Consider the following 71,640-nt stretch of genomic DNA (forward strand, 5'->3'; position numbering starts at 1 on the left):
TGTGCCTTTCAGAACAATGGTGGGCACGCGGGGCACCGCTAATAAACTGCAACCCCGGGTCCTTACAGACCAGTGGATGCAACAGCTGCTAAAATTTGTTGCTAGTACTCATAGGCAGGTAGCTGTGGCCCTAAAAGCCAATGTTCAAAAAATGAATAAAAGATGGGTCCAATCCTAAACCGCATCAAAGAGAAACAATTCACTCAAATGCTCTTATATTCCTTTATTCTACTGGGGGTAAAATTATGGGGTAGAGGGTGAGTGTGGGGTGATGTCACTTGATCGATAAGCGGTGTTGGGGCTCTAGAGAAACAGAGACTCTCCAGGGTCAGTGTTCCATGGCAGTGCCCCAGGGATGGTGCTGTGTTCATGCCACAGAGGCCAGGGCCACCTGATTGTTGGCCCTGTCGAAGACAACGTAGTACTGGCGGATGAAGACGTCTCCGAGGATCCAGAGCCCTTCGAGGTCGATGCTTTCAAAGCCAGAGATACAAGAGCCTGACTCCTGCACCAGGGGAAAAGGGGACATGGTAATTATTGGGCTGGAACTTCAGTGAGTTACCATGCTGTAGGGCCTGCTGGTGCTTGTTACCATCTTGGGCTGGGATCTCAGAGCTCTCAAACCAAGTAGCATTAGGCTGGGTAGGGCTTCAATAGGAGACCTCTGTGAGCTGCAGGGAGTGACACTGGTAAGTTGGGCCCCAATTTTTGATGCTTCTTAGATGCCGAACTCCCAGTGAGCTACCTTTGTGAATCTGGGCCTCAGAACAGCCCCAGTGCCTAAGCCAAGGCCTAAGGGATGCAGCCTGTCAACGGGGAAGAAAAGCAAGGTCCTGACCACTTCTGTTCATGACACATCCCTTGGGGAGGCAAAGCGCGCTCTCTCCAGGCTCCTGGCCAGATTCCAAAGGGAGCGATTACATTCTGCCACCAGAAATCCTGCTGTGATTATAAGTGGATTTGGGCTTCCCCACTGCCTGTCCCACCTACCAGTTGGTGTTGCTGTGTGCTGTTAAAGCAGCTTGCCTGTTCCTCTCCAGTGGGGAGCAAACTGTTATCATGGGGAAGGAACATCCTTCCTGATGCCCAGATGCCCATGCCCTGGAGCGCAAGGCAGCGATCTCTCTTGATCTAGCCTCCCAGCTGGGGTAGCTGCTCATTTAATTCTCTCCTAGCCCCGTAAGGCCCCTGCCCTGGTGATCTCCTACGGTGGCCAGCTCTGCAGGCTGCCTCGCTGCTCTTGCGGTGTGTCACTTTCACTGTGGGCCTGCCTTGATCTTGACCGTCCCTCCCCCTGGATCCGTTTGTGGGAAGAGCTCTCTGCCGCCCCACTCTCATACTGGGGACAGACTCTGAGCTGCATCTCAGTGATGCTCCTGCGGGCCCATGCCGGCTGTGCAGGGGGCAATTGCCAGCATGCTCAGTGCAATGGCCTAAGGCACAAGCCCTGGCTAAGAGGCCCCGAGGCGGCTTTCTCAGCAGGACACTCACTTCAGTGATGTAGGCACTGGCGGGCAGAGGGAACTCGATGCCATTGATGGTGAAGACGATGTTGGGCAAGCTGCTCATGGCACTGCAGCTGATCTGCAGGGAGGGAGGCAACACACGGAGGAAAGGTTAGACACGTCTCGGGCACTAGGTTCTCCAATGAGAGAGATGGAGCATCACATCCATGTGTAGCAGACACCTCTAGAAGTATCTCTCCCTTCTCCCTGCCCTTACCGTGCCATCGCTGGCGCCGATGTAGGAGTTGATGTTGGAGATGCCAGAAGAGGGCCCAGCCAGCAGAGAAGTGCCAGTGTCAATGATAGCCTGGCAGCCACCAGAGCAAGCGATGGTCTCTCCGTTCATGGTGACCCTGCAAGAGAGAGAGTCGGGGGAACATCCCCACAAACACTTCCGATCTCATTCCCACTCGGCCCACGAGCCAGCAGTGAGAGGCCTGTAGGGTGATTCTTGCTGAATGCCACAAAGTTTCCCCTGATGTTTCAGCCTCGACCTCTCCTCCCTTGGCTATTGCCCATCGCTCCTTGTCCTACAACCTTCTGGGACTGTGACCGATCTAGCCTGAGGCTCACAAACTGATGTCAAGGGTTTGCGATCACCCTGCCCTTTACTTTATTGCTAAACAGGGGAGAGACGGGTCCTGGCAAAGGGGACGCAGGGGTGGTGGTGCTGCCCTTACCCTGCCCCCCTACTAGTGGCAGACACAGGTCATCTCTGGGTCCTGTTATGGGCGAGGTGGAGAACCACTCATCTAACTGCCTTGCTGGTGAGCCCCTTTCCTATAACTCCAAATACAGTGTGATCCCAACTCCCTTGTCTTATCTCTCATCTTGTCTAGACTCTCAGTTGAGCTTCCCCCGGCTCCCACATGCATCTCCTTTTGCCTGTCTTTTCAAGGTAACATTGAAGGGGAAGGACCAAGAGGTGGGCGATACCTGTCCATGGTGATTTCCCAGTAAGTCTCAGAGGAGAGAGGGATCCAGTTGAGGCTCCCAGAGTAGTAAGATGAGTCGATGCCGCCGAACATCACAAAGCTCCCAGTCTGGTCATTGCTGGAGAAGGGAGAGAGGAGAGTCAAGGAGAATGTATGAATGGTTGGCTAATGAGACAATAGCAATCGCTCCATCTGTTAGAGAAGGACGACAGCTGGGGAGTGCTGGGGTAGACTCAGAGCTGGGAATATCAGCATCTAGTAGCCGAGATAGGACAGGCTGGTTGGATGAGAGGAGCACCTCACCCCCTGCTTTGACATCACTTTGGGCTTTCTCTTCCTAGATCTCAAAAGCTAAGCACATTTGGGCCTGGCCAAATGTGGACGGGAGACCACCAAGGAAAAGCCCAGGTGTGTGAGGCAGTTGTGTCAGTGACTCAGTAGGGGCTGCTCTTCCCTCGGAGTCAGGACTGAGCAGATGGTTCAGCCTGGTGCTAGAAGGTGTTGAGCCAGGAAATCATCTGGGTGATGTATTAGGGGAAACTCTTCTCCCAGGAGTCAGTTTAATACCAATGCCCTAGTGTTCACGTCTGCTCCCAAAAACTTAAATCACTAGCATAGGACAGTTGCCATGTTTCACCACAGAAGTGGCTGCTTTTGGGGAATTCTTATGCAAATGTTGCAGGGATCACTCATTGTGAGAGGCGCTATAGGAACGTGAATCTCACTGCAGCAGATGGGCTGCTTCCAGCCCTGACTTACGAGCTCAGGTAGACGGAGAAGAGGTCCTGAGACACCAAACCCTCGTTCATCATGTTGTCAAAGACGGGGGTGGCTCCAGAAGCGGAGATGCTGGGGAAGGCCAGACCCAGGATCCCATCAAAGGGGGCGTAGTAAAAAAAGAAGCCGGGCTCGGTTTCACTCAGACCAAAGATCTGGTGGGTGTCCACAATGCCTCCAACCTTGGGAGAGGGATGGGGACAATCAGACACACCCTACACCCTGGAGAAGCTGCCAAGTCTACCACAGGGTCCTGATGGCCTGGGGAGTTCTCAGAGGCTGGCGTGCCCTGCACTGTGGTCTCTCCCCCATATGAGAATATTCTGTGATTAGTCTCATTGCCTCTTCTCTTCCCTTTTTCTGTCCCCCCTCTCCCAGTTCATACCCATACTCTGCTTTAGCTTCCCAGATGCGTCCTGTCCTTCTAACGCCAAATCCTTCACCATTTCTTTGCCATGGATTTTGATCCTTTCTTGTGATTTACCTGGACGGTGTCATAGCCCAGGATTCCAGTCATGCTGCCGGTGCCATACTGGATGGAGAGGCTCTGGCTGGTGGCCTTGTAGGTGGAGGAGTCTGATGGGTTGAATTTTTTGTGGTTTGCTGCAAGTACAGATGAGTCAGATGGTCACAGGCTGACACTTGTAACTCTCCCCATGCATTGTACGGAGAGCTTGGGTGACTAGCGAGACTGAATTCTTTGGTGAGGTCAGGGTGCCTAAGAGTCACACATTGCAGGACTCAACATTACCACACTTAAGTGCCTTTGTGGATCTAGCTTCTTGTCTTACTAGGGCCCATTCCACCTCTGACACTGTGTAGTATGTGGAGGGACAGTGGAGGGAGACCTGCTGCACTCTGTCTTCCCGGGTGAATAAAAATCAATGATAAAAAAAATCTGATTTTTTAACATGTCAGTATATTTTTCTTTTTAAAAATAACCTATTTAAAATTAACTTTGAAATTATGACAACATAGGGTAAGGTCGAAACTTACTAAAATCTACTAAAATAATTTAAATTAAATACAAAGTTTACTATTAAGAAGTACATGTTTTCTGGCTTTAAAGAAAGTCAACAGAACTGGAAGATTTGACTGACTCAGCACCTGGAACCAGCGTTTCCTTTGTTTCAGGCTAAACAAGCTTTTGACAGCAGTAGCCTCTTCTGCAGGTGCAGAGAGCATACTTTCTTCAAGTCAGTTTATTAACTAGTTCAGTTCACAGACTAGTTTATTCCAACTTAAGAAACCAATTGAGAATTGAAAAAATGGGAACACTTGTTTTCCTCTTCCAATCTCTGAATAAAAGCTAGGTGCGAGAGGATGAGCTCTACAAGTTCTAAAATCTTGAAGGACGTGTGGATCAGAAACAATCAGTTCAATTCACTGACTACAAATAACACTTCCTTTGTTTCATAAATCTGTTATTTTTAAATGCAAAACATGTTTTGATAAAATTTTTTTCTTGTATATAGAGCCCATTGAAAGGAGTTTTAACTAATTTTTTTAAAAGCTGGATTTTGAAATTTAAAGTGAATTTCCAATTTCCATCCAAATTGAGTCTGATAGAAACCAAAAATTAATCATAATATAGTAAATAAGAAACACCTCCTTCACCATTTTCTAAAATAACGAAAAAATGAACAAAGTAAGAATTTGAATAAATGTGTATAAAGCTATCTTAATTGCTTAAATAAATGTGTATTGACATTGTGTATCCCCCTGATTTGCTAAAGGAAGTACCAAATATAATGTCAATATCTAGTTGCAAGTCAACCTGTGTATAGTGGTTACAAACCAGTGAGAATCAACTTCCTTTAGAAAAATAATTAAGATCAATTATTTCAATTCAGGTTCCTCCTCGCTAATGTAAATCTCTATGATTTCAATCAACCTCCCCAGCTGGAATGTCAAGGCAAGAGAGGTTGCAGGTGACTTACTGCAGGCTGCACTGGAGCAATACACAGAGGGCACCCACAGGTTGGAGGAACCGGTGTCGAAAATGACAGTGAAATCCTGAGCAGGCGTACCAATTGAGATGGTTCCATAATACTCGATCTGCCAAAGCAGGACAAAAAACAATGTAAAAAGAGGAAACCCTTGCCATCCAAGGGCGAGATTATCACCGGGAGTAAACCGGCATAGTTCCACCAGCTGAGGGTCTGGGCTACAGTGTCCTTGCTAAAGGCTCAACCTGAGCTGGTGTTTCTCTGCCATCACTTTGCCCAGCATGGCTCCTAGCAGCTCCTGGTATCCAATAGCCACAGGTGATCAAATGCACATAATTATTTAGCCTCAGACCCCTGAATCTCAGGGTGTGGAAGAGCATGATTGGAAGAGGACAGCCAGCAAACCCTGGGAGTGCTCTTCCCAATGTTCTTCTGAATGCCATCCAATGACAATTGGGGGCTGGGTGGCCTAGCACAGGTTCGTGGCTGCAGCAAGATGGGAGCTTGCTTGGAAGCACATGGGTGGGGGAGTGGGTTGGGGCACTTTTGGGAGGAGGGAGAGATCAGCTCTTGGCAGAGGAGTGGGAAGCTTTGATGAGGAGAGGGAGGCTACAAGACCTGCTCTCCTGCCATACTCACGTCCATGTAGTTTGTTAGGGGCTCGCTGGCAAACTTGTTGGCCAGGCTGGGGAAATACTTGGAGGCCGGGTTGTAAGAGTGTTTCTTCAGGAAATCCTCCAGCAAGCCATGTTCCTTAAGGTTCTGCCTCAGGGATTTCCCCTTCTTCAGGGAGACCCTAATCAACAAGGGAAGGGAGAGAGACCGATCAATAGGAAATAAACAGTAGACAAGCCTTGTGTTCAGCACTGACAGTGCAATCCAGCTTTTACATTGCACTGAGACCCCTTAGTATACCTAGGATTATCAAAGGAGTGCAAAGGAGTTCGGTGCCCAGGGCACTGAAAGACAGTGGGAGTTGGGCACAAATTTCCTGTAGGATTCTTGGAAAGTCCCAGCCGATATGTACTAGAAGAGAGATGGCTTAACGTTCTGGGAGCTGTACTAATACATAGAAAGAGACAGTCCCTGTCCTGTAGAGGTTACTGTTGAAATAGTTCCGTTGTCCATTTTGTCTATTATCCACCACCTTGACTCCGTCAACCATGCCGTTCTGCTTGAAATCACTTTCTCCCTTGGCTTCCATGTCTCTCCTCTCATGGTTCTCCTCCTACATCTGTAATCACTCCTTTGATGCCTTCAGAGGATCTGCCCTCCAACTTTCTGTGGGAGTTCCACAGGGCTCTGTCCTTGGTCCCCTTCTATTCACCTTCTACCCCTTATCTCTGTGTAATCTCATCCGCAAACACAAATTCCACTACAACCTCTATACCAATGACTCACAGATCTGCCTCCCTCCTCCAGACCTGTCTCCTTCTGTCCAAATTGAAATCTCGACCTTCTAGGCCTGGCTTGATGGGACTAATTGAACATGGGGGAGGCCTCATTTTTTAGGAGGCAGGATTAGTAAGGTACTGTGAATAGATCAGCAGGCTGAACACAGAATGTCTGTGCTAACCAGGACAGGTAAGTGCATGGTAAGCCAAGAGACAGAATGGCTGAACTAGCCAAGATAAGGCAGGGAACATCAAAGGAATCATTTACAAAGGACAGGGTAACAGTGGACGAGATAAGATGGGAATATAAAGATGAATAAGTCACACATGGCGTGGGTAGAGCATGCTGTACAGGGATTGGTTCCTACAAAGAAAGCCAATCCCAAAACACGTGAAACAACTTTTGTCTAGCTCCTCACATCCAGGCTATGTCTAAATCTTGCCAAATCTTCTTGCATAAGCTCTCTGAGACGCAGCCTTTCCTATCCCTTCACGCAGCCATAGCTCTCGTTCCAGCTCTCCTCCTTTCATGTCTCAATTGCTGCAACTTCTTCTCCCTGGCCTTGACAAATGCCATTTTGCCACATTCATGTCCATTCAGAATGTTGCTGCAAATATAATCTTCCTAGCAAGTCACTTTGAACATGACACTCCTCTCTTTGGGTCCCTCCACTGGCTCCCCCTGCTCTATGATATCAGACATAAGCTGCTTGTCTTCACTTCCAAGGTCCTTCGCACTCAGTCCCACCCTGCCTCTCATCCCTCATTGGCTATCAAGGTATTGATGCCCATCTCCCATTGGCCCATGATGCCAGCCTCTACTGCCAACTTGATAAATTTTCAATCACACACCTTCGTGCTTTCTCCCACCTGCCCCCTATGGTTGGGAGGTCCTCCCCATAAGCATCTGAAAAGCTACCACACTGTCCTCCTTCAAATCCCTCCTTAGAAACTATCCCTTGTCGTCATACCTATAAAAAAAACCATAACAACAGTTTGGCTGCTGGTGTGCAGAGACCACTGTCCATCAAGCTGACTGATTCTGTAGTTGTACTCCCCTCTCAGTCTGTCTGCATGTCTCTGTTGTCTCTTATGTCTTACTGAGGTAGTTATCTACTTAGGAAAGGGACAGCCTTCCAGTGCCTAGTGCCATGGAGTTCTGGTCCATGACTTGTGGGTCCTACATGCTGTGATAATACAAATAATAAACACTAATATTATCACAGAGAACTGATCCCCAGAGAGAGACTCCATCACTTGAACCTGGTCACACAGGGAGTCTGTGGTAGAGCCAGGAATTAACCCAGATCTCGCAAGTGCCACTCCAGTGCCTGAACCACAAGACCTGCCTTCCTCATTCCCCTGCTACAACACAAAGCTAAGGGGATGTTCCCAGCTGCTGCCTATACACAAATGGAGAGTAGAGAAGAGAATGAGAGAGGTGCAGACATTCCCCTTGATAATCACACATGGTTATGTAGAAAGCCGAGTTCAGCAGCCCAAAGTGGTGTGTTCCCCCAGTACTCACTTTGTCACCCGGCACTGAGAGAGCGCCACCAAACTCAGGAGCAGAAGCCACTTCATGATGTTTTCTGACACGCAAGCCAGTGGTGATCAGTGGTGAATGTAGAGAAACACCTGGGTGCTCCTTCTTATAAACACACAGCCCAGAGCTTTTCTTAGCAAATTAATAACCCTGATAAGAAATGTAAACCTTCCCGATAAGATCTTCCAAAATGTCCTCAAATGAAATTTTGGAGAACACTCAAAATCCATAGATTTCCACCTTCACTTGACTGTGACCTGAAAATGGGGCATTGTCTAGAGGGAAGGTGTGAGAGTTCAGGGACGTCTAAGCTTTGAAAAGCAATGCCTTGGGGTTGCTTTAAAGAATGGGACAGGAGGCACGGAAGAATTGGAATGGGATACGGAGACATTCACTGCTTGGTTCTTCATTCCAATCTAGCCCCATGCTGGGAGAGAGGGTAACTCAATGGGATTGGAGCCTTCCACATCTTTGGCACCACTTGCAATACAGCCATAGAATCACAGACGTGTATGACAGGAAAGGGATTCAATAGGTCATTTAGTCCAGTCCCCTGCACCCAAGGCAGCCATGCAGTGGGGAACTGGTTTCTTTCTGGGAACCAGGATATGGAGCTTTACACCTCTGGGTCATTGGTAAGGATACAATTCTGTCACAGAGCTCACAGAATCCGTGACTTCTTCCAGTGCGGGGCTGGAGCAGCTGTCAGCCCCAGACCATCAGAGCAGTAGCCTCAAGGCTGAAGCAGCGAATGAGGTTGGCTCAGCCCCTTTGGGGCTGGAGCAGCTGCAGTCAGACCCTGCCACAGGAGCAGCAGCAGGGCTGGAGGTGCTGCTGGAGGTCAGCCCCTGGCAGCTCTCTCCCTGTTAGACACTTCCCCACCCCCCGTTCCTACCCTCCCCGCCCCCAGCAGGGCTCAGATTCATACCAATGACTAAGGCTTTGTCTACACTAGCAAGTGAAAGATAAAACTTCTGGCGTTTGTTAGAGGGCTTTCCCTTCCCACCCCCCACTCCCCTTCCCTGGTTCTTGTCATGCAGACGGAAAGCGGAAGACCAGAAGTTTGAAGTGCAGGCGATGCGATGTTTATTGGGGTTAGTTCCAAGCAAACATATTCCGAAGCCCTTCACACAAGTCAGGCTTATCACTCTATGCCGATAGAGTTTTCCCCTTCCCCTCCCCCAGTTGGGTACCAGTTCTCTACACCAGTGGAACCCCTTCTTCTTCTAACCCCTAGCTCCGCACACCAATGGAGCTCCCTCTTCCCCGTGTTCTGCTTCTAGCTCTGATGCTGCAGAGCATTTACTCTGTGTCCCCCTTCCCAGCTCTGACACTGCAGAGCCTTGCCTGTGTCCCTGTTCCTCATTCCCCTGTTCCCAGTCCCCTATTACCATGATCATTCCCCTTCCCACTCCCATTCCCCATTCCTACTTCCCCTCCTTCTTCTTAGCAGGCCCAAATATACCTGCAGTGCACGCCCCTAGTCACACTCCTTATAACTTATGGTCATGTTCTGCTCTGGAGGCTTGTGAGCCTGGGTCTTCATCCCACTCCTTTTGTGCTCCATGGGAGGGGTAAGGAGTGAGGTTGTGCTCCAGTCACGGGCAGTCATTTCTCTGGTCTTTTAGTGTTTTACCTCCCCACACAATCCTCCCTTGCCCCTCCCGACTGGTTGCCTGACCTTGCTTTGAGATAAGGAGTTGAGGCAGTCGTCAAGTGTGCGCTCATATATTGCACTCCCACCATACCCTGTAACACTTTTAGCACCATCCCTTTGTCTCATTGTACTAAAAGCGCCATCTGGTTGTAGGAAATGCAACACACAGCATCTTTGTCCTTTGTTCTTCACACATATTAGTAAGGATGTAAGAGTATTGAACATCAAATCCAAAATTCTATCTCGAGATAACAGGCTTAGAAGCTAACAATATTCAGAGGTGTTAAAAAAACACACACCCCCAAAAGACAAAAGATTTGCTGACGACAAGTGCCGGTGTGAACAGTGCTTTGTCTGCAGGAGCGCTTTGTCTGCAGGAGCGCTCTCCTGCCAACAACGCTAACGCCGCTTGTGGGGGTGGAAGTTTTTTGTTGGCAGGAGACCTCTCTCCTGCTGACAAATAGAGGCTACACTGCGCACCTTTTAGTGGCACGGCTGTAGCGGCACAGCCATGTCACTAAAAGCTGCGCAGTGTAGACATAGCCTAAGGTTAAGATTCTCTCACGGGTATTTTTAGTAAAAGCCAGGGACAGGTCGTGGGCTTCTGTGAATTTTTGTTTATTGCCCATAGAGGCCCCTGTTGATGGGCAAGAAGCAGATGTCCAGTCCTCCTTGGGAACAGGGTAAGGTCACCATGACTTAGACCTTGTGGGGAGAGAAAAGGAGAAAATCCTGGATGGCCCCAAACCTGGAGACTGATTCCCTGGCCCAGGAGCAAATTATGGGTTCAAGTTCCAATGGCTTGGATGTGGGGGAGGTCTCACTTCTTAGCCCTGGTACTTCAGCCATCCTGTTCCACTCAGGAGACTATCCACTGAACTTGGGTACCAGGCCATGCACCAGGAGCATCCGTTCTGCCTGAAAAAGAATGAGAATCCCAACAGATTTGACAACTTTTACTTTCCATTTAGCACTACCAGATTCCTGACAAGCAAACACCTCATGAGCCACATTTCCCCACCCACTAACTAGGGCTTAATAATCATAAACATGTATGGTGGAGTTTCTGGCTTGAAATAAAGACCCTTTTAAGAAGCATCACAACCAAGGGGACTGACCATCTGACAAGTTCAAGAATGGAAGATGGAGCCATTTGCTTCTCATTGTGCCTCAGTCCAATCTGGCCACAAACTGGGGAACAACTGGCTCAGGAGCATTAGGATTAGCATACAGAGCCTTCCACTTCTAGGCCCCTAGGTACAGTCTGAGCCCAAATCAAGGGATGGATGTTTGGTGGCCCTGTGTCAGATGAGTGGGGAGGGGAGGGGTCTCAGTCTCAGACCCTGGTGGGACAGGTGCCCACATTGCCAGATAAATTAATCATAAGGAGCACCAATTGGGCCCCTTTATCTCAGTATACAAGCCAGAGATCAAATGGGTCATAGAAACCAGTCCTCTCTTTTCTCCCACTTTTTGAGGTAACCCTTCCAGGTCAGGGCTGGAACAATTATTGAACTTGGGGATAGAGGTCTTCTCTGTCGTAGGACCTTCAATTCACAATAAGAGATCTATACCTGATCCCCCTTCCCTTCAGCTTCCTGTGGGGGTGAAGCTGTGTGTGCCATATCACCTCCCGCTGGTGGCCCTGTTAAGGCTGAAGGTCTAGAAATCATGGAGATTCTATTCCAGTGATTCAATGCCCTGATCTAAATATTTGATGAATATGCATGAGTTCACCTACAGAAATAGCAGAAAATGTCTCCATTACAAGAATTTAAACCTGACAAAGCTCCAGAGTGGAACAAGTTTGAGGAACACAAGAATTGCCATGCTACCTGGTTTGGTGCCCAGGTAGCTCTGAGAGCTTCTAGAGCCTCTGCCTCTGTTTCTTCCTTCTCCTGGTCTGGGTGGAGGGCTGTGTGGTCTTCAGGAAACACTCTGGCCCAAGGGGCTTGAAAGAGCCCCTCTTCACTCAGTCACTGAGTTCCACCTGTCTCTGCTTCTGCAGCGCTCCTCCCCCAGACTTCCTGTGTCTGGGAAGCTGAATGCTCTGAAAGGTCAATTCCCAATATCCAGCCACAACATAATAACAACAACACTTCACAAACAACATTTATATAACTCGCTCCTCCAAACACTTATAACCGTCCTACTAATGAACCTTGCTATCTCAGGAAAGTGAGAATAGTCTAGAATGAAGACAGAGATTTTTCCAGCCAATATAACAAATCTCTGCCTACTTTGCTCCAGGGGGCCAATTATTCCTGTGCCACCAACACTGGCCCTTTTCCTAGACTTTTGCCTGAACTTTTGGCACATACGACAAGCCTTGATGGCTTCCTCAATGTTGCTGTTCATTTGAGGCCAGTGTAAAACTTTTCCAGGCTTCTCTTAGATTTCTCAGTTCCTAAATCACCTTCATTTCTCCTTCATAACACATTTTACTGTACCATCTTATGAAGCACCATCCTGATTCCTTTAAACATAGTCCCATCTGGTACTGACAGCTCCCTCTGAACTCAAAAATAGGGACTGGGAATATGCTCTCCATACCACTCTGCATTACTTGCTACAGGGTCTCACCCTGAGGAGTAGCTCTGGCAATCACAGTCAACATTTTGACTGGAAAGCTGTTGGGGTTTTTTTTAATGGTCCTTGCAAACTCTTGCAACATGATGGAATCCATTGCATTTCTTGCATCTTTTTCCCACATGCCGGGCATTATCTTGGAGCTGTACACACTGTGGCAACCAGCACAAGCCATGTGCTCTTTTTTCAGAACTCTGACTTGGAAGTCTCCATCCCTTTCTGCCTCAGGTCTCTTTTCTTGCAGTATTTTGGATTCTCTACCATGTCCACAGTATCAGAGCACTGCCCACCCTCCAAAATCTTCCTTCTGGACTGGGTGACTTCAATTGCTTGACAAATTCTGACAGACTTGTCACGGGTTAATTATGGATCTTCCAGTAGTCTCTGAGATTTATGTTCCCGATCCCAGTCAGAATCTGGTCTCTTATCAGAGACTCAGTTTTAGCCTCTCCAAACTTACAAGTTCAGCTCTCCATCCTCAAATCAGTCACAAATTCTTGCAGGCTGCAAGGAATTCTGCAAAGGGAATAGCACAATTGGTTGTGATCAGCCAACTTTCTATAGAAGAGACTATATTATAAACTAGCACAGGGAGCTGCAGGTCAGGACTGAGGGGCATCAGAAGAGCTGTGGATGTGTCAGACTAAAGGCTGGAATAGCAGGGCAGCCTGTCTCTCAGGAGGCGCTTTAGCAGTGCTGTGTGTGTGTTTCATACCCCAGGGCTATTATAACCAGGTCTAATTTGAGAGGCATTCGCAGAGCTGTGTGGAGACCCAAGACTGGAAAAGAAGGGGGTGCTATAGGGCAGGATTAATCCTTACTGCTTCAGGGTGCTACGAGGTGCCTGTATTGTCTCCCTGGTGTCAGACGTCTCAAAGAAAACCTCTGTTCTCTAAATCTGAGATCTATTTCACCTCTTTGTTGAAAAATCTGGAGCAGGGAATGGAAAATACCTGCCCATTTGAGAGACTAACACCAGATGCCAGGGCCTCACTGTGGGGAAACAGGAGACATCGGATAAGCTGATTTTCAGGACCAGTTCTGCTCAGATAAACTTGTTTGAACTGATAAGTTTTTATACACAGAGTAGCAAGGTCAGACCTGCCCAGTTCCAGGCCCCTTTGTTAGGGTTGTCACTTGCCTAAGGTGACTTTACTCCTAGTCACATGAAAACCTCATCCTTCCCCTGGTGTTTGCTTGTCCCCACAGGGTTAGGAGTGGATAGTGCTAAATGGAAAGTTAAATGCTGTTGTCTAATCTCATGGGATTCTCATTGTGATTTCAAGCACAGCAGCTGCTCCTAGCACGTGGGCACATGGCCTGGTGCCCAAGTCCGTGGATGGCCTCCTGCCAGGAATAGGATGGCTGCAGTGTCAGGGCTAAGCAGCGAGGCCTCCCCACACATCCCAGCCATGGGGACTTAAACCCATGATCTGCTCCCGGTGCAGGTAATCACGCTCCAATTTGGGGGCCATCCAGGATGTCCTTTTCTCTCCCCCTAAATCCTATGTCATGATGAACTTACCCTCTACCCAAGGACATCTCTTCCCTCTTCTCCTCCACTGGTGGGCTCCATAGCCCACCAATGCCTTAGTCCTGTCATTCCCAAACACAACTTACCATTTGCCCTCAGACTTGTTGAAGGCAGTCACATCACATTCATAGAATCATAGAATCATCGAAGATTAGGGTTGGAAGAGACTGCAGGAGGTCATCTAGTCCAACCCCCTACTCAAAGCAGGACCAACCCCAACTAAATCATACCAGCCAGGGCTTCGTCAAGCCAGGTCTTAAAAATCTCTATGGATGGAGATTCCACCACCTCCCTAACGCAGTACTCCAGATGTGGCCTCATCCGCACTGAATAGAGGGGAATCGCACTTCCCTCGATATACTGGCAATGCTCCTACTAATGCAGCCCAATATGCCATTAGCTTTCTTGGCAACAAGGGCACACTGTTGACTTATATCCAGCTTCTCATCCACTGTAATCCCCAGGTCCTTTTCTGCAGAACTGCCGGTTAGCCAGTCAGTCCCCAGCCTGTAGCAGTGCATGGGATTCTTCCGTCCTAAGTGCAGGACTCTGCACTTGTCCTTGTTGAACCTCATCAGATTTCTTTTGGCCCAATCCTCCAATTTGTCTAGGTCACTCTGGACCCTATTCCTACACTCCAGCGTATCTACCTCTCCCCACAGTTTCGTGTAATCTTCAAACTTGCTCAGAGTGCAATCCATCCCATCATCCAAATAATTAATGAAGATGTTGAACAAAACTGACCCCAGGGGCACTCCATTTGATACCAGCTGCCAACTAGATTCAGCCATTCATCTACCCACACCCAAACCAAGTCCTCACACCTGATCCTTTCCTTCCCTGACATGTGTCACTAGGAAATTCACAAAGACCATCAGCATATTTCATCCACAAACTGTCAGGTGACAAAGATTTTTTCTACTGAACTGAGTGAGCTGGACCAGTGCCATAGAGGTGAACGGCTCCATATCCTCTGAGTCAACCAGTTACTCAGACCGTAGCATGCCATGCATCCTATTTCCCTTTCCACTAACTTCAGCTCCTTGCGCTGACCTGGGCTCAGATTCATACCAATGAGCTAGAGGTGTAAAGCTTCATATCTCAGTTCCCACAGAGACACCAGTTCCCACTACATGGCTGTTTTATAACTGGGGGCCAAACTGGAACCAGTGACCTGGAGGTGAATACCTCTATATCCCATTCCAATTCCTCTGTGCCTCCTGTTTGCTCTTTAAAACAACCCAGCATCATTTCTTTTCAAAGCTCAGCCGGGAAACCTCCCCTAACTCTCACCCCTTCCCTCTAGAAGATGCCCCCATTTTCAGGTCACTGCCAAGTGAAGGTGGAGATCTGTGAACTTGGAGTGTTCTCCAGACCTTTCTTTCGAGGACATCTTGGACAATCTTACCAGGAAGGTTTGCATTTCTTATCAGGGTCACTGATGGGATAGGAAAGGCTCCGCTGTGCATATAAGGAGCAGCATCCCAGCGTTGCGCTGCATTTAGCACTCACACTGTCCTTTCCCCACCAGTTTGGGTGCACAGGGACATCATGAAGTGGCTTCTGCTCCTCCGTCTGGTGGTGCTTTCTCAGTGCCGGGTGACAAAGTGAGTGCAGGGGGGAACAAGAAACATTGGGACTCTGAGCTCAGCTTTCTACAGAGCAATGTTTCCTTAGCAGCAGCAGCAGCTCCTACATCTCTCTCCTCAATACTTCATTCTTTAATAGGCAGCAGGTGGGAACTACCCCTTGGCTGTATGGCATAGCAGAGGCATGAGGAAGGATGGGCTTATGGTTACAATACTGGAACAGGATTTGGAAAATCTAGGTTCATTTCCAGCTCTACCACAGACTCCCTGTGTGACCTAGTGACTGAGTCTCTCTGGGCCTCAGTTCTCTGGATAAAAATGAACATATGTCCTTTGTCCACCTTGTCTATTTCATCAGTAAGATCTATAGGACAGGGGACTGTCTTATACAATGTATTAGTACAGCTCCCAGCATACTAGGCCCTCTCAGTGCTAGTTACACATGGGCCAGGAGTTTCCAAGCGTCCTACGGGAATTATATGCCCAACTCACACTGACTTTTAGTGCACTGGTCACCCAACTCACCTAAACCCTGTGCTAATCCCAGCTATAAAAAGGGGTCCCGTGCAGTGTAAGAGTCGGACTGCACGGTATTCCCTGAACACAAGGCTTGTCTATTGTTTATTTCTTATTGATCAGTCTCTCTCCCCACCCTTGTTGATTAGGGTCTCCCTGAAGAAGGGGAAATCCCTAAGGCAGAACCTTAAGGAACATGGCTTGCTGGAGGATTTCCTGAAGAAACACCCTTACAACCTGGCCTCCAAGTATTTCCCCAGCCTGACCAACGAGGATGCCAGCGAGCCCCTAACAAACTGCATGGACATGAGTATGGCAGGAGAGCAGGTTTTTCAGCCTCCCTCTCCTCATCAAAGCTTCCCACTTCTCTGCCAACAGCTGATCTCTCTCTCTCTTCCCAAAAGTGCCCCAACCCACTCCCCCACTCATGTGCTTCCAACCAAGCACTTCCCTTGCTGCTGCCAGGAACCTTCCCCAGCCCCCATGCTGGGCCATCCAGCCCCCAGCTATGATTGGATGGGATTAAGAAGAGCACTGGGAATAGAACTCCCAAGTCTGCTGGCTCCCCGCTTCCAATACACTGAGATTGATGGAAACTGGGGATAAACAACTCTGTGCATCAGATGCCAGCAGGTCCTAGGAGCCCTGCTGGGCAAAGTGATGGCAGAGAAACAGCAGCTCAGGCTGAGCCTTTAGCAAGGCCACCCTAGCCCAGATCCTCAACTGCTGTAAATCAGCTGGTGGAACTATGCCGGTTTACACCAGCTGAGGATCTAGCCCTTGGATGGCAATGGTTCCCTCTCTTTAGAATCATAGAATATCAAGGTTGGAAGGGACCTCAGGAGGTCATCTAGTCCAACCCCCTGCTCAAAGCAGGACCAATCCCCAATTTTTGCCCCAGATCCCTAAATGGCCCCCTCAAGGATTGAACTCACAACCCTGGGTTTAGCACACCAATGCTCAAACCACTGAGCTAGCCCTCCACAAAACAGGCTGTTTGTTACCATGTCAGCTGATTGATGAGCTGCCAGCCCCAACCCAAGCACTAGCCTTTAACCTATCAGTCACCCATCCAGCTACAGACCAAGCCTTGCATTGCTTAGCTGCATGAAATCAGAGGCAATCACCTACTGCACAGATACATCGTTCTTTGCCTTGCTTTGGCAGATCGAGTATTTGGAACCGTTTCCATCAGCACCCCAGCCCAGGATTTCTCTGTCCTCTTCAACACCGGCTCCTCCAACCTCTGGGTGCCCTCTGTGTACTGCTCCAGCCCAGCCTGCAGTAAGTTACCTGCAACACCTCTTGCCTTGACACGCCATCTGGGTGGTTTGATTGAAATCAGAGAGATTTAAATCAGCAATGAGGAAACCTTGATTGAAATCACTGATTTTAATCTTGCTTTGCATTTGTACTTTTTAGTTATTTTCCTGCAGGAAGTTGTTTTTTGTTGGTAACCATTAAAACACCTTGATTTGCAACTAATTATAGCTTTTACCCTAAAATTGATACTTCCTCTTTCTAATCAAGAAGAGAAATAAATCTGTATATATTGAGTGTAACCACTTATAGACCTTAACATACATTTATTTGTACATTTTTTAATTATGAGAAAATGGTGAAGGATGCATTTTTCATTTTGCTAGCTGATTAATCTTGTTACTTGAAGCATGTGTTCACCTTTACATGGTAATTGGAATTTGATTGAAAATGAAAAAAAAAAAAAAGCTTTTAAAAATTATTAGTAAAATAAAACGATCTTAAATGTGCTGGATAGCTAAGAAAAAAGTTTATTAAAACAATTTGCATTTAAAATTAACAATGTATTAAACAAAGGAAGTGTTAGCAATAAGGCCATTGTGGAGAAACTAAATGAATTCTTTGCATCAGTCTTCACGGCTGAGGATGTGAGGGTGATTCCCAGACCTGAGCCATTCTTTTTAGGTGACAGATCTGAGGAACTGTCCCAGATTGAGGTATCATTAGAGGAGGTCTTGGAACAAATTGATAAATTAAACAGCAATAAGTCACCAGGACCAGATGGTATTCACCCAAGAGTTCTGAAGGAACTCAAATGTGAAATTGCAGAACTACTAACTGTAGTCTGTAACCTAGCATTTAAATCAGCTTCTGTACCAGAGGACTGGAGGATAGCTAATGTGACGTCAATTTTTAAAAAGGGCTCCCGAGGTGATCCTGGCAATTACAGGCCTATAAGCCTGATTTCAGTACTGGGCAAACTGGTTGAAACGATCATAAAGAACAATATTGTCAGACATAGATGTACATAATTTACTGAGGAAGAGTCAACATGGTATTAGTAAAGGGAAACTATGCCTCACCAATCTACTAGAATTCTTTGAGGGGGTCAACAAGCATGTGGACCAAGGGGATCCAGTGGACATAGTGCACTTAGATTTTCAGAAAGCCTTTGACAAGGTTCCTCAGCAGAGGCTCTTATGCAAAGGAAGCTGCCACGGGATAAAAGAGAAGGTACTCTCATGGATTGGCAACTGGTTAAAAGATAGGAAACAGAGGGTAGGTATAAATGCTCAGTTTTCAGAATGGAGAGAGGTAAAAAGTGGTGTCCCCCAGGGGTCTGTTCTGGGACCAGTCCTATTCAACATATTCAAAAATGATCTGGAAAAAGGGGTAAACAGTGAGGTGGCAAAATTTAAAGATGATACAAAACTACTAAAGATAGTTAAGACCCAGGCAGGCTGCGAAGAGCTAGAAAAGGATCTCTTAAACCTGGGTGACTGGGCAACAAAATGGCAGATGAAATTTAATGTTGATAAATTGTAGCCAGACAGCCAGCGCCCCCCCCCCCCCCCCAGACCAGCATTGCTGGGAAACGGAAGCCAAAACCACAGGGCACTTAACATGAATTCCAGCACAGCCTTTGAAGCTGAGAGAAGCACAGGTGTGCTGCTACAATGTGCCTCTGGGAACATATACAACAATTGGGCTCACAGCAGGCAGAGGCGCTGTGACAGACATGGCTCTTAGCCCCTACTAAACAGCATGATGCACACACACCAACATCCTAGGTGGGAAAATATTTACCCTAATAAAAGGAATGTCCAGTAGTTGACACTTATTGTTTCTCTCCCTTGCAAGTGTAAACTACTCTTGCGAGAGCTGGCGTCACCCAGATAGACCAGCCCCAATTTGGCATAAGAAAGGAGAAAGAGAATAAAGGAGTACAGAGGTATAAGTAGGGGACCTACAGCACCATGATTTTTGAGTGCTTTTCACTATCTATCTGCTGGTCAGATAAGTGACAGCCTCCCAAGGCTCCTGCAGCTAAGAGGGTCCCTAAGCCTTGTCCCTTATTCGTCTTTCCGCGGAATTGAGTGACCGATCTTGGCTTGGCACGGCTGGAATCGAGAGATGCGAGGAGGGTAAGAAGCACCCACACCTGATCTCCTATCTTTAGTGTACACATATTTTGAAATAGAGCTCTATACTTTGTTTTCTTTCTTTGGGATTGTAGCTTCAGTTTTGTAACTTGTTTGTGTGTGTAACATCTCTACATTTAAATAAGTAGGCACTAGCAATTTTGTAACCACATGATTAGAATCTAGTTTAATAAATTTTGGTAACCATTTGTGCATAAGCCTGACTTGTTTCTCTGGTTTACTGTGAAGCAGCCAACACAATTAAAGAACCTCAGCCGTTTTGGCTATAAAGCCTGGCCATTAGGTGAGAGTACTAAGAGCCTAGCGTTGAGTTGTGCCGCCTCCACGGGGCAAACTCTTGGGGCACCTGTCAGTCAATCCTGACTGCCCGCTGCGAAGGAGCTCTGAGCTCTAGCAGTTAAAGTCACGGGTGTGGAGAGGCTCTTAGTGCTGCCATTGGGGCACCTGTCAGTCAGTGTTGACTGCCCGCTGCGAAGGAGCTCTGAGCTCTAGCAGTTAAAGTCACGGGTGGTTAGGACCTTGGGGCATCCGTCAGCCTAGCCCGGGCTGCCCGCCGCGAAGGGACAGTGCGTCCTAGCGGTTAAAGTCACGGATGGTATAAACGGGCATAGCTGGCACCTCACCAAACATCCCTGGCCATCGGCTAACATAAATGCAAAGTAATGCACATTGGAAAGCATGATGCCAACTATACATATAAAATGATGGGGTCTAAATTAGCTGTTACCACTCAAGAAAGAGATCTTGGAGTCATTGTGGATAGTTCTCTGAAAATATCCACTCAATGTGCAGTGGCAGTGAAAAAAGTGACCAGAATGCTGGGAATAATTAAGAAAGGGATAGATAATAGGACAGAAAATATCACATTGCCACTATATAAATCCATGGTACGCCCACATCTTGAATACTGTGTACAGATGTGGTTGCCCCATCTCAAAAAAGATATCTTGGAATTGCAAAAGGTTCAGAAAAGGGCAACAAAAATGATCAGGGGTATGGAACAGCTTCCGTATGAGGAGAGATTAATAAGAATGGGACTTTTCAGCTTGGAAAAGAGACAGCTATGGGGAGATATGATTGAGGTCTATAAAATCATGACTGGTGTAGAGAAAGGAGATAAGAGAGTGTTGTTTACTACTTCTCATAACACAAGAACTAGGGATCACCAAATGGAATTAATAGGCAGCAGGTTTAAAACATATAAAAGGAAGTATTTTTTCACACAATGTACAGTGAACCTGTGGAACTCCTTGCAGAGGATGTTGTGAAGACCAAGACCATAACAGGGTTCAAAAAAGAACTAGATAAATTCATGGAGGATAGGTCCATCAATAGCTATAAGCCAGGATGGGCAGGAATGGTGTCCCTAGCCTCTGTTGGCCAGAAGCTGGGAATGAGCGACAGGGGATGGATCACCTGACGATTACCTGTTCTGTTCATTCCCTCTGGGGCACCTGGCACTGGCCACTATCAGAATACAGGATACTGGGCTAGATGGACCCTTGGTCTGACCCAGTAGGGCCATTCTTATGTTCTTATGTGTAGTCAGTGAATTAAACTGATTGTTTCTGGTCACCATGTCCTTCCAAGATTTTAGATTTCATCCTCTCACACTTACTTTTTATTGGGAAAGGAAAACAAGCTGTCTTGCTTTTATAACTCCCAGTCAATTTCTTAAGTTAGAATGAACTAGTCAGTGAACTGAACTAGCTGTATGAACTGACATGAAGAAAATATTCTCTCTGCACCTGCGGAAGAGGCTACTGCTGTGAAAAGCTGGTTTAGCACTTCAACCAAGTCTAGTTCCAGCTGCTGAGCCAGTGAAATCCACCAGTTCAGTGGTCTATCTTTAAAACTTCAGCAACAAATATGCACTACTTAATAGTAATTTTTTATTTAATTTAACTGATTTTAATAGATTTTAGTAAGTTTAGACTTGCACATATGTTGTCATAATTTAAACTTTAATTTTAAAGTATTATTTTTTAAAAGAAAAATGTATTTACATTGTTTAAAATCAGATGTTTTTGAAATTAAAAAAATCATCAGTTTCCAGCTACCGTGGAAGCCAGATATGAATAGGTTTCCTTCCACTGTCTGTGGATTGTCCAATTGTACAGTGTCAGAGGAGGGGAATGGTTTCTAGGAAGCCCAGGAGCTAGATTCACAACGGGACCTAGGCATTGCAATGCTGAGCACTGCAGTGCATAAGCACCCTCCCCCCACCAAAGAATTCACAGCCTCACTAGTCTCCCATACAACACATGGGGAGAGTTACAAGTGTCGGTCTGTGACCATTTGACTCTTCTGTACTTGCAGAAGACCACAATCGCTTCAACCCATCAGACTCCTCCACCTACGAGGCCACCAGTGAGGACGTCTCCATCCAGTATGGCACCGGCAGCATGACTGGAATCCTGGGCTACGACACCGTCCAGGTAAATCACAAGAAAGGATCAAAGCCCCTGGAGCAGAGAAGGGAAATGATTAGGAATTCGAAGGACAGGATGCATCTGCAGAGCTAAAGCAGGAACTCCACTGGCTGTGAACTGGGAGACAGGAATAGAGAAAGGGAAGAGAAGAGACAATGAAGCCAATCATGGGGGAGAGAGCACAGTTCAGGGCATGGTAGCCTCTGAGAACTTGCACGCTGTAAAGACTCTAAGGTAGACTTGGCAGCTTCTCCCAGGGTGTAGGGTGTGTCTGATTATCCCCATCCCTCCTCTAAGGTTGGAGGCATTGTGGACACCAGTCAGATCTTTGGCCTGAGCGAGACCAAGCCCGGCTCCTTCCTCTACTACTCCCCCTTTGATGGGATCCTGGTTCTGGCCTTCCCCAGCAGCTCCTCCTCTGGAGCCACCCCTGTCTTTGACAACATGATGAACGAGGGTGTGGTGTCCCAGTACCTCTCCTCTGTCTACCTGAGCTCGTAAATCAGGGCTGGAAACAGCCCATCTGCTGCAGTGAGATTCAGCACCTCTCACATTCAGTGAGCCCTGCAATGTTTGCATCAGAATTCCCAAAACACAGCGATCTCGGATGGAACAAGGCAGCCATTCCATGCTGGTGATGTACATTTTGGGAGCAGAAGTGAACACTAGTGCCTCTAACGATTACATTAAAGCATCAGGGACCTCTCTACACCCACTGCAGGTCATCAGTATTAGACTGACTCCTGGAGGGGAAGTGCCCCACATCACCCACATGACTCCCTGGCTCATCACCTTCTAACACCAGACTGCTCAGTACTGACTCAGAGGGAACAGCTGCACCTGCCACCACTGCCTCAAACACCTGGGCCTTTCCTTGGAGGTCTCTCATCCAATTTTAGGGCAGGCCCTGCCCTGCTTAGCTTTTGAGACCTGGCACGAGACAGTTATCAAAGTAGGGGTAGAGGTGCCCCGCCCAGGCAACCATCATGTCCTTTCACCACTACTAGACACTGATGTGCCCAGCTCTGACTGTATCCCAGCACTGCCCAGCTGTGGCTTTCTCTAATAGGGAAGGGTTCAAAAAGAAACTCGATAAGTTCATGGAGGATAGGTCCATCAATGGCTATTAGCCAGGATGGGCAGGGATGGTGTCCCTAGCCTCTGTTTGCCAGAAGCTGGGAACGGCAACAGAGGATGGATGACTTGTTGATTCAGTTCTGTTCATTCCCTCTGGGGCACCTGGCATTGGCCACTGTCGAAAGACAGGATACTGGGCTAGATGGACCTTTGGTCTGACCCAGTATGGCCATTATTATGTTCAGACAGAGCGTTTGCTATTGACTTGCCAGCCAGCCATTCATACATCTGCTTCGACTCTCCCCTCTCCCTTCTCTAGGGACGACCAGAACGGGAGCTTTGTGATGTTCGGCGGCATCGACTCATCTTACTACTCTGGGAACCTCAACTAGATCCCCCTCTCTGCTGAGACTTACTGGCAAATCACCATGGACAGGTGTCTCCCACCCCTTGGTCCTTCCCCTTCATCGGCCACCTTGAGGAGACAGGCAAAAGGAGATGCATGCGGGAGCCTGGGGAAGCTCAAATTACAGAGTCTAGACAAGACAAGAGACAAAGGAGTCAGAATCACGCCTTCCTTGGAGCTACAGGAAAGGGGATCACCAGTGAGAAGGTTAGATCAGTGGTTCTCCACCTCATCCACACCAGGAACCCTCATCTGGCCCGCTCTGCTTAGCAATAAAGTACAGGGCAGGGTGGGCACAACCCCTTGACCTCTGATTGTGACCCCCAGGCTAGATCGGTCACAGTCCCAGAAGGTTGTAGGACGATGAGCGATGGGCAATAGCCAAGAAGGTTGAGGCTGAAACATCAGGGGAAAGTTCTTGGCGGTTGTAGCAAGGAGGGTGGGGGGGCGGGGTGAGAGGCAACTCCACCCTGCAGGCCTCTCGCTGCTGGCTCATGGGCTGAGTGGGAATGAAATCGGGAGTGTTACTGGGAACGTTCCCCCTGACTCTCTCTCTTCCAGCATCACCATGAACAGCGAAACCATCGCTTGGTCTGGTGGCTGCCAGGCTATCATTGACACTGGCACTTCTCTGCTGGCTGGGCCCTCTTCTGGCATCTCCAACATCAACTCCTACATCGGCGCCAGCGATGGCACGGTAAGGGCAGGGAGAAGGGAGAGATGCTTCTAGAGGTGTCTGTTACACACGGATGTGATGCTCCATCTCTCTCATTGGAGAACCTAGTGCCCGAGACGTGTCTAACCTTTCCTCCGTGTGTTGCCTCCCTCCCTGCAGATCAGCTGCAGCCTGCCCAACATCGTCTTCACCATCAACGGCATCGAGTTCCCTCTGCCCGCCAGTGCCTACATCACTGATGTGAGTGTCCTGCTGAGAAAGCCGCCTCGGGGCCTCTTAGCGAAGGCTTGTGCCTGAGGCCATTGCACTGAGCATGCTGGCAATTGCCCCCTGCACAGCCGGCATGGGCCTGCAGGAGCATCACTGAGATGCAGCTCAGAGTCTGTCCCCAGTATGAGAGTGGGGCAGCAGAGAGCTCTTCCCAAAAATGGATCCAGGGGGAGGGACAGTCAAGATCAAGGCAGGCCCACAGTGACATACCGCAAGAGCAGCGAGGCAGCCTGTAGAGCTGGCCACCGTAGGAGATCACCAGGGCAGGGGCCTTACGGGGCTAGGAGAGAATTAAATGAGCAGCTCCCCAGCTGGGAGGCTAGATCAAGAGAGATCGCTGCCTTGCGCTCCAGGGCATGGGCATCTGGGCATCAGGAAGGATGTTCCTTCCCCATGATAAGAGTTTGCTCCCCGCTGGGGAGGAACAGGCAAGCTGCTTTAACAGCACACAGCAACACCAACTGGTAGGTGGGACAGGCAGTGGGGAAGCCCAAATCCACTTATAATCACAGCAGGATTTCTGGTGGCAGAATGTAATTGCTCCCTTTGGAATCTGGCCAGGAGTCTGGAGAGAGCGCGCTTTGCCTCCTCAAGGGATGAAAAGAAGTGATCAGGGCCTTGCTTTTCTTCCCAGTTCACAGGCTGCACCCCTTAGCCTCAGGCTGAAGCACTGGGACTGTACTGAGGCCCAGATCCACAAAGGTACCTCAATGGGAGTTATGCCCCTAAATACCTGTGAGCATCCAGGCCTCACTCACCAACCCCACTGCTTGCATCCCCAAGCTGTCCCTTAAAGTCTCCAAGCCAAGGCCTGACCCAGGCTAACGCTCCTTAGCTTGGGAGCAGTGGTGAGATCCCATCCCACGATGGTGCAGGTGCAGGCATGTGCACTCCCTGCAGGATAATAACTCAAGGGGTCATTGAAGTTCCAGCCCAATAACCCATGTCCCATTTTACCCTAGTGCAGAACTCAGGCTCTTGATCTCCCAGTTTTGAAGGCATCAACCTCCCCACCACCTCTGGAGACCTCTGGATCCTCGGAGATGTCTTCATCCGCCAGTACTACGTTGTCTTCGACAGGGCCAACAACTAGGTGGGCGTGGCCCCCGTGGCATGAACATAGCACCATCCCCGGGACACTGCCATGGAACCCTGACCCCGGAGAGTATCTGTTTCTCCAGAGCCCCAACAATGCGAGTCAGTCTAGTGACCCTTATTGCTGCTGGGACCTTAATGGACACATACTATTCCCCACCCCAAACTCACCCTCTCGTCTCTAATCTTACCAACAGTAGAATAAAGGACTATAAGAGCATTGTAGTGAATTGTTTCTCTCTGGTGGGCGGGGTGACCCACATTCCACCGATGAGGAGGCAGGAAGGGAACATAGCATGTAAGAGGTACTTTGTTGCTGCAGTTGTATTCTCCTCCACAGGTTGGCAATTACAGGTGACAAAACAAGGCAAACAGAAAAAGGGAGAGGAAAAAACACCAAAGACACAAGATGCTCTACGTAAAAGAATAAATGGACACAAATCAGATGTCAAGAATTATAACATTCATAAATCAGTCGGAGAACACTTCAATCTCTCAGGCCACGCAATTACAGACATGAAAGTTGCGATATTACAACAAAAAAACTTCAAATCCAGACTGCAGTGAGAGACTGCTGAATTGGAATTCATTTGCAAATTGGATACAATTAACTTAGGCTTGAATAGAGACTTGGAGTGGCTAAGTCATTATGCAAGTATGCATCCGACGAAGTTAGCTGTAGCTCACGACAGCTTATGCTCAAATAAATTGGTTAGTCTCTAAGGTGCCACAAGTCCTCCTTTTCTTTTTGCAAATACAGACTAACACGGCTGTTACTCTGAAACCTATCTTCTGCTGAGGCCCCCAATCTCAATCTGCAGCCTCCTGATATGCCAGCCCTGAGCTCCCTCCACATGCAGCTCTCCCAATGTCTCTTCAACCTGACCCACAGCCTCTTGCTTTTCCAGCCCCGGCTCCCCACACACAGCTCTGCTGATGCCCCCTTACCCTGACCTGCAGCTCCCACACTGCAATTCCATTCTTGTCCCACCCCATCCCCCACTATGCTAATGCCCCTCACTCCTGACCTGTTTGTTTTGTTACTTCCAACAGTATCTCATGAGATGGGCTTGGGGGCTGTCCATAAATTACATAACACAGCCATTTGGGGGTAAGGGCTGTGACAGGTACCACTGGAACTGGGGACCACTGAATCCTTTGACTCACCAGCCTGGGTTCCCTCTTGTTGCCGGCACCCAGTGCCGAGAGGCTGAACAACAGCTTGAGTTGGTTCGGTACCCGGTGTGCTACACCCAATAATCACAACGGGGTGGAGAAGCAGAAAAGTTTATTTGAAGCTTCAAATAGGTACAGGGAGATTTGAATCTCAAATCCTGTACACAGAGCAGGAAGTTACGCAGGCTTTTATACATCCTTTTTCCCAGCATACTTATCCAATAGCAAGCTGCCCCAAGTATCCATATAGCCAGCCAATCCAGTTCCCAGCTAGTTCCCTGGTTCTCTGTATCATTTGTTAAACTATACATAAAGCTGCTTTATTCAGCATTGTTCTTCCATATCTGCCCTGTGTGGCCTTGCTTAGTTTCAGGCAGTCTGACTCTGCAGTATATTGTTGCAGATCCTCAGCATAACTGCTGTGTGTGCCTCCAGGCCGGGGGGCCAAGGACACTTGGGCCTAGTACACAGAGCTGCTGCGAGTGCCTCCAGGCAGGAGGGGGGGCCAAGGACACCTGGGCCTAGTGCGAGGGGGCTTCATCGACACTCGTGGTCTTCCATCCCCTCGAGTTACCTAGTGGCCATGCCCCAGTGTCCCCAACAACTCCCCCCTTTGAGAACACTCAACAACCTTGGCTCTGAGTTTTCTCACTTGGGCTACTTATTTTTTTACAATAGGACTTTGCATAAGCACTTTGTGATAGCCCTGAAGAGAATGACTTATTAACTTTTGCAAAAGGGCCCTAACACATGATACTGCACAGCATAATACCAGTAATACAAGCAATACAGGAAAGAGAAGTTTCAATAGCAGGCTAAATAAACCACCAAGCCAAGACGACAAACCCCAGCCTGAAAACAAGGTTTGCAACCAATCGTTCTCTGGGGCAGTATAGGCAACCTGTGCTCCGGCTCGGGCATGGGTCTCAGCCTGTACCACTTTTTCATAGATCTCATAACTGCTATCATTTACATATACACAACATCGGGGCCCGACGAGGGCACAAACCCTTCCTTGGGATGCCAAGAAATAGTCCAAACCCAGCCTGTTTTGGGGGGAAAATGTCCTGAGCTGCTGTACCTCTTTATTTAATGTTTTTACTGCTGACCCTAAATCAGTAACCAAGTCCTCTAACTCTAAGGCAACTTTTTCAAGTACCATTTGCAGCCTTACAGTATAGCAGCCTATGCATGCCATGGCTGGTCCGGAAACGAGTGGCGCTATTCCCAGTACAGAGCACCCTACAAGCTTCTCGGTTGTGAGGGGATTCTTCATATTGCCCTCCAATGCCGTAGTCAGTCGCCGCAGGGTCTTTTCTCGTGACTCAACAGAGGTGTCTCGGGCATTTCTAATCTTTCCTTTGGGCAGTGTGGCAGTTATGGAAAGATGAGGAACTCCATGAGCTATATAACAGCTACCTGTCCAGTTGGCTGGCAGCACCTTGTAAGCCTTTTGGCCACATACAAAATAGTGACCCTGTAGGGCCCAGTAAGGACTGTTTCTTAAGGGGATTCCTGGGATATTTAAGGCTGCTTTTTCAAACAGTTCATATGCCTGTAGGGGGGCATCCCATCCTTCTGATTGGGTACAAGTGGGGGCATTTCTAATTGTGCCGTTCAAATTACACTCGCCATAGGGACCACTACAAACCCATCATTGGCTTGCTACATTGGAGATGTTAACTGGACGGCAAGTTACACTTCCAAACCCCTTTTTTGTGGTAAGATTATTTGTAAGAGTTTCCCTAAAAGGGGAGGAACCATTACACCATTACACACTGTTGGCCTCCCCTGTTGGTCTTTATCCAATACCCATCAGCCCACTGTGTAATAACACACGAGCTTTTTCCCACAGGACGCCCATAGTGATCAGATTGGTTTCGGGTAAAACATAACACTCCCTCAGTGAGTACTGCAACTGAATACTCCTGGTCCTGATAGGTGGCCTGCTGTAAAGAGGTCTTATTCCAGAACGGTGAGTCCGTTCTTTCCTGCTCTCTGGTGGTGACTAATTCTGCTAGGGTCAAGGGCAGCATGTCAAAGGGCATTCCCGTTTTGGGGGGACAGTGGAGTTGGAGCACATACCCAACAATCAGTCTGATTTGTTAAAGTAGCAACATGGTGCGCAAGCGAAACAAAGGAGTTATGCTCCCGATATGCACAGTTTGGAAATACTAATACAGAGAATAACAATGTTACCCAATTAATTATCACCAGAGTCTTCCCAACCCAGGGTCTCCAGTACCTGTGTGGGCCCATTTTAGCATTAAGGTGCCCGCTATTTGTGTCTTTTAAACAGTAGCTTTAGCCCGAGATCGTCACTAGATGAGGAGTCAGCAGGTTGGACGGTCCACTGTTCTGCTGACGAGGGGGCGGGTACTGCCTTCAGACGAGAGTGATGGATCCAGTTCTTGTGTCCCTCGATCTTTGCTGCTGTATGGGAGATCAGCAGGACGGTATAGGGTCCTTTTCACTTTTCCTGGAGAGGCTCGTCTTTCCAGGTGCGAACAAGCACAGAGTCACCAGGCTGTAAGGAGTGGACAGGAGTGTCCAAGGGGAGAGGCTGGGAATCCTCGGTATACCTGTGAAGAGACAAGAGAACAGCAGACAGGGAACACATATACTGTGACAAAAAACCATTACCCAACTCCCATTCCCCTGACAGAACCGGGGTGCCATTCATAGGCCATGCCCTTTCAAACATAATTTCAAAGGGACTGAGCCCTAATCTACCCTTTGGGAGAACGCGGATACGGAGTAGGACGAGGGGCAAAGCATCAGGCCATCGCAGTGAGGCTTCTTGACACACTTTTGAGAGATGCCATTTGAGGGTCTGATTGGTACGCTCCACTACACCACTGGCTTGCGGTCTCCAGGGCGTATGGAGTTTCCAGGGGATCTGTAAGGCATGTGAGATGTTTTGAATGATTTTTGACATGAAGTGTGTCCCATTGTCAGATTCCATCCACAGGGGGAGTCCAAAGCGAGGAATGATCTCCTTAAGAAACTTGAGGGCCACTGTTCTGGCAGTGCAGTTACGGCATGGGAAGGCTTCTGGCCATCCGCTGAACCGATCCACTATAACAAGGAGATATTTGAACCCTTGGGTCCGGGGAAACTCAGTAAAGTCTATTTGCCACACTTGTCCAGGGCCTGGAGTGAGTTCTAGGGCAGCTGGTGGCACAGGATGTCCCGGTCGGGGGTTATTCTTTCGGCAGACTAAGCAGTCCGCTTGTACCTGGGCAGCCAGGGGTCGGAGTCCGGAAGTGATAAAGTATTTTCCCATTAGTTGGATAAGTGCTTCCCTGCCAGCATGAGTGGTTTGATGTAGTTTCTGCAGCACTGGCCGGATTAGGCCCTTTGGTAAGAGGACCTTCCCTTCTGGGGAATGGAGCCATCCCTCCTTTTCCCGGAGACCGAGTTTGTCAGTTAGCTGTCTCTCCTCCCCAGAGTATTGAGGGGTTGGAAGCTCCCCTACTGATGGGATAATGGCATGTATTGGGCGTTCTCAGTCTGAGGGGATGGCAGGGTGGCAGCATGCTTAGCCTCTCTATCTGCCCGGGCGTTACCTCTGGCCACATCTTGATCCTCCCTTTGGTGGGCTTTACAGTGTACCACCACCACTTCCGAGGGAAGTTGTACGGCTTCTAGGAGCCGGATGATTTGGGGCCCATACTTGACTGGGGAGCCTTGGGCTGTCAGCATTCCCCTTTGCTTCCATAGGCCAGCATGAGCATGCAGCACACCAAAAGCATACTTTGAATCAGTACAAATGTTGACCCGCTTTCCTTTTGACAGTTCAAGTGCACGGGTCAGGGCTATTAGTTCGGCAAGCTGGGCAGAGGTCCCAGCAGGCAAACCTTCAGCTTCCACAGTGTCATGGAGGGTCACAACAGCATAACCCGCCCTCCTTTGCCCATCTATTACAGTACTGCTACCATCAGTGTACCACTCATAATTTGCATTTGGGAGGGGTACATCCTTTAAATCCGGACGGCTGGAGTACTGGACATCTATGATCTCTAAACAGTCATGTTTCTGTTCCTCTGTTTCTGGCAAGAGAGTGGCTGGGTTAAGGGAGGGGCAAGGCTGTAAGGTGACTTCAGAGTTCTCTAACAGCTTAGTCTGATACCGAGCAATCCGAGCCTGGGTGAGCCAAAGCCCTCCCTTTGCATCCAATACGGCTCGGACCATATGGGGAGTATAGATTTGCATAACCCCTCCCAATGTTAGCTTCTCGGCTTCCTTAAGCACTAGGGCAGTAGCTGCGACCGCCCGTAAACATGCCGGCCAACCCTTTGCAACCTGATCCAGTTGCTTAGAAAAATAAGCCACAGGACGTCTCCATGCTCCTAACAGCTGTGTGAGCACTCCTAGGGCCACCCCCCTTCGTTCATGTACATACAACTGAAACAGCTTAGAGAGATCCGGCAGGCCCAGAGCCGGGGCTTTCGTCAATTTTCTTTTCAGGATTTTAAATGCCCTGTCAGCCTCTGGGGTCCAATAGAAGGGGTCATGATCTGCTTCTTTTACACAGTCGTACAGGGGTTTAGCCCACAGTCCAAACTCTGGGATCCATATCCTGCAAAAGCCTGCCATACCCAGAAATGCCCTGAGCCACTTACGGTTACTTGGGGTAGGAACTTGACAGATAGCTTCCTTTCTTTCGCTTGAAAGCTGACGCTCCCCTTGTTGTATGTGAAACCCGAGGTACCGTACCTCTGGGAGGGCAATTTGAGCCTTACTCCGTGCTACCCAATATCCCCGGAGTCCAATAAAATTCAGGAGGCTTATGGTGGCTTTAAGGCAGGGGGTTTGGCCCACAGTGGCAATTAACAAATCATATACATACTGCAGAAGGAGGGCCTCCTCATTATCCCACTCCTCTAGGTCCCTGGCCAGAGCCTGGCCAAAGAGGGTGGGGGAGTTTTTAAATCCCTGGGCCAACACTGTCCAGCAAAGTTGCTTTTTAACCCTTTTTCGGTCCTCCCACTCGAAGGAGAAGATCTCCTGTGACGGGGTGGCAACTGGGATGGTAAAGAAAGCATCTTTCATATCAAGGACTGAAAAATGGGTATACTGTCCCCCTATAGAAGCCAATAAGGTGTACGGGTTAGGGACAAGAGGGTGCAGAGTCTTAACCCATTCATTGGCTGCCCTTAGGTCCTGTACAAGCTGATACGTGCCATCAGGCTTCTGTATGGGTAGAATGGGAGTATTCCAGGCTGACTGACATTCCTGGAGAATACCATACATTAGGAGTCGATCTATAGTTTCCTGTAAACCTTCTCTGGCTTCCCTCTTGTTGGATACTGTTTTACTTGCACTGGGCCTTTCCCTGGTATGAGCTGAATAGTAATGGGGGTCGAGTGGGTGCCCTTTCCTGGAATCCCTGATGCCCACACGAGGGGGTACACCTGGTCTTCCCACGGGCTCCATTCTGGGGCTTGCATGGCTGAGGGCTCAACTGCAAGGGTCATGATCCATGCATTCTCAGGGGGTAAGGTAAGGGTTATTTCGTCCTCAGTAAAATGCAGGGTGGCACCGAGGTGACAAAGTAGATCCCATCCCAGCAGAGGCATTGGACACTCAGGGAGGGATACCAGCTTGTGGGATATAGTCCTGTTTCCCAAAGCGCATTCCGCTGGGGCATACACTGGGCACTTGGTGTCCCTTACTGTGGCTCCCACCACAGTAAGGGAATCTGCTACTGCCAACTGAAGAGGCTGATTTACGGCAGTTTGGGCCGCTTCAGAGTCCACTAAAAAATCTATTTCTGAGCTTCCCACCCGCATCTTTACTCGGGGTTCCGGGGGTAGGGTGGTCCATCTCCCCTGACACCCTTATTCCTGCTCCGCCATTGCCATCATAGGGGAACCCCCCTTTTCTTTCCTCTTTGGGCACTCATTTTTCCAGTCTCTCCTGTCAACACAGGGCACACTGGTTGCGACCCAGTCGTCTCTCCTGCGGGCCCGGACGGTCGCGTCCACGGCCCCTTCCTCCCCGGCCACTTCTCTTAGTGCCGGCCTGTACCGCTGTTACCATCACTCTCACTTGCTTTTTCTCCTTCTCTGTCTCTCTCAGACTATAAGCTCGGTTTACAGTCTCTAAGATTTGTGCCATGGTCATGCCCATTAAATCCTCCTTTTTTTGTAACTTTCTCTTAATATCAGGGGCTGCTCTGCTCGTAAAAATTCCCTTAATAATTGACTCAGTTGCCTGATCATCGGGGTCTGCATTAGTGTTCTGTAGAATGGTGTCCCGAATACGCTGTAGAAAGGCCCCTGGGCTTTCTTTTAAATCCTGCATTACTTCATATGGCTTTGCCCAATTATTATGTCGGACAGCCGAGTGACGGAGTCCATGCAAAAGCAACTCCTTATAGGAGGTAAGGCGGGTCATATCCCTTTCATCATTTGGATCCCACCTGGGGTCTGATCGGGGGACTTACAAGGTGTGGGTGTAGGGGCCGAAGGGGACACCGGCTCTGCCATTACAGTGGGGGTGGGGGTCTGGGGACTAACATTAGCTGCTACCGAACCAGTCGGAGTCAGATTACAGTGCTGTAAAATATCTGGTCTAGTACATAAAGTCAGAAACAAATGCACATACATATGTTCATTCCATTTACCCATTCACTGACAAAACAAAACAAATTGGAGGATCGTGTTGTAATTAATTGACCCTCCTGGTGGCCACCACTCCTGGTCCTCTAGTTGATATTGAGGCCAGTCAACTGTACAGAATTGTTTTAATTGGCTCTTAGTCATCGGATCCGCACCAAATACCTTCCAGTTTGCTAGAATGCACTCTAGGGGCGTACACCGTGCCCTAACCCCTGAGCTCTGTCCCTGTCCCATACCTACAGGGTAACTCTGGGCGTCCCCAGGTTCCAACAGAGCATACAATCCGGATTTCAAAAGGTTCCTACCTTATCCAAGGGACCGGTTCTTCACCGTGGCCTGCAGCTGCTCCTCCCCCATGCGTAAGGGACCGGTTCTTCACCGCCGTCCACAACTGCTTCTCCACTATATGAGTGCGTTGCACCGTTGTGCCCTCCGGGGTCGATCAAATCGCGTCTCCTCCGAGGCCCCGGTGAACTCACCAGTGCGCACTGGGCGTCGGTTCTCGCCGCAATCCTCGACCTCCAGGAGGGGTCTGGGCATGGCTAAATTGCAGCCTCTGGCCCACCCAGGGATGCCAAAAGCTGTTGCCGGCACCCAGTGCCGAGAGGCTGAACAACAGCTTGAGTTGGTTCGGTACCCGGTGTGCTACACCCAATAATCACAACGGGGTGGAGAAGCAGAAAAGTTTATTTGAAGCTTCAAGTAGGTACAGGGAGATTTGAATCTCAAATCCTGTACACAGAGCAGGAAGTTACACAGGCTTTTATACATCCTTTTCCCCAGCATACTTATCCAATAGCAAGCTGCCCCAAGTATCCATATAGCCAGCCAATCCAGTTCCCAGCTAGTTCCCTGGTTCTCTGTATCATTTGTTAAACTATACATAAAGCTGCTTTATTCAGCATTGTTCTTCCATATCTGCCCTGTGTGGCCTTGCTTAGTTTCAGGCAGTCTGACTCTGCAGTATATTGTTGCAGATCCTCAGCATAACTGCTGTGTGTGCCTCCAGGCCGGGGGGCCAAGGACACTTGGGCCTAGTACGCAGAGCTGCTGCGAGTGCCTCCAGGCAGGAGGGGGGGCCAAGGACACCTGGGCCTAGTGCGAGGGGGCTTCATCGACACTCGTGGTCTTCCATCCCCTCGAGTTACCTAGTGGCCATGCCCCAGTGTCCCCAACAACTCTCACACTGTGCTGTGACAAGCTGTAGACCCGCTCCCAGTCCTACACTTCCACCAGCATTCACACAGGCGGGGACACACCCAGCTGCAGTTACATGCACGCTCTCTGACCCGCCGCTACATGAACCAACAGCTAGGATTTGCTGTGGGGCCAGGAGATGACCCAGTCCTTAGGCCAGCACAGAGGAAAGCCAGGGCCAGCATGAGGGCTGGGTCTATGAGGGGGCGGGGTCACATTCCGAGGTGTTGTTAGAGATGGGGCCAGACCTAGGAGAGAGCAGGGACAGATTTCACTTCACTGGAGAAACTCAGGAATAGCCAGACTGGATCAGAGGTGAGGTCCATTTGCCCAGTGTCCTGTCTTCTGGCACCAGCTGCTTGGAAGGAAACCCCAGAATGAAGAATTAGGGAATAACTACCCATGGCCTAAACCAGGGGCAGCCAGAGTCCCATTTCCCAGCCACCAAGCAAGGGGCAAGGAGCGGCTAAAGCAAGGCACCCAGGGAAGGGCCGCAGCCCAGGGATCTCACAAACCACAACGATCAATGTAACTCGCCTGGTCCAAGGACCTTCACCCAGCTCTGCACAGAGGAGTTTTCTAAGCACATGGCTTGGCAGAGAAGCCAGTTTGGGAAGGTGCAACATGGTTTAGACCAGAACTGGTTCCACTCACTAACAGGAAGAGACCTTGGAAAAAGACCATTGTGCATCTTTCCGGGCAAGTCTGTTTAGCCCCTTTGGAAAGAGTCATAGTCTCTGTGTTGTCCCCAGACATGTAAACTCAAGGAAATTGGCCAGTACTCAGATACAACAAACGAGGCTGGAGGGAGAAAGTGGGGGTTAAGGCTGAGTCCTTATGACAGTGACACAGAGGAAGGGGAAGGGTCTGGTTCCCAGCTGTTCTAACAGCGCAGGGCTCACAGGGAACAGTAACATTAGGTTCAAACGCCGACGGCCTGTTTTGGTTTATGAGGCCTTCTATGCTTAGAGGAGTAAATACAAACTGCAGCGTAAGAAAGACAATCCTCTGGCTTCTCCGATTCTGGCCTATGGCGAAGGCATTGGATTGAGACCTAGGTTCAATCCCAGTCTGTGCCACAGACCTTGGGCAAGTCACTTTCCCTCTTTGTGCCTCAGTTCCTCACCTGTACAATGGGGATAATGATCCTCTCTTTGTCTGTTCAGCTTGGAAGCTCTCCAGTGCAGGGGCTGTCTAGCACCTAGCAAAATGGGATCTTGGCTATGGCCTCTGGCACTACTCCAGTCCATGCAGAGCATTCCCCACTAGATGGCAGGAAGCAGCCAAATCTCCCTCCCAGACCAGGGAGGCCAGCATACCAGCCACAGCCCACGACCCACACCAACAGAAGGGGTAAATCAGGACGCTGCCAGAGCTACCAGGACACCTAACAAGAGCCAGCCAGGAGCATGGCACTTCCTAAAGTTTGTTCCATGCTGTAGCCTTGTCAGGTTGCAGGTCTGATAAGCATAATATTTGCTGCTGTTTCTGTAGATGAGCTCATGCATATTCATCAAATATTTAGATCAGGGCATTGAGTCACTGGAATAGAATCTCCATGATTTCTAGACCTTCAGCCTGAACAGGGCCACCTGTGGGAGGCGATATGGTACACACAGCTTCACCCAGACAGGGAGCTGAAGGGAAGGGGCATCAGGGATCGATTCCTTATTCTGAATTGAAGGTCCCAGGACAGAGAAGACCTCTATCCCCAGGTCCAATAATCTGTTCCAGCCCTGACCTGGAAGGGTTACCTCAAAAGGTGGGAGAAAAGAGAGGATTGGATCTCTGGTTTGTCTAATGAGATAAAGGGGCGCAATTAGTGCCCCTTATGATTAATTTGTCTGGCAATGTGGGCCCCTGTCCCACCAGGGTCTGGGCGTGAGATCTCTCCCCTCCCCACTCATCTGACATGGGGTCACCAAACATCCATCCCTTCACTTGGGCCCAGACTATACCCAGGAGACTAGAGCTGGAAGCCTATGCTAATCCCAATAAAAAGCCCTGGTTGGTGGGCCAAGGAACATGGCGTACAAGGCCATGGCAGCAAAAGCAGGAGGTTATCATGTCACTCTCTCACTGCTGGGGCCCTGCATTCAAATCCCATGCTATGCCACAAACCACACTGAGCTGGGGTGGGGTCATCACAGAGCTGCCATCCTCCACTTATACCACTTGTAGAATTCATTATAGAGTGCAACACTATTGGTTATGATCAGCCACCTTTGGTCAGAAGAGGTTACGGTATGGAACAGGAGGGGGAGCTGCAGGTCAGGAATGAGGAGCAAATGTGTGTGTGTCAGGCCCGAGGGCTGGAATAGCAGGGGGGCCTGTGAGTCAAGCTGAAGGGGCATCAGCAGAGCTGCTTGGAGACCCAGGACAGGAATAGCAGGGGGTTCTGTGGGGTGACTCCTGTCCCTGTGTATCCTGTGTGCTTGCATTGCCTTGTGGGTGGGACTCTTCATGCCAGCAGACTTGCTGGAGGCAGGCAGAGTGACTACGCTGGATAGGCCGGAATCACCCTGAAATTGGGCGTGGTGGCCACTAGGCGTGTGCATTAGCTCTTTGAAGGTACTTGGGAGATTTCCATTGTGGGCATGCAGCCTGGCCACCCAGAATCCCTCTCTGAGAGTGGAACCAATGGAAACGCAAGGGGAGGAGTTCAGCCACAGGAAGAATGGGAGCCAGACTGGAGGACTCAGTGGTGGAGCGGCACAAGCACTAGAAGGGTACACTGTCAGGATGGCGTTGCAGGAATTAAACCCATCCCACTCCCCCAAGCGGAGAAGAGGCAGAGGAGAAGGGCTGCAGGCTGTGCACATGGCAGAGGCTCATAGGGAGCTTGAAGAGACTGTGGGACACTAGCGCTTGTTTCCCAGGCTCTAAGGAGACAGCCAGTGGTGTAGTGGAGCCGGAATGTGCTGGAACACCATTTCCGTACTCTCCACCCTCCACAGCACACCCCTTTGACCCTCCTCACCCCTCAGCCCCTAGGTTAGGGCTCCATTCAGCCCCCTGCATGTGAGGGCAGGGGCAGAGAGCAGCATGGGGGCAGGGGTAGAGAGCCAGGCCAGTGGGGATCTCTGCCATTCCAGTACCTTCCAGCTCCAGGACTACACTGCTGTCCACGGCCCGCCCTACAAAGGGTCCGGACACCATTCCACAGAGACTGACCAGGGTAAACCCTCCCCCAGAAGAGCCATTCGGGAGCCTACATATGTGTGTGCCCATAATTATATTGCAGTAGTGTGCTGTGGTAGTAACAAATAGTAAAACTTGGGGGGAAACCCCCAAAATGGTTGGCTTTAACAATTCCTATTGTTGTTCAAGACTCTTCAGTAAACATATGCATTCACAGAGAAAGAGAGAGAGATTTAGGCCACGTCTACACTTAAAACAGTGCAGTGGCACAGCTACAGTGCTGCAGCTACACACCACCTGTAGCGCTTTGGTGGAGACACTACCTATGGCCGACGGGAGGGGTTCTCCTGTCACCGTCATAAATCCACCTCCCCGACAGGCAGTAGCTAGGTCGACAGGAGAATTCTTCTGCCCACCTAGCACTGTCTAAATAGAACTTAGGTCAGCTTAACTGCATTGCTCAGGGGTGTGGATTTAGCTGGGTCGATCTAATTTTCTAGCGTAGACCAGTGCTTAGTAAGCATTTGCTTTTAGAGACTGTCCCACTGTCCCAGCAGAGATTTAATTCTATGTAAACTAAAGCTCAATCCAAGTCTTGAGAAGACTAAACTCTGAACATTAAGCCGGGGTACAGAAACATGGGAAAGTCCCACCAGACCTTATATGAGCATATTCTCTTCCCCAAACCAGCTACACCTCAATTTTCTCTGTGGCATCAGAGATCTCAAACCAAACCTCCCTTCTTAAAATTCGATTTCCATTTTGCCACTTTGTTGAAAGATCTGGAGTGGGGCATAAGAACGTAAGAGCTGCCGTACTAGGTCCAATCAATGGTCCATCTAACCCAGGGGGTCTCAAACACGCGGCCTGCAGAGTTATTTCCTGGGGCCCGCCATAGGCACTGACTCCACCAGCAGCCAAACTGTTTGGCAGCACTTAGGACTTTCCAGGAGGGAGGAGGAGGAGCAGGGACGCGGCATGCTCAGGTGAGGAGGCGGAGAAGAGGCAGGCCCCGGCCCCACCTCAGCAGAAGAGGAGGATAGCCACACCATGCCTGCAAGTCAGTCTCAGATCTCTGCGAAGGGCAAAGGTACAATCCCTGGCTGTGGCTCCACCTCTGTGGCCACACAGCATGTCCCCTTGAGCCACCAAGGTCACCTGAAACCAGGCTGGCTGGAAAGCTCTGTGCAGTGCACGAGTGTTTACTCCACAATACCCCAGCCAGCAAAGCTCTGTCTTTTATAACACTTTCATAATTGCTTTCCCAAAGGGGCAGTGGGTGCCAGGCAGTCGGTGAGATAAATATTGAGGGACTGAGATCACTTTGGGGAGGCTGAGAGCTGTGGTTCAAGCACCAGGTCTGGTTTTTTGTTTTTTTTTAAATTGGTGGAATCTATTGACTTTATGAAACACTAGTTTGGGAAAGAGGGGAAGGCAATCGCTCAGGAAACTCTTTCTCGAGTGACCCCAGATTTGGCTTACTCCAAGTCACAGTAAATTTCAAGACAATCTGAGTAAGTATGCGGATGTTAGAACTCTTGGAATAGTCAGCCTAGAAACAGAAATGCCATCTTAACCTAAACCATGCACTGTAAATACCCATTTGGGGGAAGGCAAAGTGCCCGGAATGGCAGCCTCTGGCATAACGCAGACTCGTAAGGTCCCTGGGGTAGGGCTGGTCAGCTTTTCCCAGGTGCAGCATGTACAGATATGTTTGTGGAAGAATATCATTTAGAGACGCTCCCTCATAAGGGACAGTATTATGAATACAGAAATTTAAAGATGTACCCTGGAAGATGGGGTGGAGAACACTGTGTCGCTATGTACAGCAGTTCACGACAGAAGCTCCCTAGTTTGTTTTATTCAGTTTTATTCCTTTCTCATTCACTGCTTTGTTGTTTAATGAACCCCAAGATCGTTACACGGTGTCAGAAGTACTGAGTGAGAAGGAGATAGCAGTCATTTCAAAGTCAATTCCTGTGTTTGAAACTGAAAGCAGAGGCAAGGGGAGCATGTGGAGGAGCAAACAGAGAACAAAGGCTTTTGTATGTATTTGGTGAGCACCATAGTAGCTTGACTAGCTTAAAGAGGAGGGAGGAAAGCCAAAAATGGATGTGTTGCAACCTCCATCCAGTCTGCAATTGTCAGGCAATGTTGCAGAGAACTGAGAAAAAAATTCAGATAGAGATTTGAATTGTATTTAGTAGCGATGGGGCAGAGGAGAAAATGATAAAGTGAATTTATCAATCTTTTTGCATGTTGTTGTGGAGGAAGCATTGGATATTTATAACAACTTTAAGTTTGAAGAAGGTGAAAGCATGAAGTTAAGTAAAATACAGTAACTCCTCACTTAAAGTCATCCCTTGTTTCATTGTTAGGTTGCTGATCAATTAGGGAACATGCTCGTTTAAAGTTGTGCAATGCTCCCTTCTAACATCGTTTGGCAGCTGCCTGCTTTGTCCACTGCTTGCAGGAAGAGCAGCCTGTTGCAGCGAGCTGGTGGGGGCTTGGAACCAGGGTGGACCGGCAGCCCCCTATCAGCTCCCCGTTCCCCTAAGTTCCCTGTGCACCAGCTGCCCAGCAGGCTACCAATTGCCTGCAGTTCAGCTGTCCCTCCCCCCACTGTCATGTGCTGCTCCTGCCCTCTGCCTTGGACCTGCTCCCCGAGACTCCTGCTTGCTGTGCCGGGGGGGGGGAGGGAAGAAGGGGAGGAAGAAGGGAGCTAATGTCAGGGTGTCCCCCTCCCCCCTGCTCCTGCACCCCACTTACCCCATCTTCCATAGAGGAGGGGAACACATGACATGGCTCAGGAGGGAGGGAGCTTGCTGGCAGCAGCTGCAGTCTCAGCAAGCTGATCTAATTAACAAGGCAGTGTACTTAAGAGTAGGGTCAGCTACTTAAAGGGGCAATTCACATCTCTCTCTCACACACAGGGTGTGTGTCTCTGTCTCTGTCTGCGAGGCTGTCTCCCCTCCCTCCATTCCTCCTGCCTTTTTGTGTGTGAGAGTTAACCCTTGAGGGCTCAGCCAATTGCTAGTTCATCATTTAGCAGTAAGGCATTCCCTGGGAAATATCCCACTCTCTGACTCCTCCACCTCAACCAAGCTTCACAATCATCATTGCTGTGTACCAGTATTAAATTGTTTGTTTAAAACTTATACTGTGTGTGTATATACATAGATAATATAGTCTTTTGTCTGGTGAAAAAAATTTCCCTGGAACCTAACCCCCTCATTTACGTTAATTCTTATGGGGAAATTGGATTCGCTTAACATCGTTTCTCTTAAAGTCGCATTTTTCAGGAACATAACTGCCACGTTAAGTGAGGAGCTACTGTACTGACTAAATTTGAGGAACACTGCATGCCAAAAAGGAACGAGACCTTTGAGCGACACAATTTTTTACATGCCTGCAAAAAATCAATTATACCATAGAGCGATATGTCACATAATTAAGGAAACTCAGTAAAACCTGCAACTTTGGTGAGTTGACTGGTCAGAGATAGAATCATTTGTGGCATTAAAGACAAGATGTTAAGAGAGAGACTGCTCTGTGAAGGAGACTTAACTTTAGAACAAGCTCTCCACATATGCAGGGCAGCAGAAACTGTGAAAACACAAGCCAGAGAGCTGAATCCACCAGAGGGAACTATCTGTGTACTAAGTACAAAAGCATATAGCCAGAATAAGTCAAATCAAAGAGTGGAACCACTCACTATGAAAACCAGTGCAAGGGGGAAGGCTGAGTACAGACGGTCATGGGGAAGGTGTGGATCACAGCATGGCCCCAAACACTGTGTTGTCTTTGGGAAACTGTCATAAATGTGGGGGAAATAATGATTTTGCAAAATGCTGCAGATCTCAAATGCAGAAAAGTCAAGAACAATGAGGAGTACAGTGGCACCTTAAAGACTAACAGATTTATTTGGGCATAAGCTTTTGTGGGTAAAAAAACACTTCTTCAGATGCAAGACTAACACAGTTAGTGCAAACAGACTAACACGGCTACCCCTCTGATACTAGAAAACTCAAGCACATTCAGTTGAAGACAACCTGGTTGGGGAGCTTTCATAGATGTACTGGAATCTAGAAAGCCTAATGAGAGGGACTGGATAGTACTTGTGACAGTGAATGGAACAATTATTCCGCTGAAACTGGACACAGGAGCTCAGGTTAATATTCTGTCAGAACAAGATTATGAGAGACTGAAATTAAGACCAAACTGGGACCGACACAAATAAAAGTAACTGGTTATTCTGGAACAAATATACCAGTGAAGGGGAGGTGCGTTGCTAGCATCAACCATAAAAACACTGTGTGCAGGCTCCTGTTCACTGAAGTGCCAAAGAAGGTGACACCAATTTTAGGCCTGGCTGCGAGTGAAAAACTCAATCTGGTAAACCGGGTGTTCTCATTAAATGATCATACTGAACCTGGCTATGAGGCACTGTTTTGGGAATATCATGATCTGTTTCAAAGGTTGAGTTGCTTGCAGGGTGAACATATAATCTGGATAAACAAGCAGGTCCCTCCAGTTATCCATCCATTTCATAAACAAACTAGAGAAATACAACCTAGATGGAGCTACTATAAAGTGGGTCAAAACTGGTTGGAAAACCATTCCCAGAGAGTAGTTATCCATGGTTCACAGTCACGCTGGAAGGGCATAACAAGTGGGGACCCGCAGGGATCAGTTCTGGGTCCGGTTCTGTTCAATATCTTCATTGATGAGTTAGATAATGGCAGCATAGAGAGTACACTTACAAAGTTTGCAGATGATACCAAGCTGGGAGGGGTTGCAGGTGCTTTGGAGGATAGGATTAAAATTCAAAATGATCTGGACAAACTGGAGAAATGGTCTGAAGGAAATAGGATGAACTTCAATAAGGACAAATGCAAAGTACTCCATTTAGGAAGGAAGAATCAGTTGCACACATACAAAATGGGAAATGACTGCCTAGGAAGAAGTACTGCAGAAAGGGATCTGGGGGTCATCGTGGACCACAAGCTAAACATGAGTCAACAGTGTAACACTGTTGCAAAAAAAAGTGAACGCCATTCTGGGATGTATAAGTATGAGAAGTAATTCTTCTGCTCTACTCCGTGCTGATTCAGCCTCAACTGGAGTATTGTGTCCAGTTCTGGGCACCACATTTCAGGAAAGATGTGGACAAATTGGAGAAAGTCCAGAGAAGAGCAACAGAAATGATTAAAGTTCTAGAAAACATGACCTATGAGGGAAGATTGAAAAAATGGGTTTGTTTAGTCTGAAAAAGAGAAAACCGAGAGGGGACATGATAACAGTTTTCAACTATGGAAATGGCTCTTAGAAGGAGGAGGGAGAAGAATTGTTCTTCTTAACCTCTGAGGATTGGACAAGAAGCAATGGGCTTAAATTGCAGCAAGGGAGGCTTAGGTTGGACATGAGGGAAAACTTCCTAACTGTCAGGGTGGTTAAGCACTAGAATAAATTGCTGAGGGAGGTTGTGGAATCTCCATCATTGGAGATTTTTAAGAGCAGGTTAGGCAAACATCAATTTTATAAATTCATTACATATGTAGGATGAAAGATAAGATACGTTACCTTGACCTTCATTTCCATAACGTGCAATGTGATTTGCTAGAAATGGATCAAATTCTACGACCACCTCAAGGGCTATCATGTAAGTGCCGTGGTGATCCAAATTTTTCAACCTTACCTCCAAATGCAAGTCCTCTGCTTGAAAGTTTCTTTACCACTGCTACAATCCTCTTCAACACATTTCTCCAATAAATAATGTCTTCTTCCATTTGAAATTTGAAATTCGTATCAATTCTTCCGGATATCTCGCCTCTCTTCATCACTGTCAGTGTGCACCTTTTTTATGTTCAGTCGAATTTTCATGTTCACATAGTCGAGCTGATAGGTTGTTCCAGTCATGGAATCCACTCGTCGCCAGACTAGAGATCCCTCTGAATAATCGACATGGGGCCCAAAACACGGCTTCTTTGCTCTCCGATTATACAAGATATTGCCGTGGCTTTACTTCACCATTTAAAAGATGTCGTTCAAACACATTTTTTGTTAGAACACGCATTTTATCAGTATATTGTCTTTTTGAGTTAGTAAAATCACTATCAATATTGTGTTTAATACCATGCGTTGATAAATACTCAGTTGTAGCATCATTTAATATCCATTGGGCCGGGTCGTCACTTATGGTAGATATTTCAATGTCAGATTGAATTTCTGATTGACATGATTCACAAATCTCTGCAGTATTGTCAAAGATATCCAGATCAACATGATTCCCGGTAGTCTCTGATATGCTAGTATTTGGAGCATTTTCTTCAACACTAACCGCAGCCGGAATTTCTTCCTTAGTTTCAATATGTACTTTAATCACACCAATATTTTCACTTTTTACTTCACTACTACTTTCAAGTATTTTTTCTGTCTCACTGTCAGCACTAACTGATACAACAAAGGAATCCATTTTGCGCATTTTTGCTATCATTTCATTTTCCCTTTCTTTCTTTTGTATAGAATTTTTTTTGAACTGAGAACCGCTTAATTTCTTCCTTCCGGTCATATTGTTAATGCTTAGGATTGTCGTGAGCATGTTCTTTACTAAAGGGCGTCGCTCCATCATGGGTGGTTTCAATGCGCGCTGTGATTGGTAGAATTGCGGCGCACGGCGCTGATGCCACGATTATAAAAATGCTGCTATTAAAAATTTGCCGACCCTGCAAATTTGCCACCCTAGGCCTAGGCCTTGTCGGCGTAGGTGATAATATGCCGCTGACAGGGAGGAATGTGTTTTAAGGGTTACAGAACTGACTTTTGTTGGGGACATTATTTCCAACAAAGGTGTACAACCTGATTAGATGAAGATTTCAGCCACTGAAATGATGCCACATCTGCAGTCAAAGAAAGATGTCCAACGGTTCCTGGGAATGGTTAAGTATTTTGGAAAATTCATCCGTAATCTATCTACCAAAGCAGCAGCTTAGAGAACGCTCCTAGAGAACAAAATTGAATGGTGTTGGGGTGCAGAACAGGAGGCATCATGGGAAGGTTTAAAACAACAACTGATAAAAGAGACAGTGTTGACGTTCTATGCACCAGGAAGGCCTATTTAAATCTCAGCAGAAGCTTCACAGTCTGGCGTAGGTGCAGTGATTTTACGGAAGCATAAGGATTGTTGGCAACCAGTGGCATATGCATCCAAATCACTGTCTGAGGCAGAAACCAGATATGCACAGATTGAGGAGGAGCTTTTAGGAATATTGTTGGCCTGTGACAGGCTCAATCAGTATATTTGTGGCCAGACAGTGGAAGCTGAAATGGACCACAAGCCCCTGATAGCGTTATTTAACAAACCACTAAATGACTGTACCTTAAGGATTCAAAGAATGATGATAAAGCTGTAAAAGCATGATGTGGTTGTGACCTACACACCCGGTAAATTCATGTTCACTGCAGATGCACTTTCCAGAATGGTGACTCCCACTACGAAACCAGAGCATAGGCGCCGATTTCCCCTCTTTCCCATGGGTGCTCGGCCCCCGCTCTGCCCCCTGAAAGACCTGAGACTTGCTAACCTGCCTGGAGAAAGGCTACTGAGGAAAGTGAATGGTAAAGATTCACTCCAGAGTGATGTGCTGGTAACCTCTCCTCTCTAGATTGTTGACACACTGGGTTTATGGAAACACGCTAGATGGGTTGAGAATTTAATGTGTGTGTTATTAGATAGTTGTTAGCTATATATTCGTATATAAGAACTACTGGGTTTTTGTTGTTGTTTTTTAAGGGGGAAGATGTAGAGATATGTTTGTGGAAGATTGTCATTAAGAGATGCTCCCCCATAAGGGACAGTATTATGAACACAGGAATTTAGAGATGTGCCCTGGAAACTGGGGTGGAGGACACTGTGTCCCTGTGTACAGCAGTTCACCACAGAAGCTCCCTAGTTTGTTTTATTAAAGGTTTTATCCTTTCTCATTCACTGGTTTGTTGTTTAATGAACCCCAATATTATTACATAAGATGCATCTGATTCTCCCCATCCCTCCCCCTAGGTCAGAGGCATTGTGGACACCAACCAGATCTTTGGTCTGAGCAAGACCGAACCCAGCTACTTAAGCTACTTTGCCTCCTACGATGGGATCCTGGGTCTGGCCTTCTCCAGCATCTCCTCCTCTGGAGCCACACCTGTCTTTGACAACATGATGAACGAGGGTTTGGTGCCCCAGGACCTCTTCTCTCTCTACCTGAGCTCATAAGTCAGGGCTGGAAACAGCCCATCTCTCTACAGCAAGATTCACATTCCTATACCGCCTCTCACAGAGCGATCCCTGCGATGTTTGCATCGGAATTCCCAAACACAGCCACCTCTGGGGTGGAACGTGGCAGCCATTCTGTGCTAGTGCCATATGTTTTGGGGAGCAGAAGTGAATGATGATATCTCTAATAACAACTGCAGGGGAAATTAACATTAGGAAGAATCTAGTTACTTGCTATGATTGGAAAATGGGTCCCCCCCGCCCAAGAAAATTTCTATTTTCCAGCAAAAAATCAAAAACTGAAATAATTCAGTTTGGAAATATTGCCCTGGTGCTTGGTGGGAGTTTGAATGGGGGTGTCTCATGCTCCCAGTCTCCTGTATAGGCTGGAGTCCCTGGTCAGACTACACTGCCCATGGTGCACCACTGTCCTACCTCATGGTGGAGGAAGGGTGTTGCATGATGTGAAATGCACCAGTCTGACTCTCTCCTCCATTGAAGTGTTTCTCATTCTCTCGTTAGCCAATAATTCATGCATCTTCCCTGACTCCCTTCTCGTGATGTTCAGTGGCATCGACTCATCTTACTACTCTGGGAGCCTGAACTGGATCCCTCTCTCCTACTGGGAAATCACCATGGACAGGTATTGCCCACCCCTTGGCCATTCCACCTGGGGGCTATTGGAAGACAGGTCAAATGTTAATGAATTGTACATCGGAGCCAGGGGAAGCTCAACTTTCAGAGTCTAGACAAAATGAGAGACAAGGGAGCCACAAAAACACCTTCCATGGAGCCATAGGAATGGGACTCCCCTGCTAGGTTAGGTCAGGTCAGTGATTCTCAACTTTGTTCATACCAGCACCCCCTCCCATCTGTCCAGCTCTGTTTCGCAGTATGGGAAGGGCAGGGTAGCTGGGACCGTCAGTCCCAGAAGGCTGTAGCATAAGGAGCGACGGGCAGTAGCCACGGAAGAAAAAGTCTAGGATGAGACATCAGAGCAAAGTTCTTGGTAGTCATAGCAAAGGGGTAGTGGGGCAGCTCCACCCCGCAGGTTTGTCCCTGGCTGCTCGTGGGCCGAGTGGGGATGAGATCGGGAGCGTTCCTGGGGACAATTCCCCTGACTCTCTCTCTCTTCCAGCATCACCATGAATGGCCACCTTATCTCTTGCGGTAATGGCTGGCAGGCTATTGTCGACACTGGCACTTCTGTGCTGGCGGGGGCCCCCACGGCCATCTCCAAAATCCTGCACTACGTTGGTGCCCGCAGGGACTCTAGCAACCTGGTCAGGTCAGGGAGGAGGGATGGGTGTTTCTAGGGGCATCTGCTACACACGTGTGTGGCCGAACCCCTGATTCCAGTGCCACTGCCCACAGGCTGCACCCAGCCAGCATAGGGATAAGCTGGGTCACTCTGCAGATTCCCTGGTGCTTCCACCCACTGGTAACCCACAGGAACACAGGGGACGTCACCGTCCTCAGAATGTGGCCAGGCCAAATATAGAATCCGGGACCGTCTGAGCTGACAACATTGGTCCTTTGGTTCAATCTGCAGAGCCTCAGGCTTTCAGAGCCAGAGGTTCAATCCCTGCAGAGGACCCAGTCAGGCAGTGACCCAGCTCATTTAGATCCCACTGCTAATCACATGCAGCTTTCCCTTGTTGGAGAGTTGAGTGCTGAAGCCGTGACTAACCTGGCTCCTGGATGTTGCCTTTCTCCCTACAGATCAGCTGCAGCACCAAGCACACCCTGCCCGACATCATCTTCACTATCAATGGCATCAGGTTCCCTCTGCCCGCCACCGCCTACATCCGCCAGGTAAGTATCTGCGTCGGGGCCTCTCAGCAAGGGCTTGTGCCTGAGGCTGCAGGACCATCACTGAAATGCAGCACAGAGTCTGTCCTTAGCATGGGGGGAGGGGCAAAGAGCTCTCCCCCAAAGGGACTGCACAGGCAGCCTGTAGAGCTGGCTGCACCAGGAAATCACCATGCCAGGGGGCTTACTGGGATAGGAGAGGGGTTAAATGAGCAGCTACCCCAGCTAGGAGGCTAGCTCAAGAGAGTTCACTGCCTCGCGCTCTAGGGCTTGGGCAAGTGGGATTCAAGAATGAGTCGTCTTCCCCCCCAGACAGAAATTTTCCCCTCTCTGGTGTGGAACTGGTGAGTTGTTTCAAAAGGCGAGGAAAGGCAGAGAAGAAGCCCCAGTCCAATCATAATCACAGGGGGGGGTTAGGGGAGCAGAATATAATTGCTCCCGTTAGAATTTGCCCAGGCCAGTGGGGAGAGCACCTTCTGTCTTACCAAGGGATTTCGAAGGAGGAGAAGTGGTTGGTGTGGAGCTGGGAACTATATCTCCAAGTGGTTTAGTTTCCTAGACAGAACGGCGGACGGAGGAGCACTGCTGATTCCCCCATGCTCTGTTCGGCAGAGACAGTTGAAATGGGGTCGCTCAACAAAGAGGATCTCCCTTAAGCACCTGGAGCCCAGAGTGATTCCTGAACGCCCTATGGTACCAGGATTAAATAGCAATTCAAGAAAATACCTTGAGTGGAGAAATGGAGCAGCTCAAAATTCCACCAGAGCTGAAGCAGGCTGGAAATATGGAAGACAAGTGGAAGAGATTTAAACAGGGCCTTGCATTGTGTCTGCAAGCAATGGGTGCCAGTGAAAAGGGAGGCAATCAGAGGTAGCCTTATTTCTGACCAGAGCAGGTTCTGGTGCACGTGTCTCTAAAATTTCAGTTAAGTCAGACTAACTATGAAACTGTTTTACAAAAATGTAAGGAGTACTGCACTCTGCATAAAACTGAAACTTATGAGAGTTTAACCTGAGGTTCCAGAAGGAAAGTGAAACTAGAGTAGAATTTGTTCCTGATCCAGGGCTGGTGAGCCAATTTTGCAGGTTTTTTTAGGGGGCAGAGCGGGGACTAACCAAGTCCCTGAGAAGAGAGCACACTGTGACTGGAATGCGGAACAAAGCGAGGAGACCCAGAATCAACCCTTCACAAAGCGCTCCAAGTCCACGCACTCATGGAGGATGGACAGAGCTCTGATGCTGCAGGCCTGATTGAGAATCCAAAATGTTGTAGGAAACCCAAAGAAGAGCTCTGTGTAGCTCGAAAGTTTCTCTCTTCCCCCAGCAGAAGCTGGTCCAATAAAAGATATTACCTCCCCCACCCTGTCTCTCTAATAGGAAACCTAAGGCAGAAACAACAAGGAGTCCAGTGGCACCTTAAAGACTAACAGATTTATTTGGGCATAAGCTTTCATGGGTAAAAAACTACTTCTTCAATTTTTGTGGATACAGACTAACACGCCTACCCCCAGATACTAAGGCAGAAAGGCACACGAGCTCAGGCAGAATTAGGGAAGAACAGCACCAGCAGAAGTTCAGGCAATGCCTGGCATATCAGAAGAGATACAAGAACCACCATTAATTCCATCGCTTTGCAAGAGTTTTCCAGCACCGGCAGAGTGCGCGCAGCCTGGACAAAGAGGACGACGACAGTACCACGAGCTCAGCTATATGTTTCATAGGAGCAATGGCTACCATTGCAGCAAAAGATGACCTGGCTGTCACAGATGGAAAGCAAATGGGAGGTTTATTAATGTTACGTTGGATACTGGTGCACAAGCTGATGAGTTGCCACAAATAGTGTTATCGACACTAAAAGAAAAGCCACAGGTAAACTCAGGGCTTATAGCAGTGAGCTTATCCCCAACAAGGAGTATGTGAACTAGACATATGGGTAAATTGGGAAAGCTACAATGTGGAATAGTACCAGGGAAAAGCACACTCATTACTGGGTTAAGTGTGTCAAGCCCCTGGTCTCATCAAGAGGGTGCAAAGGGTTTGAGGACATCTTCCAGGGGATGGAGAAGCTTTCAGCAGAGTACAGAATAGAGCTGAAAGAGCCCAACTGCCCCACAATTCACATGCCAAGGAAAGCTCCCCTCACACTAAGACAGAGGCTGAGAGAGTGCATCACAGCAGGATTCTGGCTGGTGCCCTGAGAAGGACAGAGTACATGTTTGTTCTCCTTCAGCATCCCCTATGGGAGACACCATTTCCACAGATGGACACCTGGCTACCAGTGGTAGCAGATGACAGAACAAGGAGTAATGGTCTCAAGTTGCAGTGGGGGAGATTTAGGTTGGATATTAGGAAAAACTTTTTCACTAGGAGGGTGGTGAAACACTGGAATGCGTTACCTGGGGAGGTGGTGGAATCTCCTTCCTAAGAAGTTTTTAAGGTCAGGCTTGACAAAGCCCCGGCTGGGATGATTTAATTGGGGATCGGTCCTGTTTTGAGCAGGGGGTTGGACTAGATGACCTCCTGAGGTCCCTTCCAACCCTGATATTCTATGATTCTATGATTCAGCACCCGCTGTGTTTCACTGGAAAATACAACACGCTGTTGATGGTACAGAGGGTGCCATGGTTTACGCAGGCGATGTTCTGATCTGGAGAAAACCAGCAGAACATCATGACCAGAGGCTCCAAGCAGCTGGGAAAGAGCCAGAGCTGCTGAGCTAAAGCTAAAATAAACAAGCATCTAAATTCTGTGTAATGGAAACAATGTCACTGGGCGAGAAGTTAGTCTAGCAAGGGACACAGGTGGATCATGGTGAGGGTGAGATCATCATCAACATGCCTGCCCCAACATACAAGGAAGGGTACAATGATTCCTTGGAACAGTGAACTGTCTACGGAAATTTGTGCCCAAGCTAACAGCTCAAACAAGCCAGCTGAGAGCATTACTGTGCAAAGACATGCTATGCACCTGGGGTGCAAATCTTCATAGAGAGTTTGAGACAATGAAGGGGTTAAAAAGGCCCCCGTCCTGTGAAACTCTGACAGTAAGCTCAAAACTCAGTTGTCCATGGACATCTCTGAAGAAGATATTCGCACAGTCCTCCTACAGCAGGATGGTCAGAACGGGAGATCAGTGGCTTATGCATCACGGGCACAAACAAAACCGGAGTGTTCATACGCTCAAAGAGAGGAGGAGACTTTGGATTTTTGTCCACTGGTGTAAAGAGTTTCATGTCTTTATTTATGGAGGCCAGTGTTCGCTGAAACTGACCAGAAACCACTTATTGCCATTGCCAAAAGGGGCCTGGGAACCATCCCACCACCCCCAGGAATACAAAGATTACTTTTTCAGCTGGAAAGACAGGATTTGCAAATCGAATACGAACCTGGGGGAGATTTGGCGGTCTCAAACATGCTCCCTAGAGCATTTGACAAGACAGCAGTGGAGCAAAGTCCAGAGCTGTTCTACATAGAATCTCCTTCCTTAGAGGTTTTTAAGGTCAGGCTTGACAAAGCCCTGGCTGGGATGATTTAACTGGGAATTGGTCCTGCTTCGAGCAGGGGGTTGGACTAGATGACCTTCTGGGGTCCCTTCCAACCCTGATATTCTATGATACATGTCAGTTTGATTAAAAAGCCAGTCCAGCCTCAGACAAAACGTGCATTGCGATTGCCAGAGTTACTGCTTAGGACGAGATGCTGCAGAAAGTGGTTAAGGCTATTAGCACCAAGTGACCGTGACCACACCTTCCCAGCCCCTCTCACCAGTTCAGGGGGAAGCTCTCAGTCCTAGATGGGATTTTGTTCAAAGGCACCAGGACGGTGATCTCTGAGCTACTGCAGAAACATATGTTAAAAAGGAGACTTGAAGGTCATTTCATGATTGAAAAATCTAAGTGAAGGGTCAGAGACATTTTACACTGGCCTCAAAAGAACAGCAACATTGAGGAACCGTCAAGGCTTGTCGTATATGCCAAAAATACAGGCGTAGTCAAGCAAAATCCTATGTTAGTGGCAGAAAAAATTTTCCCCCTGGAGTAGAAATTTGTCTACATTGGCTGGAAAAAAAAGACTATGGATTTGTCCTAAACTACTAGTCTCACTTCCCTGAGGCAGCCACACTAAAAGGTACTACAGCTAAACAGTTGATTGCGCATCTCTATTTTCGTGAATCATAACTCTGAGCCACACCTGCCATCGTGATGTCTGACAGCGGGCTTCAGTTGAGCAGGCATGAGTTTCAGCAGTTTGCGGTGAAGTTTGGGTTAGACGTGTGGAGAATATGGAAATGTCTGTAATATTTATAGGAAAAATATGCATGACTCAGTTTCCCCTACTTACTTTGTATTGCTAGGCAGTGGGTCTGGAGGAGTTAATTTCTTCTTGGAAAGAGGGGGAATAAGAGATGGCTGCTGGTCACAGAAGCCTGCCCAGGTTGGCATGAATGAACTCTCAGGAACTGACCGCATAGCAATGGAGTGCCCTGCGGAGATCATGGAAGGCCAACAACTGGGCACTGACTGGCAGCCAAGAGAAGCGGAACATGTGACCACAGTGGAACTGCAAAGGGAGGCGGGGCAGACTGCTAAGCAGGCTGCTCCGAGTTCGCAGAGATTACATCCACGAGGCTATGGAAGAGGGGGCAGGTGATTCCACCAACACAGATTTAGAGTTAAATTGTGCTGTCCTAGGCTAATCTACGGACTCCTCAGCCCTGGATTCCAGGTGACTAATGAATGCTGGATTGTTTTGAAAAGGCAGCACAGCAAATCTCTAATGGTCACATTGCTCCCAAAGGGGTAAAATCTCACTCATTTGGACTCACCGGAGAACCCTGCTGAAAATCACAGGGGCTGAATCCTGGAGTATTGGATCACAGGGGCTGAATCCACAGAGGGCCTGGTCTTGGAGTATTGGAACCATGGGGCTTGCCCTTGAAAAATTGGGGACCTAGGGCCCAGTACTTTAAGGGGCACTCCCAGAGAGTCAGTATAAAGTTTGGAGGCATGGCACACCCTGTAAAAACCACGCTAGTCCCCATTATCCCACATGCAATAGGACGCTGAAGTTAAAAATAGCGTTAAAATAACAAAGGGCTGAGAAGTCAGACTCTGAGCCATGCTTAGCACAGTTCAGTTACAGGAAGGCACCAATGAACATGGGTTGCTACCTGCAGACATGTGGTTTAACAGAATGCTGACAAGTAGAACGCCTGCAACGACAGAATCTGCTGTCCCAGGAACTGGGGATTTGCAGAAGAATAAAGAGAGACAGAGACAACTAAAAAGAAGCCAGATGATTTGGGATCCCAGGAGCTTCCACCAAATCATGGACATGATGCAGGACGCATCTGTAATAGAAATCAATGGCCACCAACAGCGGTGAGGTCACGTGAGGCTCCCCTGAGGTTGTATGAGGCGGTCACCCAAGACGGACACATACTGAGGAGGAAGAGGTGACACCTTCTCCAACATCCAGAAGGGAGGAAGGGGGGCGCTGGGTTGGCCGCTTGGCCTGAGACAGTCTCAGTTAGCAAACAAATACAGCAGGTGGAGACAAGCGAGTCCCAGGACATACCACCATGGAGCAAATGAACTGACTGCCTCCTGACAGCAGTAGCACGGACACATCCAGGGAGATCGGCAGGTCCTAGCTAGAAAGAAGGGCACCTCGGAAATCAATTGAGCGTTACTAGTGGTTGGTTATAAGTATATGGAATGGAGAATTCTGTGAGTGCTGTTTAAGTGGTGTTGTGATTGAGTCCTGGCTGGGAAAGGAGGAGGTTAGCATCCTGGACAGGAAGTCTAGGGGCGGGGCTGCAGAGGTCCATGTGCTGTTCTGCAGAAGCAGTTAGAACTGAGCACCGGGCAATTCCTTCAAGCACCTTGGGCCCAGAGGGATCACTGTATATCCCATCTGAAAGGCAGCTACCCCTAGCAGCTGGCTGAGGCATTGGGTCGGTACTGACACCTAAACTCGACTCACTGCCTGTCTCCTATCCATGCCTGCCCCAGCCTCATGCAGCTTAGCTTGGGAGCTCCGAGATTCCAGCCCAACATACAGGGAGTCAGTGGAGTTCCAGCCCAACAAGCCCTGTCCCATTTTTCCTGGTGCAGAACTCAGGCTCTTGCTCTCCCGGCTTTGAAGGCATCAACGTCCCCACCTCCTCCGGAGAGCTCTGGATCCTCGGAGACATCTTCATCCACCAGTACTACGTTGTCTTTGACAGGGCCTATAAATCATTGTTGCAACCAGGGTCCTATGGTTGCACCACGTCTTGTACAGAAGAGGTCAAGTGGGGTGTCTATGGAAAGGTTGTAGTTTGCTGGTCATGATTATGCTGTCTGTATGTGTGGATCATTTTTGTATTTGAAGTTATGAATATTGGCTATGTACCTGTATCTCAATGACAGGTTTCAGAGTAGGAGCCGTGTTAGTCTGTATCCGCAAAAAGAAAAGGAGGACTTGTGGCACCTTAGAGACTAACAAATTTATTTGAGCAGGAGCATCCAATGAAGTGAGCTGTAGCTAACGAAAGCTTATGCTCAAAATAAATTTGTTAGTCTCTAAGGTGCCACAAGTCCTCCTTTTCTTTTGGTATCTCAATGTGTTTGATTCTAAGTAGCCTCAGTGAAGCATTTTGTCAGCTTCTTGAGAAAGGACTATTCTCAGTAAGTGTCCAATGAAGAAACATTTAACTGACAATGGACTTTAGGAGATGCCAATCCACATCTGAGCTTTCCTGGGAATGTTCAAACTAACAGTAAACAATGGCGTCGGCCTGCAAAAAGCTGAATCATTCATAGACATGGGACTTGCCCAGGTGGCTACAAACTCCATTTTGTTGCTGTGACTTTGCACAGAAGGACAAAGGGGTTTCCACTCACAAGAGAGAGAGAATATAAAAGGCCCTGGAAGCCTCTCCATTTTCTCTTCAACTGGCTTAAGAGATGGCCTCTCCACCCCCAAGAGATGCTTGAAAGAAACTGGAAAAAAGGACAGTAACTACGGGGGTGGGAGTGATTGCTAGACCCAGACTAGGAAGGAGTCCAGTCTGTGAAAGAAGCATATTGCATCTCTGAGAGTGAGATTTTATCTGTCATCAGGGGATGAAAGAACAAGATAAAGGATAAGAAGGACAATTTAAGAAAATAAGCACTGGTCGAACAATAATTGATTACAGCATGACAGTGCAAAACTCATTGGTCCCAATGAAGGAAAATCACTATATGAACAGGGTGCCTTCCCATGAAACTTTGTGTTCGTCCTGCCAAGATTTCCCCAGATGCTTCCCCAGAGCATCGTGTCGTGACCGACAGAACCCGGCTCCTCCCTACCTGTGATCAACCTAGCTGGCCTCTAGATTGATCTGGACTCTGGACTGGTAACTATAACATCGATTGGCAGGACAGTGTGTGTGTGGTGTGATTGAATGCATATGCTAATTATTGTATTTCCAATAAATGCAGCATATTGCCTTTTTCCACTGAAAAAGATCCTGTGTGCTTCTTATAAGCATAACACTTGGGACACAATGTGACCCACGTAATTCACTGATGTTCTGCAGAACTGGCACTTATCAATGGAAAGCTTCAGTCCATAGGCCTCCAACCTGTGAATTACTTTAAGAAGTCTTTCTCGTGCTCCTCTAAGGTTCTTCCAAATACAATCAGATCATCCAAATAAAGCAAGACTTGCAGTAAGTTCATGTCTCCCACAGCTTTCTCCGTAAGATGTTGAAATGTGGCAGGTGCCCCAGAAATCCCTTGAGGCATGCGTTCAAACTGATAAAACCCTAAAGGCTGTCTTCTCCTTATCTTTTGCTCCCAGAGGAATCTGGTAGTGTTCACTTCGAAGATCCAGCACTGAGAACCACTGACTTCCCAGCAAACAGTCTAAGGCATCTTGTACTCGAGACATGGTGTACTGGTCAACCACAGTACGGCTGTTTAGAGTGCAGTAGTCGATACACATCCAGCTTTTCCCATTCTTTTTATGAACCACCAAAATGGGTGAGGCGGTATGGGCTGTGGGACTCTGTAATGATGCCATTTGCAATCAACTCTTGATGCAACCTTCACGCACGTCTTCCTTCTCGGAAAGAGCAACCTCCCAGAGCTCTCCCTGAAGGGTCAGGAGTCATGTGGTCTGATGTTGTGCTCTACTCCTTTTGCACATCCCACGTCCCACTCATGCAGTGAGAACACCTTGGATCTTTCACAAAGCTTCTTCCTCAGGCGATCCTTCCACTCCTCAGACCATGGGGAATCTCCAGAGTCAAACTTTGCAGGATCTATCACTGAAACTTCAGTTTCACACTGGGGTCTTACAATGGATTCAGGGTCAAAGAGATCTGCTAGTTTCTGCCCTTGTGTCACAACAACATCATGACTTGTTACATTAGCAATCAGCATAATCACCTTTTCCTGGGCTCTGGCAGGTAGGGTTATGACTCCACTGGGGACCAACACTCCTTCCGGGAGCCGTCCCTCAGCCGGCTGCCCTACCATTGCCAATGCCCCTCTACTGCCTTTCAGCCCGGTTCTCATGACAAGCACTTCTCGCTCCGTCCTTGCAGGCACTACTAAGGGGGTCGTGCCCACGTACCTCAGTGCCCCCATTGGTAACTCAGACGTCTCCTTTTTAGTGCCCTAAATTTTTCTATAGGCTTCAGCACAAAGCGTCTAGATCATCAGAGTATTTAGATATTGGTCCCTAGCCCATTGTCTGCAGTAATCCGCGAGTACCTTGAAGAGACTGGAGTTGGTCCCCGTCAGCACAGACACATCAGAGATTCCCTTAGGGTCAGGGCACATTAATGCAGTGGAGTCTACCTCTTGTCTTACCCCAGCAACCTCCTCTGGGAATTCCAGGTGCCCGATGATGTACCCTGGGCAGGGGTATTCATCCATGCTGAGGCCACACAGACAAAGTCCTGTCAGTGGCTGTATAGGCAGGTGCCTAAGCATCTGTTGGTAGAATGAGTGAAATATAATCGTCACTTGAGATCCAATGTGGAGCACTGCCTTACACTCCAACCCTTCAGTCCTCACCGTTGTTACGAATTACACCTTGTAGGACACGCATACAACTGCTGCGAATTATACCTGGTAGGACACGCACACAAGTGCTACGAATTACACCTGATAGGACACGCACAGTTCGAATCTAGGCTGAGGCACAGAAATAAAGTCCACAACTGCAGAGTTCCCAAAAGACACAGTTTATTACGCTCGAGCGTGGTGCCCCCCTGCTAGCCAGGAGGGGACCCTGACTGCAAATTATACAAAGGTTATATACTTTTTAGCAAAGCATGTTGCCCTCGTGCATCGGAAACCTTAGCCAATAAACAAACCCTTGTCTTATCTACCACCTATCCCTGCTTGGTGCATTCCTCGTGCTATACCAGTATGTTAATTACACAGCATGGTCCTAAAGCCATGCATCAGTAACTTTTATTATCAGGATGGGAGGCCTCACATCAAGGCCAAGAGACAGGGAGTTAGAGACTGACAAAAACCAGATATTGCAAATCAAGGCAGGCTGGAGACAAGGAGGAGGATTTTCACATGGATTCAGTATCTAAGGATTACTCCTCCTGGTGTATGATATGCTGGCATTTAAACAATGGTGGGTCCCAAACCAAAATGGAGTCACATGTGCTAACTTTTCCTTAACACCGTGAGCTCCGCTCGAGGCCCTATCAGTCCTGCGGGGATCCCAGCTGGACAGTCTCTTCTAGGGGAGCCTTCAAGTCCTTTGGATCTGAGCGGCCCCCTTCCCCAGACAGTTCGGCAGTTCCTTGACCCCTCCCCACTGATCCTCAGCTTTCCATACACTAAGGAGGGATTTTCTTCATTACAGCACTTGGCAGCACTGTGCCCATCCTGACCACATCAGTAGCAGAAGAATTGTCCTTTCCCCCTTTGCCCAGGGGGGATGGTGGCTCTAAATGCTGACTTCTCCATCGCTACAACTGGCGGCTCCTTATGCCTGGAAGTCTTAATTCGCTCAGTGGTGCTTTGCAGCTCAGCTGTCTGTTCTGTCAGGACCTGCATTTGTTGGGCAAGTTCCTCTCTGGTGCTCACATCAGTAGAGTGGCTGTTCGTAGGGGTGCTGTAATGGCTGGCTCAGACAGTTGGGCTTCCCAAAACTCACTGGCAGCCTGCCTTTCCTCCTCCTCTCTGACCTCTTTTATCAGCTGGGAGTAACTCGGGGGAGGTTCCTGCCCTTCTATGAGCCAGAGATGAAGTGGAATCAGGTGCTGACATTGAGATCCTCTTACTGTTTGAGCCAGTCTGGTCTGATCCATCTGCTCAGCAGTTACTGCTCCCCTCTGGACAGCTCTCGGAAGCCGTCTCTCCAGCCTCTGTATATAGGCTGAAACCTTCTCGCCCCTTTGCTGTCGGGAATTAAGGAACTTCCAGTAACTGTCCTCAGAGCCCTCTGTGCTCCCAAAGGTGTGAGCGAGGGCCTCTAGACAGTCCCTCACACCGACCCCAGGGTCAATGAGCTTCAGGGTGCAAATCACGTCTAATGCTGGGCCCCTGAGGCTCTCTACTAGACCTCTTCGCTTTTCTGCATCTGGTACAGCCCACTCCTGCAGCTTTTCAGTGGTATGTTCCAACCAGCGTTCAAACGCTTCTTCCCCAGGTATTGGGATGGGACCCCCAGCAAAAAACCTTAACTTACAATAGGAGCTTGCTGTAGCATGGGACAGCACACCCTTTTCCAGTGCTTTTGCCCCATCATCTGCAGAGGCTGCAGCCTGGCCACGCAGGGTAAAGCACAAAGCGTTTCCCTGATGGAGCAACAGTGACACTGGGTGGCCAGTTGGGGGAATGCACCAATCATTTCCCCCACAGTGCAGCAGTGACACCCAGTGGACTAACCTATCTGTTAGTCTTTAAGGTGCCACCGGACTCCTTCTTGTTCCAGTGGAACGTCAGGGGAAAGCAAAATCATTTCTCTCATGGAGCAATAGTGACACCGTGTGGCCAGTCAGAGTAATGCACAGAGCACTTCTCCTGTGGAGCAACAGTGACACCAGCTGGCCACTCAGGGTAAAACAGACAGCATTTCCCTGATGGATCAACAGTGACACCAGGTGGCCAGTTGAGGTAAGTCACAAATCATTTCCCCCACAGTGAAGCAGTGACACCCAGTGGAACCTCCGGGGAATGCACAATGCATTTCTCTCATGGAGCAATAGTGACACCATGTGGCCAGTCAGGGTAATGCACAGAGCACTTCTCCTGTGGAGCAACAATGACACCAGTTGGCCACTTGGGGTAATGCACAAAGCATTACTATCAAAACGCAACAGTGACACCAGGAGGCCAGTTGGGGGAATGCACAGAGCTGTTCCCCCATGGAGCAGCAGTGACACCCGGTGGCCACTTGGGGGAATGCACAAACCATTTCCCTCATGAAGCAACAGTGACACCAGGTGGCCAGTCGGGCTAATGCACAAAACATTTCCCTGATGGAGCAACAATGACACCGGGTGGCCAGTCCGTGTAATGCACAGAGCATTTCCCTCATGGAACAACAGTGAAACTGGGTGGACACCTGGAGGAATGCGCCCCTTTTTCCTCTATCTCCCCTTGCTCCCCCCGGCTCAGCCCATCTGCCCTGTGTGCCCATGCCCACTTCCTTGGCGCTTTTGCCCCTGCTCCATTTTCTGTTGCCCCTGTTCACTGCACCCCTTCATGATACCATAGTCCTCCGCTTCCTAGTCCAGCCGGAGGAGCCGGTATCCCTGCCCTGCCTCAGTACTTGCGCACCCTCTTCCTTTCCTTGATCAGCTCCCCTGTGCTCCCATCCCATTGGCACCCTCCTCCCCTGCCTGCAGCCTAGTGGGGAAGAGTGATAGGCTTTTACCTTCTCTTTCCCTTCCTCTCCTTCCACCAGTGAAGCCCCCTGCCCCTTGCTAACATGGCAGGAAAAACTGTGTGTGGAGCCCCTCCCACTGACTCTTTGGTCCCCCTGCCACCTCCCCCGTGTCTCCCAGTGGCTAATCTCTCAACCACCAGTCCAGGATCTGCCACTGGATGGCAACTTCCCCCACCATTTGAGGGGAGCCCCCTCGGCTGGTAAGATGGTCCAGAGGAATAAAAATGCACAGCCCCCTATGATTGGGGATGCCCTCCCCAGATCTGACCGACGCCGATGCTTGCAGTGGGTCCTGGAATGGACTCCTGACGGTCAGCATGGGTGACCAGGACTGGCTAGAGTTGCCTTTCACTCTGGCAGAGTTCTCGGAAGCCCTCCGTCTCATGTCCATCAATTGAGTTCTACCACTCCAATGACAGCAGAGTCCTCCCTCTGTCATGCAGGGGAACCATGTTCACCTTGCTACCCAAGAAGGGGGACCTCTGTGACCTTTGGAATCTTGCTCCTCAGCACAGACTACAAAGTCATAGTGAAGGCCATCTCGCTCCAGCTGGGGTCTGTGTTGGCGGACGTGGTCCGTCCCAACCAGACCATACCATTTTTGATAATCTGTACTTGGTCTGGGACCTCTTGGAGCTGGGATGTAGGGATGTCATTCACCCTCCTGTCCCTGGACCAGGAGAAGGCGTTTGACAGACTGGAACTTGGCTATCTGCTGGGCACTCTGTGGGCATTCGGCTTCAGGCCCCAGTTTGTGGGGTTTCTCCCAGTGCTGTACGCTGACATGGAGTGTCTGGTCAGGCTCAACTAGACCCTGACCAAGCTGGTCAGCTTTGGGTGGGGGGTGCATCAGAGATGCCCAAAGTCAGGCCAGCTGTACACTCTGGAGATCGAGCCCTTCCTCTGACTCCTCCACCAGAAGTTGACGGGGTTGGTGCTTCAGGAGATGGAATTGCAGCTGGCCCTGTTGGCATATGCCGACGATGTGCTCCTCGTGGTCCAGATGTGACACTCTGTACCTCAGGGGGACACCCTCCACCCCATGTCCATCTTTATAAAATGTTTGTGTGGTATCCAATGCAAAGTTTGTCATGTTGGGTGTCTTCAGAAAACTCATGATGCACTGAGCATGTTTGTTTGTTTATTCTACCTGAAGCAGTGTGTTTGGTTTGCAGTGTGTCACAGGCTCCCCTTGGGATAACAAGCCTGATACATATCAATTTGTTTGTTAAATTGACAAACTTGCAGTGTCGAGCAGGTATAACTGGACACTGCAAGACAGAGGTTCCAAGGGTTGTGTCTGGGACTGGAGATACTGGCTAGTGTCATTCGCTTGCAAGTAGCTGGGAGCAGCTGACATGCCAGAGGCTGTGCGTGAACAGCCCAGGAGTGGGGGTTCTCACAGCAGAGCAGGGTAAGGCTGGCCCCCAGAGTTAAGGATTGGAGTGGCCTAGAAGATCACTGGTCTGGATAACACCAGAGGGGAACATCACAGTGGCGTAGCAAGCAAGGGTGTGTGTACGGCTTGTTACTCCAAGTGAAGTTCACACTTTAAGCACTGATATTTGTGATTTTAAGTGAGTCTTAAGTGCAGTGGCTAAGAACAGCCAGGAGGAGATCACAGTTTTGTCATTTTCTGTTTGCTTATTTCAGGAAAGGGAAGTAGGAACAGAAAAGCAGGAAAATGAGTGAAAGCAGTGAAGCCGTTGCAAGTTTGGAGCTTTTCAGCCTTCAGTCTGCAGAAAAGGAGAGAGAGCACCAGAGATGACTGCAACTGAAAGACCTGGAGATAAAAGATAAAGAAAAAGAGGCAGCCAGAGAGGAGGCTGCGCACAGAAGGGCCGTGGAGGCAGAGGCAGCCAGGGAGGAGGCTGCGCACAGAAGGGCCGTGGAGGCAGAGGCAGCCATACGAACTATGGAAGTTGTATGGGACAAAGCAACTTAAAACTGCCCGATATCACCCACAGGCCAATGGTTCAGTGGAAAGTTTCAATGGGACTCTAAAATCCATGCTAGGGATGTACACTAAGAAGAGGGGCCAAAATTGGGATGAGTTATTACCATTTCTATTGCATGAGTACAGGGAGGTACCCCAGGAATCCACAGGTTTTTCCCCATTTTATCTTCTGTACGGAAGAAAAATGAGGGGGCCCCTCGATCTCATTAAAGATTCCTGGGAGGGAAACACAGAGGTAAAAGAAGAACCAGTAACTGAATATGTTCAGAGGTTTAGAAAAGAATTAAAAGACATGATGGAAATAGTTCAAACCAATCTCCAAGAGAGTCAATCCAGGCAAAAGGCGTGGTCTGATAAAAAATACTTGTAAGCGTACTTTTGAAATAGGGGATTTGGTAATGGTATTAAGCCCTGCGAAAAAGTATAAAGTGCAAAACTCTTAGGAGGGACCCTTCGAGGTAATAGAAGTGGCAAATGAGGACACGTATCAAGTTAAAAAGCCCCTTTATGATGCTGTCCCACAGCTTGTGCATGTGAACAGGCTGAAGGTCTATCACAACAGAGAGGCCATAGTAAACGTGATCTGTTGTATGGAAGGGGAAACTGAGGCACATCCATTCACTGATTTGATGGCTGAATGCCAAGAGGGTTCAACTATGGGAAGCGTTGAGATCTGCAATGAGTTGACACCAGCTGAAAGGGGGGAGGTGTTGTCAGTGCTGCAAGGATACAGTGAGGTGTTTTCCAACAAGCCAGGAAAAACACACACTAACCCACAAAATCCTTACAGTAGGGTCACAACCACCCCCTTCCAGGCCTTAGAGGGCCACTGGCAAGGTACAAGAACAAATTTGTACAGAGATACACAATATGTTGGACCTGGGAGTGATTAAAGAGTCTGACAGCTCTTGGGCATCCCCTGTAGTCTTGGTCCCTAAAAAGGACAACTCTGTAAGATTTTGTGCTGACTACAGAAAGCTTAATGCTGTTACAGTACCAGATGCATACTCTTTGCCTAGGATTGATGACATGCTGGATATACTGAGCAAAGCCAAATAGCTCAGCACCTTTGACCTAATATGGGGTTACTGGCAAATCCCTCTGGATGAGGATGCCCAGAAAAAATCTGCTTTTATCACTGACATCGGCCTCTATGAATTCACAATGTTACCTTTTGGTTTGGTGAATGCTGGTGCGACCTTCTAGAGGCTGGTCAACAAAGTGTTAAATGGTTTACAGAATTTTGCAAGGGCATACATAGATGACATAACGGTGTTCAGTGACAATCATAAACAACACCTGGGAATTGTGCTGTCCAAACTCAAGGAGGCTGGTCTAACCGTAAAGCCCTCTAAAACCAAAAGAGGAGCAGCCAGAGTCCCTTATTTGGGACATTGGGTTGGGGGGAGGCAGATAACCCCTGATCCCCTTAACGTGGAAGCCACTGTAAATTGGCCTGTGCCCCAAACTAAAAGACAGGTCCAATCATTCATCGGTCTGGCAAACTACTACAGAAGGTTTGCGTGTGAGTTCAGCGACATTGTATCCCCAATCACAAACTTGTGTAAAAAGCACCAACCCAATAAGGTGGTTTGGTCAGAGGCATGCCAGAAGGGTTTTGATAAGATAAAGACAATCTTCTCTGGAAAACCTGTACTACCCAGTCCTGACTTTGAAAAAACTTTGAGCTATGTACAGATGCCTCTGACATTGGTGTGGCTGCTGTACTGATGCAGGCAGGGGAAGGTAACAAAAAACACTCAAGTGCCTTCTTGAGTAAAAAGCAGTCACCAACGGAACAAAATTTCTCTGTCGTTGAAAAGGAATGTTATCCTATGGTGTGGGCAGTTAAACAGTTGAGGCCCTATCTCTTTAATAGAAAGCTTAGGATACTGACAGACCAGTCACCCTTGGTATGGCTAAACAGAACCAAAGTTCACAAATTCCAAACTTCTGTGCTGGAGCCTGAGCCTGCAGGAGTCTGACATGGAAATTATACACATAAAGGGAAGGGAAAACCTGGTAGCAGACGCCCTGTCCAGGAAAGAGGACCCCGGGTGCACTGCCTTTGAGATAGTCAGTGACTAACCCTCTTGCAGTAAACTAAGAGGAGAGGTGTGACACTCTGTACCTCGGGGGAACACCCTACACCCCCGTGTTCATCTTTATAAAATGATTGTGTGGTATCCAATGCAAAGTTTGTCATGTCATGTCGGGTGGCTTCGGAAGGCTCATGATGCACCGAGCATGGTTGTTATAGTGATGTTATGGTAATTGTTACAGTAACGTTATAGTAATGTCATAGGTCATAATTTCATGTATATAGTTATGAGGCTGAAAATGTATCCTCATGGCTTAAAGCAAGCCCATGCAAAAACTCTCCAGGAGCAGAGAGGCAGTTCACACCTCGTCAGGGCATGGATGGGACAAACCCAGCCCAACCTCACAGGAACAATGGACACTGGCTTAGGCAGCAAGAAAAGAATCTGTTGGACTCTCCAGGGAGTCACCCCCCTTCCTTTGGGCAGTTTGGGACTGCAATGAGGTGATGCTCACCTGACTCTGAAGGGGTGGGGGCAAAGACAAGAGGGAAGAAAGAACAGGATGAAAGCAGGGGACATGCTTTGAGCAGGGGGTTGGACTAGATGACCTCCTGAGGTCTCTTCCAACCCTAATATTCTATGATTCTATAAAAGGGAGAGACATTTTGCCATGATCCCTCTTCTTCCACCTACATCTACAGACACCACCACCACCAAGCAACTGAAATACTGATCAAAGGGGAGAACCTGACTGAAAAGTAACCAGACCACTTAACATGGATCTTTATAGTTAATAAATCTGTTTGTTTATTCTACCTGAAGCAGTGTGTTTGGTTTGCAGTGTGTCAGAGGCTCCCCTGGGGATAACAAGCCTGATACATATCAATTTCTTTGTTAAATTGATATTTGAGCCCGTGGCTTAACAAGGTTCTTTGAGTGGAGGGTGGCCCCCTCATTTGGGACAGGTTAAACACAGTCCTGATTTCCTGTATTTCTACAATAATTACAACATTGGCAACCATATTTCACAACCCCTGCATTCAGTACTAAGGTGATTTGTACCCAACACCAACCAAAGTTGATCACCTTGACACCGCTGTGTCTGTTAAATATTTAAACAGATCAGGAGCAAACTGTATTTACATAAACACACCCAAAGTCTCTCCTCCTCCCAGCTAGCTGTCAGGGAAGCATTCATTCAGACGCTGCTTACATAGGCGTCAGACATCTCTACCCAACCTTCCTTCTTGAAACCTGTGATCCATTTTGCTTCTTTGTTGAAAGCTTTCGAGGGGGGCATGGAAAATAAATTCTGCCCATTAACGAGACTAGCACCAAATTCCTGGTGCCAGTGATGTGTGGCACCAAGAGAGACCTGAATAGGGTGGTTTCCAGGAGCACTCTTTCATTCCAGGCCAGCTCTGCTCAACCAAACTCTAAGGAAAAGAGACTTTTCCATATCCAATGTAACACGGTCAGATCTGGCCAGTACCAAGCCCTTTTGCTGGGGCTGTTGCTCAGCGTAGACAGCTTCATTCCCAGCCACGTCAAAAAACTCATCCTTCCCCTGGTGTTAATTGCTTATCCCAGCAGGCCCCGTCTATAGCACACTGAGCCGGGAGTGCAGCCAGGTCTGGCCCAGTAGCCTAATGACTTTAGCTCTGTGCTCCCCTGCTATTTCCTAATGAGCTTCCTGTGTTGTAGCTCCCCAGCCTGAAGATGCTCATGGGCTTTAATGATTCACACTCCCTACCCTACCTGGAGTGGAAGGGATAGGATACAGAGGGACCTAGACAAATTAGAGGATTGGGCCAAAAGAAATCTAATGAGCTTCAACAAGGACAAGTGCAGAGTCCTGCACTTAGGACGGAAGAATCCCATGCACCGCTACAGACTAGGGACCAAGTGGCTCGGCAGCAGTTCTGCAGAAACAGATTACAGTGGCTGAGAAGCTGGATCTGAGTCAACAGTGTGCCCTTGTTGCCAAGAAGGCTAATGGCATTTTGGGCTGTATAAATAGGAGCATTGCCCGTAGATCGAAGGACATGATCGTTCCCCTCTATTCGGCATTGGTGAGGCCTCATCTGGAGTACTGTGTCCAGTTTTGGGCCCCACACTACAAGAAGGATGTGGAAAAATTGGAAAGAGTCCAGCGGAGGGCAACAAAAATGATTAGGGGACTGGAGCACATGACTTATGAGGAGAGGCTGAGGGAACTGGGATTATTTTGTCTGCAGAAGAGAAGAATGAGGGGGGATTTGATAGCTGCTTTCAACTACCTGAAAGCGGGTTCCAAAGAGGATGAATCTAGACTGTTCTCAGTGATGGATGTCTCACTGTCAGCTCCACCTCAGCATGACTAAAACAGAGCTCCTAATCTTCCTCCTCCCATCAAGCCCTCCCCCACTATCTCTTTCCTTGATCACTGTCGGCAACCACCCCATCCTGCCTCTCACGCAGGCCATAACCTGAGGTCATCTTCAACATGGACTTTTCTCTAGCTCCTCACATCTGGGTTATGTTTAAATCTTGCCAAATCTTCTTGCATAAGCTCTCTGAGATGCAGCCTTTCCTTCAGACAACTATAGCTCTCGTCCCAGCTCTCCTCATTTCATGCCTCACTTGCAGCAACATTCTTTTCCCTGGCCTTGACAAATGCCGTCTTGCCCTACTCATGCACGTTCAGAATGCTGCTGCAAAGATAATTTTCCTAGTGTGTCACTTTGACCACGTGTGATAGTGGCGTGTCCTCCCAACGCTCCCCTTGAAGGGGTTAAGGTAGGCCAGAGGGGCCAGTTAACCTATTAGGCAGCAAGCTGGGGGAAATTAAACCTGAGAGAAAAGCCCTAATTAGAAGAAGCCCACCTGTGCAGGAACAGGCAAGGCTTCCACAAAGCTGGGGAGCGGAGAGCAGAAGGGGGCTGCAGGGAAATAGGCTGCAGTCTCTCCCTGGGAGAAGGGCGGCATGTTTTGAGACTAGAGGCAGGTAGCCTCCCTGGGAAGAGGAAGTTGGGAGGCTGGCCAACCCAGAGAGGGGTGGAAGCCAGATAGGTAGGAAAGGCTTAGGGAAAGTGGCAGCAAAGATCTTGGCTGCTGATTAGAGGGTCCCTGAGCTGGAACCCAGAGTAGAGAATGGGTTCGGGTTCCCCTAAGAGCCACTGGGGAAGTGGCCCCAGCTGTGCAGAGAATGGAAAGACTGCCTGAGCCTAAGAAGGGATATAAGAAGGGACTGGGATACCCCAGAAGGGGAAGCCACATGGTGACCCGGACAGACGGCCAAGTCACGAGGAGGTAGCAGCAGTAGTTCCTGGAGTGACAGAGGGTCTGCAGACCAAGAGGACGCAACAAAGAGATGGAGTGCATGGGGTGTAGGCCCCACAGATCTAATCCCCAGAGAAGCCAGGAAGAGTTACTATCCAGCAGTGAGTAGAGCATCCTCTGACATCATGAAAGTCCTCTCTTTGCATCCCTCCATCTCATCAGGCATAAGCTGCTTGTCTTTACTTTCAAGGCCCTTCACACTCAAACAATCCCACCCTACCTCTCATCCCTCATTTGCTATCAAGCTATCGATACTCACCTCCCATTGGCCCATGATGCCAGCCTCCACTGCCCACTTGGAAAATTTCCAATCAAGCACCTTCATGCTTCCTCCCACCTGCCCCCTACCGTTGGGAGGTCCTCCCAGGGCCGTCCTTACCCATATGCAAAGTACACAGCTGGGTAGGGCACCAGGAAATTTGGGGCACCAAATTTCCTGGTGCCCTACACAGCTGTGTGCTGCTCCAGCCCCTGCTCTGCCTCTTCCACATGGCTCCCGCCCCTGCTCTGCCCCAGCCCCGCCCCCCACTCCAGCCAGCCCTTCCCCTGAGGACTGCAGGATGGGTCGGGCTCCCTGCGCTCACTGGCAGCAGTAAGTAAGCTGGGGCCGGGTCACTCCACTTCCCGCAGGACGCAGAGCGGGGGCTGCATAGGGCACCAAAATGGCTAGGGTCCTCCCCATAAACATGTGCAAAGCTACCTCACTGTCCTCCTTCAAATCCCTCCTTAAAACCTCTCCTCTGTCAAGATGCCTATAAAAAAACCCAACATGAATAAAAGTTTGGCTGCTGGTATGCAAAGACCACTGTCCCTCATGTACTTGTACTCCCCCATCGGTCTGTCTGGATCCATCTGTCCTCTCTTCTCTAATTCTAAGGTTGTTATCTACTTAGGGAAGGGACAGGCTTCCAGTGCCTAGCACAATGGAGTTCTGATCCATGACTTGTGGGTCCTACATGCTGTGATAATACAAATAATAAACACTAATATTATCACAGAGAACTGATCCCCAGAGAGAGACTCTGTCACTTGCCCATGGTCACAGAGGGGGTCTGTATTAGAGCCAGGGATTAACCTAGATCTCTCAAGTGCCACTCCAGTGCCTTAGCCACAAGACCTGCCTTCCTCATTCCTCCGCTACAACACAAAGCTAAGGGGTAGTTCCCAGCTGATGCCTATACATGAATGGAGAGTACAGAAGAGAATGAGAGAAGTGCAGACATTCCACTTGATAATCACACATTGCTATGTAGAAAGCCGAGTTCAGCAGCCCAAAGTGGTGTGTTCCCACAATACTCACCCGGCACTGAGAGAGCGCCACCAAACTCAGGAGCAGAAGCCAGTTCATGATGTTTTCTGACACGCAAGCCAGTGGTGATGAGTGGTGAATGTAGAGAAATGCCTGGGTGCTGCTTCTTATAAAAACACAGCCCAGACCTTTTCTTAGCGAATTAATAACCCTGATAAGAAATGTAAACCTTCTTGATAAGATCTTCCAAAATGTTCTTAAACGAAATTTTGGTGAACACTCAAAATCCATAGATTTCCACCTTCACTTGGCTGTGACCCGAAAGTGGGGCATCATCTAGAGGGAAGGTGTGAGAGTTCAGGAACATCTGAGCTTTGAAAAGCAATGCCTGTGGGTTGCTTTAAAGAATGGGACAGAATGCACAGAAGAATTGAATGGGATACGGAGACATTCACTGCTTGGTTTTTCATTCCAGTCTGGCCCCATGTTGTGAGAGTGGGTACCTCAATGGGACTGGAGCCTTCCACACTTTGGGCACCAGTTACAATACAGCCATGTAGTGAGTAACTGGTTTCTTGATGAGAACTGGGATATGGAGCTTTACGCCTCGAGGTAGTTTGGTCTGAATCTGAGCCCAGGTCAGCACAAAGAGCTAAAGGCAGGGGACTGGGAAATAGGATGTAGGGCATACCACAGTCTGAGCCACTGTCTGACTCAGGAATTCGATATGGAGCCTTTCACCTCTAGGTTCTCGCTCACCCAGTTCAATAGCAAAAGTGTTTGTTGCCTGACAGCGCTTGGGTGAAATATGTTGGTGATCTCCATCCATCTCCTAGAGGGACAGTTGAGGGTAGGGAAGGATGGGGTGTGATTACTTGTTTGGGAGTGAGTGGATAGAGGGATGGTGGGTGAGTGTGACATGACTACCTTCAATGTGTCTGACGGTAAATTGTAAGTTGTGCTTTGGAATGACAGGGCTAAGGTATTGGTGGGCTATGGAGGCCACTGTTGAAGGGCAAGAAGGAAGCAGATGTCACGGAGGGTAAGGTCACCATGACTTAGACCTGAGGGGGAGAGAAAAGGAGGAGATCCTGGATGGCCCCCAACCTGGAGTCTGATTCCCAAGCCCTGGAACAGATGATAGGTTCAAGTCCAAAGGGCCTGAATGGGTGGGGTGGCCTCACTTCTTAACCCTGAACTGCAGCCATCCTGTTCCTGGCAGGAGAATATCCACGGGAGTTGGATCTATACCATACTCCAGGAGCAGCTGCTCTACCTGAAATAACCATAAGAATCCTATCAGAATTGACAACAATGTTTACTTGCCATTTAGCACTGCCGGGCTCCTGACAAGCAAACACATCATAAACCACGTTCCCCGACCGACTAATCAGGGCCCAAAAATCATAAACGCTCCGCAAACCCATGTGGTGGAATTTCTGGCTTGAAATAAAGATCCTTTTAAGAAGCATCACAACCAAGGTGACTGGCCATCTGACAAGTTCAGGAACAGAAGAGGGAGCTGTTTGCTTCTCATTGTGCCTCAGTCCAATCTGGCCACAAGCTGGGAAACCAGCTGGCTCAGGAGCATTAGGATTAGCACACAGAGCCTTCCACTTCTAGGCCTCTAGATCTACTCTGAGCCCAAGTCAAGGGGTGGATGGTTGGTGTCCCTATATCTGATAAGTGGGGAGAGGGGGTGGCTCTCAGTCCCAGACCCTGGTGGGACAGGTGCCCACATTTCCAGACAAATTAATCATAAGGGGCACTAATTGGGCCTCTTTATCTCAGTAGATAAGCCAGAGATCAGATGGATCATAGAAACCAATCCCCCTTCATTTCCCCCACCTTTCAAGGTCACCCTTCCTGTAAGGGCTGAAGCGGATTGAGGGACCTGAGGGTACCGGAGTTTTCTGTCCAGGACCTTTCCCCAGTGCTGAATTCACTGTGAGAGTTCTATCCCTGATGCCCCTTCCCTTCATCTCCCTGTCTGGGTGAAGCTGTGTGTACCATATCGCCTCCCGCTGGTGGCCCTGTTGACGCTGAAGGTCTAGAAATCATGGAGATTCTATTCCAGTGATTCAATGCCCTGATCTAAATATTTGATGAATATGCATGAGCTCACCTACAGAAACAGCAGAAAATGTCTCCATTACAAGAATTTAAACCTGACAAAGCTCCAGTGTGGAACAAGTTTGAGGAATACAAGAATTGCCATGCTTCTGGCTGGCACTGGTTTGGTGCCCTGGTAGCTCTGAGAGCTTCTAGAGCCTCTGCTTCTGTTTGTTCCTTCTCCTGGTCTGGGTGGAGGGCTGTATGGTCTTCAGGAAACACTCTGGTCCAAGGGGCTTGAAAGAGCCCCTCTTCACTCAGTCACTGAGTTCCACCTGTCTCTGCTTCACAGGGCGTGGGCTTCTGCAGCGCTCCTCCCCCAGACTTCCTGTGTCTGGGAAGCTGAATGCTCTGAAACGTACAATTTCCAATGTCCATCCACAATGGAGTAACAACAACATTTAACAAAACAACATTTATATAGCTCGGTCCTCCAAACACTTACAACTGAACTACTAATGAACCTTGCTAATAACGTTCACTTAATCTCTCAGGTGACCTGTGCTGGTCTCCCTGCCAGATTGTTGGCAGAAGTCAGTGAGTAGTCCACTTTGTTCCAGAGATGGCATGTTTTGGGGCTTTGTTGTCTTGACCTGTTACCTGACTGAGACCGTCTTGAGCCAAACATCTGATCCAGTGACCCTCCTCCCTCTCTTCTGAAAGTTGGAGAGGTGTCACCTATCCCTCATCAGTATGAGTCCATCGGGGTGACAGCCTCATAGAACTGCAGGGCAGTCTTAAGTTACATGACCAGATAATACTTAGTCCTGCCATGAGTGCAGGGGACTGGACTAGATGACCTCTCGAGGTCCCTTCCAGTCCTGTGATTGCCTGATTCTATGACACCACCACTGTTAGTAACCATTGATTTCCATCAGAGATGTAGGGTGCATTATGTTCTCCACAGAGTGGAAGCCCCCGGGATCCCAAATCATCTGACTTTTTCTATTTAGCTTTCTCTTTCTCTTTTTATTCTTCCGCAAATCCCCAGTTCCTGGGACAGCAGCATCTATCATCACAGGCATTCTAGTTCTCATTATTCTGTTAAACAACATGTCTGCAGGTGACACCACGTTTCATTGGTACCATCCCGTAGCTGAACTGTGCTAAGCATGGGACAGTGTGACTCCAAAGCCCTTTTCAGTAGCCGCTTTATTATTTTAACACCATTTTCCACCAACAAAAGCCATCTGCTCTTTTTGCTGAAATCTGACTTTGAAGCCTTTCTGCCTCACGTCTCTTATTGAGGTGTTTTGGATTCTCTACCATGCCCACAGTGTCAGAACGTTATCCTTCTGCTAGTTGGAGTGGGCAGCAAGAAGGGCCGGGTTCAATATCTAGAGGCTCCTTTTCAACAACAGAACACAGAACCAGCTCCAGTCCCCATGCAGTAACCTGGGAAAATAACACGCCACCCCCGGACACCTCTAAGAGGCAATACCTCCCCTCCTGCAAGGACAGAGTCTGAGTGTAGAGAGATTT

The 71,640-nt window shown here is 48.6% G+C and overlaps 1 protein-coding gene and 2 pseudogenes across 1 annotated transcript; 2 read left to right on the forward strand and 1 right to left on the reverse strand.

Moving 5' to 3' along the window:
• Positions 1-367: 367 nt before the first annotated feature.
• Positions 368-8,144, reverse strand: LOC141989936 (pepsin A-like). Its single transcript, XM_074956867.1, has 9 exons — positions 8,089-8,144; positions 5,806-5,962; positions 5,158-5,275; positions 3,702-3,820; positions 3,200-3,399; positions 2,442-2,558; positions 1,717-1,858; positions 1,492-1,584; positions 368-505 (listed from the first exon to the last, which is right to left on the reverse strand). The coding sequence occupies exons 1-9, from the start codon at positions 8,142-8,144 to the stop codon at positions 368-370; spliced, it is 1,140 nt and encodes a 379-aa protein (XP_074812968.1).
• Positions 8,145-15,437: 7,293 nt separating this feature from the next.
• On the forward strand, positions 15,438-25,391 carry LOC141988717 (pepsin A-like; annotated as a pseudogene).
• Positions 25,392-45,041: 19,650 nt separating this feature from the next.
• Positions 45,042-59,875, forward strand: LOC141989727 (pepsin A-like; annotated as a pseudogene).
• The last annotated feature ends 11,765 nt before the right edge of the window (positions 59,876-71,640 follow it).

The sequence above is a fragment of the Natator depressus genome, chromosome 6, assembly GCF_965152275.1.
Source record: "Natator depressus isolate rNatDep1 chromosome 6, rNatDep2.hap1, whole genome shotgun sequence".
Classification (NCBI taxonomy): Eukaryota; Metazoa; Chordata; order Testudines; family Cheloniidae; genus Natator; species Natator depressus.

Excerpts from the sequence above, each read along its gene's own strand:
- LOC141989936 (XM_074956867.1), bottom strand. The coding sequence starts at position 8,144 with ATGAAGTGGCTTCTGCTCCTGAGTTTGGTGGCGCTCTCTCAGTGCCGG. Across the intron at positions 1,859-2,441 it reads TGGGAAATCACCATGGACAG|GGTCACCATGAACGGAGAGA; the intron begins GTATCGCCCACC and ends TCTCTCTTGCAG. Across the intron at positions 1,585-1,716 it reads CCAGCGATGGCACGGTAAGG|ATCAGCTGCAGTGCCATGAG; the intron begins GCAGGGAGAAGG and ends CCCTCCCTGCAG.